Source organism: Lycium barbarum, chromosome 6 (assembly GCF_019175385.1).
Source record: "Lycium barbarum isolate Lr01 chromosome 6, ASM1917538v2, whole genome shotgun sequence".
NCBI lineage: Eukaryota > Viridiplantae > Streptophyta > Magnoliopsida > Solanales > Solanaceae > Lycium > Lycium barbarum.
Genome location: NC_083342.1, coordinates 105,227,734 through 105,298,395, shown reverse-complemented (window position 1 = coordinate 105,298,395; position 70,662 = coordinate 105,227,734). Strand labels below are relative to the sequence as shown.

At 34.0% G+C, this 70,662-nt stretch overlaps 6 protein-coding genes and 1 non-coding gene across 31 annotated transcripts in view; 2 read left to right on the top strand and 5 right to left on the bottom strand.

The window, feature by feature from the left end:
• Positions 1-8,877, bottom strand: part of LOC132645204 (cyclin-L1-1-like) — a 9,389-nt gene extending 512 nt beyond the window's left edge. The window contains exons 1-8 of one of the 3 annotated variants that reach the window (XM_060362051.1): positions 8,733-8,877; positions 8,161-8,338; positions 7,741-7,822; positions 7,505-7,645; positions 6,787-6,956; positions 753-1,026; positions 249-621; positions 67-102 (exon numbers count right to left, since the gene is read on the bottom strand). In XM_060362051.1, the coding sequence (XP_060218034.1) occupies positions 67-102; positions 249-621; positions 753-1,026; positions 6,787-6,956; positions 7,505-7,645; positions 7,741-7,822; positions 8,161-8,312 (1,228 nt within the window). In that variant the 5' untranslated portion in view covers positions 8,313-8,338; positions 8,733-8,877. Of the gene's footprint in view, positions 1-66; positions 103-248; positions 622-752; positions 1,027-6,786; positions 6,957-7,504; positions 7,646-7,740; positions 7,823-8,160; positions 8,339-8,517; positions 8,687-8,732 lie in introns of those variants that run through there. The other 2 variants (XM_060362048.1, XM_060362050.1) reach the window with 2 other exon arrangements.
• Positions 8,878-23,365: 14,488 nt separating this feature from the next.
• Positions 23,366-31,572, top strand: LOC132645201 (uncharacterized). 8 transcript variants are annotated; one of them, XM_060362046.1, is made up of 12 exons: positions 23,366-23,621; positions 24,888-24,955; positions 25,122-25,263; positions 25,881-25,959; positions 26,828-26,887; positions 27,286-27,458; positions 28,787-28,862; positions 29,435-29,528; positions 29,814-29,937; positions 30,010-30,117; positions 30,560-30,701; positions 31,021-31,572. In XM_060362046.1, exons 3-9 carry the CDS (start codon positions 25,252-25,254, stop codon positions 29,833-29,835), a joined length of 516 nt encoding a protein of 171 aa, XP_060218029.1. In that variant the 5' UTR covers positions 23,366-23,621; positions 24,888-24,955; positions 25,122-25,251; the 3' UTR covers positions 29,836-29,937; positions 30,010-30,117; positions 30,560-30,701; positions 31,021-31,572. The 8 variants fall into 8 exon arrangements, with proteins under 8 accessions (XP_060218029.1, XP_060218025.1, XP_060218026.1 ...); XM_060362042.1 differs by lacking the exon at positions 29,435-29,528 and adding an exon at positions 28,525-28,672 and having other exon boundaries at positions 23,367-23,621; positions 28,768-28,862; XM_060362043.1 differs by lacking the exon at positions 29,435-29,528 and adding an exon at positions 28,525-28,672 and having other exon boundaries at positions 23,367-23,621; positions 28,768-28,862; positions 29,789-29,937.
• A 744-nt stretch (positions 31,573-32,316) lies between these two features.
• On the bottom strand, positions 32,317-35,956 carry LOC132645200 (receptor-like protein Cf-9 homolog). The gene is made up of 2 exons (XM_060362039.1): positions 32,874-35,956; positions 32,317-32,515 (listed from the first exon to the last, which is right to left on the bottom strand). The coding sequence occupies exon 1, from the start codon at positions 35,902-35,904 to the stop codon at positions 32,884-32,886; it is 3,021 nt and encodes a 1,006-aa protein (XP_060218022.1). The 5' UTR covers positions 35,905-35,956; the 3' UTR covers positions 32,317-32,515; positions 32,874-32,883.
• Positions 35,957-41,159: 5,203 nt separating this feature from the next.
• Positions 41,160-42,596, bottom strand: LOC132644322 (uncharacterized mitochondrial protein AtMg00810-like). Its single transcript, XM_060360907.1, has 4 exons — positions 42,420-42,596; positions 42,213-42,359; positions 41,448-41,669; positions 41,160-41,366 (listed from the first exon to the last, which is right to left on the bottom strand). The coding sequence occupies exons 1-4, from the start codon at positions 42,594-42,596 to the stop codon at positions 41,160-41,162; spliced, it is 753 nt and encodes a 250-aa protein (XP_060216890.1).
• A 4,796-nt stretch (positions 42,597-47,392) lies between these two features.
• On the bottom strand, positions 47,393-53,220 carry LOC132645199 (4-hydroxy-tetrahydrodipicolinate reductase 1, chloroplastic-like). Of its 7 annotated transcripts, none has more exons than XM_060362037.1 (8): positions 51,623-51,773; positions 51,465-51,533; positions 51,227-51,360; positions 51,061-51,135; positions 49,631-49,732; positions 48,225-48,334; positions 48,050-48,137; positions 47,393-47,855 (listed from the first exon to the last, which is right to left on the bottom strand). In XM_060362037.1, exons 3-8 carry the CDS (start codon positions 51,317-51,319, stop codon positions 47,787-47,789), a joined length of 537 nt encoding a protein of 178 aa, XP_060218020.1. In that variant the 5' UTR covers positions 51,320-51,360; positions 51,465-51,533; positions 51,623-51,773; the 3' UTR covers positions 47,393-47,786. The 7 variants fall into 7 exon arrangements, 4 of the variants coding, with proteins under 4 accessions (XP_060218020.1, XP_060218021.1, XP_060218018.1 ...); XM_060362038.1 differs by having other exon boundaries at positions 51,465-51,528; XM_060362035.1 differs by lacking the exon at positions 51,465-51,533.
• Positions 53,221-53,940: 720 nt separating this feature from the next.
• LOC132600965 (small nucleolar RNA R71) lies at positions 53,941-54,047 on the top strand. The gene has a single exon (XR_009567419.1). It is a non-coding gene; the product is annotated as a small nucleolar RNA R71 (small nucleolar RNA).
• Positions 54,048-61,886: 7,839 nt separating this feature from the next.
• Positions 61,887-69,942, bottom strand: LOC132645197 (4-hydroxy-tetrahydrodipicolinate reductase 1, chloroplastic-like). Of its 10 annotated transcripts, none has more exons than XM_060362031.1 (10): positions 69,662-69,942; positions 69,105-69,342; positions 66,119-67,682; positions 65,961-66,029; positions 65,723-65,856; positions 65,557-65,631; positions 64,125-64,226; positions 62,719-62,828; positions 62,544-62,631; positions 61,887-62,349 (listed from the first exon to the last, which is right to left on the bottom strand). In XM_060362031.1, exons 5-10 carry the CDS (start codon positions 65,813-65,815, stop codon positions 62,281-62,283), a joined length of 537 nt encoding a protein of 178 aa, XP_060218014.1. In that variant the 5' UTR covers positions 65,816-65,856; positions 65,961-66,029; positions 66,119-67,682; positions 69,105-69,342; positions 69,662-69,942; the 3' UTR covers positions 61,887-62,280. The 10 variants fall into 10 exon arrangements, 5 of the variants coding, with proteins under 5 accessions (XP_060218014.1, XP_060218015.1, XP_060218012.1 ...); XM_060362032.1 differs by having other exon boundaries at positions 65,961-66,024; XM_060362029.1 differs by lacking the exon at positions 65,961-66,029.
• Positions 69,943-70,662: the final 720 nt, after the last annotated feature.

Sequence of the window (70,662 nt, the reverse complement as noted above, 5' to 3'; positions counted from 1 at the left end):
AAATTGTCAAATACAGTCCGTCAGGAGTCAGGAATCAAGAGCAGACAAAAGTATATTGTTGTTTACCTCGAGAAGAGTGATGTTTTGGCTTCTCTGCGTGACCTGCAATATTTAGATCAGCTTGAATAAGTCAAACCAGAAAAACTAGCCAATCAGACATAGAAGAGTCCGGACATTAAGCATTCACAAGCCTCTGAGAGTTTGAAAAGTTCGAAATTAGATAATATCATGAATCAACCAGAACTTACCTTTGTCTCTTGAACGATGACTCCTGTCCTTGGATTTTTCCCTGTCCCTTTCAAAGTCGTCTCGCTCCCTTTCCCTGTCAGATTCCTTTCCCCTATCACGTTCACGAGACTTTAGTCTTTCCTTATCCCTCTCTCTCTCCCTGTCTCTGCCCCTGTCCCTGTCCCTCTCCCGCTCCTTGTTCTTTTCTCCACCAGCATCTGTTCTATGTTCAGTCTTTCCAGGCTCTTCTTTTGACTCCCCTTCTGAAGGCATGCTTTTAGAGTCATCGCTCTTCTTCGAGTCCTTCAACTTATCAATGGCAGCTTTTGTTACTGCCTCCTTAGCCACTTCCTGGTTTCCTGGTGTACCAGTATCTTCATTCACTGAACCTTCCTATAAAGAAAAGGAGGGGGGGGGGGGGGGGGGGGGGGGGGGGGGTTTGGGTTGTTAGTATCACATTGGACGTGTTCTATATATATATATAGCAGACGGCTATCAAATTGAAAGACCGGTGAGTGCTTTACCTTAGATACAGGAAGTGATGGCGAGTCCCTTGATCTGTTTGATGTACCAAAGGAGCCTCCTTCCTTGCATACAGGAATGTATTGTGCTTTTGGAAGACTGTAAAGATGAGCGAGAACTCCGCAAACTTCATCTATACCAGCCTTGTCTGCATCAAATGCTTTCCACCAAGGAGGATTCTCTGGGAGGGGCACTTGAAATCTACGGGCTGCAACATATACAACTCCACAGGCCACAACCTCACTCTTGAATCTTACACAGAGTGTTGTGCGTAAGCTGCTCACAAACAAAACACCCCAGAGGGTTTTATGGTTTAAAACATTATCATTTCTGGGCAATGAGTTGAATAGAATATTTAGGCCAATTAATATTGATCACTGCTCAATTAGTTAAGCTTCATCCAGGAGTACCATGACACTTGTTAGAAGAAAAAATATAGAAGCTAAAAGAAACAGATACCTTGATGAAAGAAGTAACTTTCCATTACATCCCACTAAAGGTTTGAAAAAAAAAAAAAAACAATAGTGATACCAAGGGCAATCATTAGCTTGGACAATTTAAGTAATAATGATGGAGGTGTTGCAATGAGCTGTACTGAGTGAATAAAGTTAGGAAACATAAAGAGAGATTGGTGGGATTGGAGCTTGAATTGATTTTATTCTGTTTCCATTAATAGTTAATTATCTTTCCATTTAGGTGTCTGGATTAATTACTATTTATTATCTTTCCATTTAGGTGGCTTTTCTCTTTGTATATAGCAATAGCTTTGTAATCATTCAATACACAGAAATTAATAGAAAAAAAAAAAAAAAACTTTCACTGTGTTTGGTTTTTTATCATGGTATCCGAGCATGGTTCGAAGCTCTGACAAAGGGCGAGTAACATAGAGGGAGATTGAAAGAAAAAAACTGAGACACTATGGGGGAGACTCCTCCACCAACTGGGAGATCTGGTGTTGGATCTGAGAGTTCCCTACTCTCTGAACCAACATCCAAATTATCACAAATGATGGGCAGTACATCAAAGACAGCAAGCCATGAAGCACTTGTTGTTCCGCTCGGTATCAAACTAGATGGTACCAACTATGCGATTTGGTCCCAGTTTGTAGAGATGTATATCTCCGGCAAAGACAAACTGGGATATATTAATGGAGATCTTTAACCACCAGAAGAGACTGATTCCACATTCAGGAAGTGGAGAACAGAAAATGCACAAGTGAAGAGTTGGTTAATCAGCTCGATGGATCCCAAGTTAATTGGAAATTATATTCGATTTCCGACGGCAAAAGCAGTTTGGGATGCTATTGCTATGACATATTTTGATGGAGGTGATGCTTCTCAAGTTTATGATTTGAAGAGAAAAATGATGAAGTTGAAGCAAGGAGGGGGATCCATTGAGACGTATTTCAACCATCGTCAAGGCTTGTGGAGAGAAATTGATTTTCGGAGACCAAATCCAATGAAATGTCAATCCGACATAGAAAAGTATAATTCTATATTACAAGAAGATAGAGTACATACTTTTCTCGATGGATTGGATGATAGACTCGATAAAATCAGAGGTGATGTCTTGCAACTCAAACCATTTCCTACAGTAGAGGAAGCATATGCACTTGTTCGGCGAGAAGACTTGAGGCAATCTGTAATGTTGGCTAAAGAAGAGGACATGAGTAGTGCAGCTATGATTTCAAGGGCACGAGAAGGATCTCAACGGCAAGGCTCTCTCCAGCCAATGATCAATGGAAAGTATAACACGTTAAACCAAAGCAACAAGAAGGAAGAGGTGGTTGCACACACTGTGGAAACTCGAAACATACAATAGCAACATGCTTCCAATTGAATGGAACTCCAGACTGGTGGTATGAATTGAAAAAGAAAAAGAAGCAAGAGGCTGGTAGAGCCTCATTGGCAAACACTGTGGAAACCTCAAAAAGAGCTGAATCGTTGACGCTTATACCACAACATGAGGATACTTCACCAGCAAGTGTCAACAACTCTAGGGCTCAGAACGATTTAGTTAATCTTGGTTGGATTATTGATTCAGGAGCAACTGAACATATGACCTTTGATCCGCGTGATTTAGTAGACTCAACTCAACCTAGACGGACATGTATAGTTAATGCAAATGGAGTGACATCTCCTGTTGAAGGGGCTGGAAGAGTGACACTAGCACCAAATCTCTCCTTACAAAATACTTTACTTATCCCGTCTCTCTCCAATAAATTATTGTCTGTGGGTCAAATAACGGGGGAATTGGATGTTGTGCACTAATATATTCAAAGTTTTGTCTATTTCAGGATATTCCCACGAAGGAGATTATTGGTCGTGGTACTAAGCGAGGAGGTCTATATTACATGGATGATTACAATTGTGGCTTTACAAATGCAGCTCAGGGAATGAGTAAGAAGGAGCAACGGATATGGTTGTGGCATCGCCGTCTGGGACCCATCTTTTCCTTATTTAAGACGTTTATTGCCAAGTTTGTTCTTAAATTTAGACGAAACAAAGTTTAAGTGCAAAGATTGTATTCTTGCTAAGAGTCATCGTGTTTCATATCCAATAAGTTCGAATAAATGTGAAAAACCAACAACAACAACAACATTTATATTAATTCATTCTGATGTTTGGGGTCCAGCTCCCATCTCAGTTTCTTCGGGTATTAGATGGTTTGTGACATTTGTAGATGACTGTACACGTATGACTTGGCTTTATTTGAAGAAAAGTAAAGATGAGGTGTTTGGAATTTTTCATTCATTTCATAACATGATAAAAACTCAATTCTCTGCTGTTGTGAAAGTTCTACGATCAGATAATGGTGGAGAATATGAGAGTAACCGGTTTGCGGATTACTTTCGAGAGAATGGAATACTTCATGAAACCTCTTGCACTCAAACACCCCAACAAAACAGGGTCGCGGAACGGAAAAATAGACATATTTTGGAAACAGCTAGATCTCTTTTGATAGCATCTAAAGCACCTCGACGTTACTGGGTGGATACAGTTTGTACTGGAGTTTACTTGCTGAACAGAATGCCATCACGAGTGTTGAAGTTTCAAACTCCATTACAGACACTTGCTGATCATTCTTCATTGCCGTCTGTACTAATGCTTGAACCCAAAGTATTTGCCTGTGTGGCTTATGTCCATCTCTACAAGAATCAGCGATCTAAACTAGATCCATGTGCTGTTCGTTGTGTTTTTCTTGGATATGCTGATCATAAGAAAGGCTACCGCTGCTATGACCCCACAAGTAGAAAGTTGTATGTCACACTGGATGTTACTTTCTTAGAATCTGAACTTTTTTTTTTTCTGAGAGTTGTATGGACTCTTCTCTTCAGGGGGAGAAACTTAGTGAAGAGCAGAGTGCAAGTGATTGGGAGAATTGGCCATTTTTCGAAGATAATAATTCAGCTTTGAATGACAAACCTTGTTTGATGGAAGAACCTCAAAAGAATGGTGATAATCCAGCTTTGAATGACACACCCGACTTGATGGAAGGATCTGAAAAACATGGTATGAGTATACCAGGGGATGTACAGGAGGGTCCAGAGCATATACATGAGCAACTGACAGATCAAATCGTCACTCAAAGCTTAGTACCACACGAAGACCAATCTCCTGAGTGCAGTCCTGAGGTACAATCTCTGAATTCTACTCCTAATAATGAAACGGATAGTCTATAGACTCCCTTACAGATAATCGAGGGCAGCCACCGAATCGATATCTCCATCTCTTGAAGAAAAGAAAGCAAAATACCCAATAGCTAACTATGTGAGCACAGAAAAGTTGTCAAAATCGCTCAAAGCATTCACGTACAAGCTATCCTCTGCAAACATTCCAAGCACTGTACAGGAGGCCTTAAGTGACTCAAAGTGGACTCAAGCAATAAAGGAAGAAATGAATGCACTGGAGAATATGAATACATGGAGGCTAGTATCGCTACCTAAAGGAAAGAAAGTGGTAGGATGCAAGTGGGCGTTCACTATCAAATACGGTGTCGATAGATCGATTGACCGCTACAAAGCGAGACTTGTGGCAAAAGGATACACTCAATCTTAAGGTATAGATTACACGGAGACCTTTTCTCCTGCAGCGAAATTAAATATAGTGAAGAGTACTACTATCGCTTGCTGCTAATTTGAATTGGCCATTACATCAATATGATGTGAAAAATGCTTTCTTACATGGCGATCTTGAAGAGGAAGTGTATATGGAAATTCCACAAGGCTTTGTTGCTTCACAAGCAGGAACTGTATGCAAGTTAAACAAAGCATTATACAGATTGAAACAATCACCAAGAGCGTGGTTTGGACGCTTTAGTGTAGCCATGACGAGACGAGGTTACAAGCAAAGCAATGCTGATCACACCTTATTCTTGAATCACCGAGGAGGTATGGTGACAGCCTTAATTATCTGCTTTGATGATATGATAATCACAGGGAATGACAGAGAAGAGATTATGAAGTTGCAAAGATATTTAGCTTCAGAGTTTGAAATGAAGAACCTTGGACGGCTTAAGTATTTTCTTGGGATAGAGGTGGCCCGATCTAGCGAAGCTATTTTTCTTTCCCAAAGAAAATATGTTCCTGACTTATTGGCAGAAACAGGAATGCTAAATTGCAGACTAGTTGATACTCCTATAGTCCAAAATCATGGACTAGAAGGGCACCTGAATCAGACGCCCACAAACAAAGGGAGGTATCAACGACTTGTTGGCAAGTTGATTTATCTATCCCATACAAGACCGGATATAGCTTATGCAGTTATTCAGTTCATGCATAATCCTAGTGAAGAACTTATGGGGGCAGTCACTCGTATTCTGCAATATCTAAAGTCGTCTCCTGGAAGTAACATGTTTTCCACATGTGAAATCAGAGGATCAATTAGCAGACATGCTAATAAAAGCTGTTCCAAGTACACCATTTAACAACTCATTGGACAAGTTGGGTATCAAAGATATCTACATACCAACTTGAGGGGGAGTGTTCCAATGAGCTGTACTGTCACGTAAAGTTAGGAAACATAAAGAGAGATTGGTGGGATTGGAGCTTGAATTGATTTTATTCTGTTTCCATTAATAGTTAATCATCTTTCCATTTAGGTGTCTATTAATTACTATTTATTATCTTTCCATTTAGGTGCCTTTTATTAATTACTATTTATTATCTTTCCATTTAGGTGCCTTTTCTCTTTGTCTATAGCAATAGTTTTGTAATCATTCAATACACAGATATTAATAGGAAAAAAGAAAACCTTCACTATGTTTGGTTTTTTATCAGGAGGTACTGTACAGCGGATGCCATCTTATTTACATTCTTCAACTATGTTAATAACACGAGCAAAAGTATACTGTACAGCAGATGCCATCTTATTTACATTCTTCAAACTATATGTTAATAACACAAGGAAAAGTATGTAAGCAGCACCTGGTTTAAAGTAAAACCAGCAATGACATAAATAAAACAAAAGAGATGGCTATATTTCCTTTATTTGGAAAAACGAATAGAGGGTGAATACGATAGGATTCCTCACAACATAGAAAATTGGGAATGGAAAAGGAGAAGACATGACAAAAGAAAAACAACAACCAAAATGCTTTTCCCACTTAGTCTATGGTTTGAGTAGATCCTTTAAGAGCTCGAACATCTTTCTTCCACAACAGTTACATGACCATTTCATTTTAAAGGACAGATATGGATCATGCAAAATGTCATATATTGATCATGCCACGCCTAAGGTATGAACTAAAAGATTTAACTACTTTTCAAGCTAAGATCAGAGTTTATGCTTCCAAAAATTTAGATGGTACCGCTTTTAAGTGTTTCAAGTTGACAACACCACATAATATAGAAAGAAAGACGGCCAAAACACAAATATAGCTTAATCAATTTTAAAGTACTGAGCATTAAATGTTTACATTATACATTAAGGTAATTAGGTGCTATTATAACTTGTAGCAATTCAAGAAATACTTTCTGTTGTCAACACCCACATAAAAAACATATTCAGCTAAACATAACACCTAAACAGCACTCACCTGTCATTTGCAAGATTCCAAGCTTCTTGTCTCAATTCTGCAGGTGTTCCAAGAGCTGCGAGGTAGTTCGATATAAATTTATGAGGATGCTCGACATGGCATATGAAACCCATCTCCTTTAAAAGATGCCTCTCTGTTCTGATTAGATCTGCTTTCAAATCGATATATTTCTGCAAAAAAGAGCAAAAATCTTTCAAATGGAAACACCAAAGAAATGTATCAACTTGATGTCTTTACAATATGTAGAACCGCAACCCCCCCCCCCCCCCCCCCCCCCCCCCCCGGCGGTGTAAACACCAATGAAATGTAAGAAAATGCAAACTTGGTGAGCACAAATGCATCTGAAGGAACCCCATCCCTCAAAAAAGAAAAAGATGGGTAAAAAGGGAAGTTGCAGATGTATGATTTTACTCATGAATTAATACATAAAAAGTTCGCAGTGACACCATCAGTCTCTATTGCAATCTTGCGACTTGCAACACATCAAAACTTTGATCTTATCTAGGGGAAATATCACTAATATTGTAGGAAAAGAATTTGTGTACAGCTTTCAGGAAAATTGCATGTGCAGACCTTTTTAATTGGGTATTTCAGGAACAAAAAAGAATAATACTGATATAGAATACCAAAAAAGTAAATTCCCCAATATATCAATGAGTAAAGCAACTAACATGCAGGTAGAAATAAACTCTTTTCTCAAGTAAATGAGATATCAAACCTTTGAAGATGTATCCAGGTGCTCTATAGGTAAGTTTTCTCTCCTACATTCCATTCTGTGGAAAACAATAAGCACCTGCCTTGCTTTTCTTGGGCTTTCTTCGAGTTTTGATGCAAGCCAAACACAACTAGCAGCAACCCTCTGCAAGTTAACACAAAAGAACCACACCTCAGCATGAATAACAAACAATCTTTTGACGGAAGTGGGAGTCGGGGCAGAGGGGAAAAGAAAGAAACCTTCACATTAAAACGGGCAAATGATTTCTTGCAGTAAAAGCGATGAAACAATACTTGACCAGTGGCCATAACAGCTTGCGGTCTGCAAATTATTGTGTTAAGGAGACACCACTGCCAAATGCGGTGAACTATTCACTTTTTTTTGGAAAAGTTTTTCACTTTATTTGAAAACCAGCGTTTGGCCATGAAATTCCAAATACAACTTCGTGAATTTGGAAAACACCTATAACCCTGTTTTCACTTTCACATTCAAATAATGAAATATTCTTTGCAAAAACAACAACCAAACACAACTCCAACTTCAAAAATTCCAAATAAAGTGAAAAATATTTGGTTTCTATGGCCAAACGCCTACTTATACTAGAAAAGTAATAGCAAAAATCAACTATCTTCATATTAACTCATATAAACAAAGGATACAATCTAAGCAAGATCCCACTTTCTTGGATGAGATCACAACCATAGATTCGAAGTGTCATTTCCGTAAATTCATCAATTCCATCTTTCCTAGAAGGGGAGTTTATAAGCTGCTCCTCTTCCAGATAGAATGTGTCTATTGCCGTGTAAATCATAGCTGTAACTTCAAGAATCCCCTAAACTGCAATAAAGACACAAAATTTGGCAACCCCATATCACCAAACCGTATAAACAAACTTTAGAGAGCATATATCAGTTACACAGAATAAACTTTTGATCCTACTCAAATAAACCTAAATGTATACACAGTTCAGGAAAGAAAAAAAAACTCCTACCCAACAAAAAAAAAAAAAAAATTACCCTTTTTTCCTTCCCTCACATTCCAATGTATTATACCATACAAAATTAAGCTATAATCTCTTGAATTACGAGGCAGGACAAATATATTAACATAGAATTGATTATAGACCCATGAATGAATAACTTATAAGATTTGGGACAAAAAAAGGAACCTATCCTAATTGTGAATATACATAAATAGCAGTGTGTAGTAGAGTTTCAATGATTTTGCTTACATGGAGTAGAATAGAAGAAGCCGTTGTTGAAGAAGAGAAACTGCTATTTGTTTTTCCAACTGATCAAATATAGGTTTCAACTTTCAGGTAATTTGTTTTATAGAAATATTATTATTCTGTTGTTTGTTTATTTTTATTCTTCAACAAAACTAATGTACTTACTCCGGTTACTTTTACTTGTCCATTATTCCTTTTATAAATTTTTATTTTACTTATCAATTTTCACATATCAAGGTAAGATAAGAAAAATTCATGTTTTACCCTTAATATTTATTACTCATTTCAAATCATTTTCCCAACTCTAATATAATTATACACCATTTAATAGGGGTATTGTGGTAAAATACCTATCTTAATCATTATTTCTTAAACAGCGTGAAAAGTCAAAACGTGATAAGTAAAAGTGAACGGAGGGAGTATTTTGTTTGGTTATAAATTTACTATTTCTGTTCAACTTTTTAAATAGAAAATTAGGTTTAAATATAGGGAAAAGGGTCGAAAATATCCTTCTACTTTGGAAAGAGGGATAAAAATATTATAAATTTGGATTAAAAATACCTCTTCCGTCATTAAAGTTTTCAAATATACTCATATCTTAATGGAAATTCCCAACATAAACTGATTTCATTTTTAAACCCGCTCCATTAAAACCTCAACCCAACTTAATTAGAAACTCATATAGGTTACCTGCTCATGTGCCTAGTGGCTCGAGATGTAGGACTCGATAACAAGTTGGTCGCATATGAATTTTTTTATGTAGTTGAGTCGGGTTTAATGGAGCGGGTTTACAAATGAAATCGGGTTATTTTGGGGGATTTGGGAATTCCGTTAAAGATAGGAGTATATTTGAAAATTCTAATGACGGAAGCGGTATTTTTAATCTAAATTTATAACAGATGATATTTTTCTCCCTTTTCCTAAAGCAGAGGGACATTTTTGACCCTTTCCCTTAAATATATTCGGCAAACCTATTGTCCAATCTTCAGATTTAAAGTTTCCGCTTACAATTTTTTATTTCGAGTGAATTTCATGTTCAAGAACAATAATTTTAACTTTAAATTGTATTATATTTCTTCAAATTTCAACCAGATAATGTCCAAATGATCACGATTCAGGACTTTCATTATTAATTATAAGAAAAATAATCCTACATAACATTTAGTATAGTTGTATGTATTCTATGAATATTTGCTCGATTACATAGAGATCGAAATTAATAAATTTGAACATATCAAAAAGACAAGTTAGATATTATTTGCTAATTATGTTATACAGTCAAACCTCTCTATAATTGTCATTCGTTATAATAGCATTTCATTATAATGACCTAATTTTTTCGGGAATTGATTTTTCATGTTATATTTTACTTATCTATAACAACATTCTACCTATAACAGCAATTGCACCCACTATAGCAGTACACTCTTTGTAAAATTACCTCTTTATAACAGTCATACTCAAATATGGTATAATAATATTTTGTAAGAAATATGTTATGTCACAACAAAAGTGTTGATGAAAAGTCTCAACCTACTACTACTTGGAGATAGAAGAGTCAATTATTAAGCTCTCGGACAACCTTTAAGCGAAAGCTATTGACTTCCTTTTGCTGAAATTTGGGATAAAATTATTCGTCAATTCAAGCGTTATATTATCACTAACTAGAATTTACGAAACAACCTACAATTATAGAATTCTTACCAAACTTGAAATATTTAAATTATCAATTAATTTAAAATTCATATGTTCCTTAGATTTTAATTTTTTATCGGTATGGTACAAATAGTTATGGATTTATTAGTTTTTTCAATTTTTAATTAATGAGAAATGAAAATCAATTGAGATTTTTAAAATTAATAAGTATATTGTTTTCGTTTATAACATAAAAAAGTATAGAAAAATAATTGTATGAGTACTTTCGTTTATAACAGCTAAATGAGACCTAAACATTAAATGTCAGTATGCATACATAACAACACCTCACTATACCAACCATGAATTTTTCGGACAAACATTGTCACTATAGATAGGTTTGACTGTACTGTGTTTATTTTAAGAGATACAAAGATATTATCTTATCATATCTCACCTAATATATTTTTGTACGGACAAACCTCTCTATAACATCGTTGGTTTCGAAATTTTTTGGATGTTATAGAGAATGGTTGTTATACGCCTATAACAGCATTTGACATTTAAATAATAGTTAACTGTTATAGACAAAAAAAATGTATAAAATCTAAATTTTTTTAGGAAAAATAACCCTCTATGACTATTTAGGAAAAATAATTACCCGAAATAGCCCATATTTGTAAAATCATCCGAAATGGCCCAATTTGGACTCCTCACTTCAAAAGCTTGTTGTATATTTGTACCCTCACTACAATTGAAAAAATGTTGTATATTGTTGTATACAATTGAATATTCTTGGATATAAACACATGTTATACATTATTATACACTTTTATACAAGGTTGATACATTGTCTACTCCAAATGTCTAAAGTTGTATATTGTTGTATAATGTATGTTGTGCAAAAGTGGCTATGCGGGGTGTAATTTAAAAATATGGCTATGCAAATGTAATTTTATATGCTAGATTGTACATTATAAAAATTCTCCATTTTTTTAATGTTATAAAAACTAAAAATATTATTTAACTTTTAAACCTCAGAGATATGCACACTTCACTAACTAAACATTAAAGATGGTTAATACAATTTAATAAATTCATACGTCAAAGTTTTAAGCTCTAATGCACACATTTTAAATCTAATTGAAAATTAAATTTATTTCAAGATTGATGGAAGAAATTTATAATTGTAGCTTGTTTTCCTTTTTGAAAATTATTTATAAATAAAAATAGAAGACAATGATATTTTTAAATTACAAATATGTGTTCATATGTAATATTCTGTCATAAATATAGTATTTAAAGTATCAAATTGAATATTTGGTCAAAATCTCTACACTTATTATTGGTAATCATACATATTTTATTTTTATAAAAATGATTAATTATTATATTACAAAAAAAAAGATAGTTGTTGTATGGGAGTAAGTTTACAAAGAGTGTATTCTTATAAAGTTGGTTGTTGCTATTATAGGTAAAATGTTGTTGTTGGTTCAAAAAAAAAAAAAATTATAGAGAGGTGTTGTTATATGCAGATGTTGTCGTACAGATATGTCAGTATACGTTTTTTTTTTTTTTTTGGTGTGTACTCCTTTCTACCATTTTAATTATTTTCTCAAGACAGTAAATATTGTTGTTGGCATATATACATTGGTCATGCGACAAAACATGCTGTGAGGATTATCCATGTCATTTATTTATTCTTATTGCAAAATACAAACTTCAAAAGATACTGTACACATTCCAAGGTAAGAGTTGAATTTTGGGATCAACAAATTGCAGTCTTATTTGATCGCAGACAAGAAAGAAAGTGTATAATGTAAATATTTACTGAAGCTAAAGTATATATTTTCATTGCAAGATCCTCAATACAAGGAACACTGCATTCTTTATTGTTGATATCATTTCTTAAGATCAAGCTAAAGTTTCTTTTATTTTATGAAAGGGAGATTAGGAAGAAAAACACGTAACAATGGATACTGGATAGAATATACCGAGAAATAAATTAAAGCAATAATAGGGGGAAAATTTCTTTTCTTTACTATTTCTACTATATAGAAAAGCGAGTTTGGGGTATGATCGTCGTCCGTTTGGGACAACCAAGGGTAAAAGAGTCAATTTGCAAACATATCAGCATAGGACAGTTGTACATTGTGCAGTAACAACATCGGTTTCACTAAAAAACCAGGCAACTTTAATTTAACTTCACCCCTCACTATTCAATAACTCCAGTACAATGTCACTATCAAGTTTCACAGCTTTGCTTCATTCAATGCCACGTTCGTGAAATATGTACATTTCTAAACATGTGGGTCCTACTTTATTCTTTGCCTTAGGAAGATTATCAGAAAAGATGTAAAATTAGCATTTATGCCCAATTCAATTACTTTTTTTCTTTCATAAGTATGACATCAAATTAATACTTCTGTTTTTGCTACATCCAATTAAAGTTAAACAACGAGTATTCATTAAAATTTTAAAGACAGCAGTTTTTTATTTAAACGGAAAATATATTTGAACTTTGTGTCATTTAAACCTTTAAGATTTGATCTAAATATATGAATTAATATAAGTTTGATTTATTTCTAAAAATTACTGAATCAAAGATTGATAAAAAGAATAAATATATTAACCAATATTAAAAAAAAAGTGTGGGCCCCAACTAAACACCAACCAATATTAAAAAAAAGAATTAAAAAAAGTGGAACCATCATCTCCAAACTCACGGAAAAAAAGTGGACCCCATATTAACAAAATCAAGCAATATTAAAAAAAATGAATCCCATATTTTAAAAAAACAATGTAAAAAAAAAGTGCATCCCATATTAAAAAATCAAACAATATTTATGTAATTTCTAAAGTATCTCATTAAATCAATAATGATGGATTAAAAAAATGGACCCCATATTAACAAAATCAAACAATATTAAAAAAATAAATCCCATATTAAAAAAACAAACAATGTCAAAAAAACAAAAGTGCATCTCATATTAAAAAATCAAAACAATATTTATGTAATTTTCAAAGTATCTCATTAAATCAATAATGATGGATTCATTGTCACATGCGTATCAATCCATTAATGAGAGCAAATGAAATTATTATACAGCAACATACTTAAAATACTTATATATTAAAATAAGATAGAATTTAATTACTTTTTCATTTTTTTCCTTACTCTAATAAATGTGAAAAGAGATTAATGTCATAAAAGAAAAAATAATATTAAATGGAGATCAAATAATTAATAAGGTAAATTAGTGAAATTATAATTCTAATTGACGTTTCCTTAAAAAATCGTGCAAAAGAAAACATGACAAGTAAAATGAGTTAAACCAAAAATATTTACCGAAAATTAAAAAATAGTAGTTCTTCATTTAAATAGAAAATCAAATTTCTACTTTGTTTCATTTTAAACATGTAAAATTAATATAATAATTTGAATTAGAATTATCCAAATCAAAATTTGATAAATGAAATTATTGCACAGCAAAAAATATGGACCCCATATTATTGTTTTTCTTCATAAGGTTTAGTAGGCAAATGCATACAATTTTGTTTCTTTTCTTATATTAGCCTGAGATCTAATCTAGATATTTAATTATTATATTTGCTATTCCGCCATGTCATTTATTTGTTATGATTACTAAAATAAATATACTTAAAATATTTATATTTTAAAATAAGATAGAATTTAATTACTTTTTCATTTTTATTCTTACTCTAATAAATGTGAAAAGAGGTTAATATCAAATGGAGATCAAATAATGAATAAGGTAAATTAGTCAAATTATAATTCTAATTCACGTTTCCTTAAAAAGCCATGCAAAAGACAACATGACAAGTAAAATATACTAAACCAAGAATAATTATCAAAAATTAAAAAATAGCATTTCTTCGTTTAAATAGAAAATCAATTTCTACTTTGTTTCGTTTCAAACATGTAAAATTAATTTAATAATTTGAATTAGAATTATCCAAATCAAAATTTGATAAAAAATAATAAGTATTTTACACCTTTAAATTAATCGAATTAAAATTGAAAGTATCAATTGATGCTTAAATATTGTTATTGTTTTATCTCAAAGAGAGGAAAATAGTTTTCTTTTAAACAAGTCTTCTCTTTTAAAAAGTATTAATAAATTTTCGTACCAAACACAAATATAATAAAGTTTTAGATACGGAGCACAAAACCCATGCTTCGTGTGTGTGTATATATATATATATATATATATATATATTATCACTATCCAAATACAACTACATATACATAGATACACTATAATCTAAAGTGTTGGGCCCGTGCGCAGCACGGGCATAGACCATCTAGTTATATTAGAAGCACCAGTTGGGGTCATGGTCGTCCGTCTTCGTCAATTTGTGGGCCCTTAAAAAAAAATTTGGGCCCCATATTAAACAGACCCATAAAAAAAATTGTAAAAAAAACATTGTGGGCTTCATATATGTTAAACAACAACTAATATTAAAAAAAAAATGTGGGCCCCATATTAAACACCAACCAGTATTAAAAAAAAGGGACATATATTAACAAAATCAAGCAATATTAAAAAAAAAGTGAATCCCATATTAAAAAAAAAAAAATTTGAACCCCATATTAACAGAATCAAGCAAAAAATATTGTGGGCCCCATATATATTAAACAACAACTAATATTAAAAAAAATTGTGGGCCCCATATTAAACACCAATCACTATTCAAAAAAAAAAAGTGGAACCCGTCACATCCAAACTCACGGAAAAAAAAGTGGACCCCATATTAACAAAATCAAGCAATATTAAAAAAAAAAAAGTGAATCTCATATTAAAAAAACAAACAATGTTAAAAAAAAATTGTGGGCCCCATATTAAACACCAACCAGTATTAAAAAAAAAGTGGAACCCACCACATCCAAACTCACGGGGAAAAAAAAGCGGACCCCGTATTAACAGAATCAAGCAAGATTAAAAAAAAAAAAGTGAATCCCATATTGATAAAACAAACAATGTTAAAAAATAAATGCTTAGAAAATCAAACAATTAAATCAATAATGATGGACTCATTGTCACATGTGTATCAACTCATTAATGGGAGCAAATGAAATTATTGTACAGCAACATACTTAAAATACTTATATATTACAATAAGATAGAATTTATTACTTTTTCATTTTTTCCTTACTCTAATAAATGTGAAAAGAGATTAATATCATAAAAGAAAAAATAATATTAAATGGAGATCAAATAATTAATAAGGTAAATCAGTGAAATTCTAATTCTAATTGACGTTTTCTTAAAAAACCGTGTAAAAAATAACATGACAAGTAAAATGAGTTAAACAAAAAATATTTACTAAAAATTAAAAAATAGAAGTTCTTCATTTAGACAAAAAATCAAATTTCTACTTTGTTTCATCTTAAACATGTAAAATTAATATAATAAATTGAATTAGAATTATCCAAATCAAAATTTGATAAAAAAAATTATATGTATTACTTCACTATTACTACTATATAGAAGAGCCGGTTTATAGAGGCATGATCGTCGTCCGTCTTCAGTCCTACTTTTTTATTTAAGACTAAAAAAATTCTTTGTGGTCCCACCCACTTATTTATTTAAGGGCAAAAAAATGACGTTTTATACTTTATATTACCAACTCTTCTAAAAAGTAGATAGAAATACTTTATTATATTTCTATTTTTCTACTATATAGAAGCATCGGTTTACCCATGCTTCGTCGAAAGTCACTCTTTAAAAAAAAAAAAAAAAAACAAGACCCCACCTTCCCCAAACTCATGAAAAAAAAGTGGACCCCACTCTCTCCAAACCCATGAAAAAAAAAAGATGGACCCAATATTTAAAAAAAAAACGTGCACCCCATATACTAAAAAATCAAACAATATTCATGTAATTCCCAAAGTATCCCCATCAAGTCAATAATAGTGGATTCATTGCCACATGCATATTAACCCATAAGTGAGAGCAAATGAAATTATTGCACAGCAAAAAATATGGACCTCATATTATTACTTTTCTTCAAAATATTTAATTGTTGTACTTGCTATTCCGTCATGTCATTTATTTGTTATGTTTACTAAAATAAATATACTTAAAATATATATATATATATATAAAAAATAAGATAAAATTTAATTACTTTTTTATTTTTATTCTTACTCTAATAAATGTGAAAAGAGATTAATATCAAATGAAGATGAAATAATGAATAAGGTAAATTAGTCAAATTATAATTCTAATTCACGTTTCCTTAAAAACCATGCAAAAGACAACATAACAAGTAAAATGAGTTAAACCGAGAATACAACAACAACAACAACAACCCAGTGAAATCTCATATCTTTGGGTCTGGGGAGGGTAGAATGTACGCAGACCTTACTCCTACCAAGGTAGGATGGCTGTTTCCGAGAGATCCTCGGCTCAATAGAAGCATAAAAAGGGAGTCAGATAAGGTTAAAAGATTCAAAATGATATTGCAATGAAATAATGCAAGCTTAACAGTAAAACAGGATAATCAGGGAATTCAAAGCGATATGGAAATGCAAATAACAAAAGCGGCACAGATAAAATAGAGTAATCAAAGTACAGAAAGTAGCAAATAATAACATAAATCAGAGCACAAGAAATTATAATGCGCTAATGCGCCTACTAATAAGGAAAGATAACGAGACTTATCTACTAGCCTTCTACCCTAATGTGGGTCCTCCACACCCTCCTATCTAAGGTCATGTCCTCGGAAACCGAGAATATTTACCAAAAATTAAAAAATAGCATTTCTTCGTTTAAATAGAAAATCAATTTCTACTTTGTTTCGTTTCAAACATGTAAAATTAATTTAATAATTTGAATTAGAATTATCCAAATCAAAATTTGATAAAAAATAATAAGTATTTTACACCTTTAAATTAATCGAATTAAAATTGAAAGTATCAATTGATGCTTAAATATTGCTATTATTTTATCTCAAAGAGAGGAAAATAGTTTTCTTTTAAACAAGTCTTCTCTTTTAAAAAATATTAATAAATTTTCGTAGCAAACACGAATAAAATAAAGTTTTAGATACGGAGCACAAACTACAATGTTATATTAATCGTATTTTGAACATATATATATATATATATATATATATATATATATATATATATATATATATATATATATATATATATATATATATATATATATATTATCACTATCTAAACATAACTACATATACGTAGATATACTATAATTCGAAGTGTTGGGCACAAGCCATCTAGTTACTACTATTAAGAAGCACCGGTTGGTGCTCCTTTTTCGACGTCCGTTATGCACCCCCCTCCCATAAAAAAAAATTGTGGGCCCCATATCAAACACAATCCAGTATTAAAAAAAAGTGAAACCCATCACATTCAAACTCAAGGGAAAAAAAAAGTGGACCCCATATTAACAAAATCAAGCAATATTGAAAAAAAAAGTGAATCACGTATTTAAAAAACAAACAATGTTAAAAAAAATGTGGGCCCCATATTAAACACCATGCATATTCGTAGCAAACACTAATATAATAAAGTTTTAAATACGGAGCACAAACTACAATGTTATATTAATCGTGTTTTGAACATAGTATCCCATATTGACAAAATCAAGCAATATATATATATATATATATATAAATGAATCTCATATTAAAAAAATAAACAATATCAAAAAAGAAAAATTGTGGGCCCCATATATATTAAACAACAACTAATATTAAAAAAATTGTGGGCCCCATATCAAACACCATCCAGTATTAAAACAAACAAAAAAAGTGGAACCCACCACATCCAAACTCACGGGAAAACAAAAGTGGACCCCATATTAACAAAATCAAGCAATATTGAAGAAAAAAGTGAATCCCATATTTAAAAAATAAATAATGTTAAAAAAAATGTGGGCCCCATATTAAACAACATGCGTATTCGTAGCAAACACTAATATAATAAAGTTTTAAATACGGCGCACAAACTACAATGTTATATTAATCGTGTTTTGAACATAGTATCCCATATTGACAAAATCAAGCAATATATAAAAAAAATAAAAAAAATCTCATATTAAAAAAATAAACAATGTAAAAAAAAAAGTGCAGACTTTGTATTCTTACCAAACACTAATATAATAAAGTTTTAGATACGGAGCACAAATTACAATGTTATATCAATTGTGTTTTGAACATAGTATATATAAAAAAAAATATTTGAGCCCCATATTTAACAAACCCATAAAAAAACAAAATTGTAAAAAAAAAAATTGTGGGCCCCATATATATTAAACAACAACTAATATTTTTAAAAAATTGTGGGCCCCATATCAAACACCATCCAGTATTAAAAAAAACAAAAAAAGTGGAAGCCACCACATCCAAACTCACGGGAAAAAAAACGTGAACTCCATATTAACAAAATCAAGCAATATTAAGAAAAAAAGTGAATCCCATATTAAAAAAACAAACAATGTTAAAAAAAAAATGTGGGCCCCATATTAAACACCGTGCGTATTCGTAGCAAACACTAATATATTAAAGTTTTAAATACAGAGCACAGACTACAATGTTATATTAATCATGTTTTGAACATAGTATCCCATATTGACAAAATCAAGCAATATATATAAAAAAAAAATGAATCGCATATTAAAAAATAAACAATGTAAAAAAAAAAAGTGCACACTTTGTATTCTTAACAAACACTAATATAATAAAGTTTTAGATACGGAGCACAAATTACAATGTTATATCAATCGTATTTTGAACATAGTATATACATATATAGTGCAAACTAATAATGTCCAAAAGGGTGTGCCCCATACTAAACAACACCAAGCAATATAAAAAATAAAAAAGAAGTAACTATATAAAGCATGGGTTTAGACCCATGCTTCCTCGTCCGTTGTCCTTTAAAAAAAAAGGTGGGCACCATACTAAATAACACCAAGTAATAAAAAAAAAGGAAGAAAAAAAAGTGGAACTCGCCTCATCCAAACTCACGGGAAAAAAAAGTGGACCCCATATTAACAGAATCAAGCAATATTAAAAAAAAAGTGAATCTCATATTAATAAAACAAACAATGTTAATAAACAAATGCTTAGAAAATCAAACAATTAAATCAACAATGATAGACTCATTGCCACATGCGTATCAACTCATTAGTGGGAGCAAATGAAATTATTGTACAGTAACATACTTAAAATACTTATATATTAAAATAAGATAGAATTTAATTACTTTTTCATTTTTTCCTTACTCTAATAAATGTGAAAATAATTTTGGGCCCCATATTAAACACCATGCGTATTCGTAGCAAACACTAATATAATAAAGTTTTAAATACGGAGCACAAATTACAATGTTATAGGAATAGTGTTTTGAACATAGTATCCCATATTGACAAAATCAAGCAATATATATATATATATAAAAAAAAGTGAATCCCATATTCAAAAAATAAACAATGTCAAAAAAAAAGTGCAGATTTTGTATTCTTAGCAAACACTAATATAATAAAGTTTTAGATACGGAGCACAAATTACAATGTTATATCAATCGTGTTTTGAATATAGTATATATATATGCATAAAAATAGTGCAAACTAATAATGTCCAAAAGGGTGGGCCCCATACTAAACGACACCAAGCAATATAAAGAATAAAAATAAAAAAAAGAAGAAACTATATAGACCCATGCTTTATCGTCCGTTGTCCCTTAAAAAAAAAGGTGGGCCCCATACTAAATAACACCAAGCAATAAAAAAAGGAAGAAAAAAAGTGAAACTCACCACATCCAAACTCACGGGAAAAAAGAAGTCGACCCCATATTAACAGAATCAAGCAATATTAAAAAAAATGTGAATCCCATATTAATAAAACAAACAATGTTAAAAACAAATGCTTAAAAAATCAAACAATTAAATCAATAATGATGGACTCATTGCCACATGCGTATCAACCCATTAGTGGGAGCAAATGAAATTATTGTACAACAGCATACTTAAAATACTTATATATTAAAATAAGATAGAATTTAATTACTTTTTCATTTTTTTATTACTCTAATAAATGTGAAAAGAGATTAATGTCATAAAAGAAAAAATAATATTAAATGGAGATCAAATAATTAATAAGCTAAATTAGTGAAATTATAATTCTAATTGACGTTTTCTTAAAAAATCGTGTAAAAAATAACACTACAAGTAAATGAGTTAAATAAAAAATATTTACTAAAAATTAAAAAATAGAAGTTCTTCATGGCCCCATATTAAACACCAACCAGTATTAAAAAAAAAAAGTGAAACCCACCACATCCAAACTCACGGAAAAAAAGCGGATCCCATATTAACAAAATCAAGCAATATTAAAAAAAAAATTAATCCCATATTTAAAAAAACAAACAGTGTTAAAAAAAAGTGCTTAGAAAATCAAACAATTAAATCAATAATGATGGATTCATTGCCACATGCGTATCAATCCATTAATGGGAGCAAATGAAATTATTGTACAACAACATTCTTAAAATAGTTATATATTAAAATAAGATAGAATCTAATTACTTTTTCATTTTTCCCTCGCTCTAATAAATGTGAAAATAGATTAATGTCATAAAAGAAAAAATAATATTAAATGGAGATCAAATAATTAATAAGGTAAATTAGTAAAATTATAATTCTAATTGACGTTTCCTTAAAAAACCATATAAAAATAATATGACAAGTAAAATGAGTTAAAAAAAATATTTACTAAAAATTAAAAAATAGAATGTTCTTCATTTAAATAGAAAATCAAATTTCTACTTCGTTTCATCTTAAACATGTAAAATTAATATAATAATTTGAATTAAAATTATCCAAATCAAAATTTGATTAAAAAATTACATGTATTACTTTACTATTACTACTATATAGAAGAACCGGTTTATAAAGGCAAGATCGTCGTCCGTGTTCGGTCCTACTTTTTTATTTAAGAGTAAAACAATCCTTTGTGGTGTCACCCACTTTTTTATTTAAGGGAAAAAAAAATGACGTTTTATACTTTATATTAACAACTCTTCTAAAAAGTAGATAGAAATACTTTATTACATTTTTATTTTTCTACTATATAGAAGCATCGGTTTATCAATGCTTCGTCGACAGTCACTCTTAAAAAAAAAAAAAAACTGGACCCCACCCTCCCCAAACTCATGAAAAAAAAGTGCACCCCACCCTCTCCAAACTCACAGAAAAAAAGTAAACCCCATATTAATAAAATCAAGCAATATAAAAAAAAAAGTGAATTCCATATTAAAAAAATAAACAATGTCAAAAAAAAGTGCAGATTTTGTATTCATAGCAAACACTAATATAATAAAGTTTTAGATACGGAGCACAAACTACAATGTTATATTAATCGTGTTTTGAACATAGTATCCCATATTGACAAAATCAAGCAATATAAAAAAAAAGTGAATCCCATATTAAAAAAAATAATGTAAAAAAAAAAGTGGAGACTTTGTATTCGTAGCAAACACTAATATAATAAAGTTTTAGATCCGGAGCATAAATTACAATATTATATTAATCGTATTTTGAACATAGTATGTATATATATATATATATATATATATATATTATATGCATAAAAATAGTGCCAACTAATAATGTAAAAAAAAAAGTGCACCCATAAAGGGCGGACCCCATACTAAATAATATCAAGCAATATAAAAAAAAAGTGGAACCCACCATCTCCAAACTCACGGTAAAAAAAAGTGGATCCCATATTAACAAAATCAAGCAATATAAAAAAAAATGTAAGAAAAAAAAGTGCAGACTTTGTATTCATAGTAAACACTAATATAATAAAGTTTTAGGTACAAAGTTATTAATCGTGTTTTAACATAGTATGTATATATATATATATATATATACATAAAAATAGTGCAAATTAATAATGTCAAAAAAAAAGTGCACCCCATATTAAAAAATCAAACAATATCCATGTAATTTCTAAAGTATCTCATTAAGTCAATCGCGTGCGTATCAATCCATTAGTGGGAGCAAATGAAATTACTTTTCTTCAAAATGTTAAGTAGTCAAACCATACAATTTTCTTTCTTTTTTATATTAGCCTGAGATCTAATGTAGATATTAAATTGTTGTATTTGTTATTCCGCCATGTCATTTATTTGTTATGTTTACTAAAATAAATATACTTAAAATATTTATATTTTAAAATAAGATAGAATTTAATTACTCTTTTATTTTTATTCTTACTCTAATAAATGTGAAAAGAGATTAATGTCGTAAAAAAATATCAAATGGAGATCAAATAATGAGTAAGGTAAATTAGTCAAATTATAATTCTAATCGACGTTTTCTTAAAAAACGATCTAAAAGACAACATGACAAGTAAAATGAGGTAAATCGAGAATATTTACCAAAAATTAAGAAATAGTATTTCTTCGTTTAAATAGAAAATCAATTTCTACTTTGTTTCGTTTTAAACATGTAAAATTAATTTAATAATTAGAATTAGAATTATATAAATCAAAATTTGATAAAAAATAACAAGTATTTTACACCTTTAAATTAATTGAATTAAAATTGAAAGTATCAACTGATACTTAAATATTGCTATTATTTTATCTCAAAGAAAGGAAAATAATTTTCTTTTAAACAAGTCTTTTCTTTTAAAAAGTATTAATAAATGTTCGTAGCAAACACAAATAAAATAAAGTTCTAGATACAGAGCACAAACTACAATGTTATATTAATCATAATTTGAACATAATATATATATATATATTATCATTATATAAACACAACTATAATATAAATACACTATAATCTAAAATATTGGGTTCATGCGCAGCACGGGCATAGACCGTCTAGCACGTTCCTTGGACGACGAAGGGTATTATCGTAAATATGTGCTACTTTATGGCTAAACTTTAGTGTATCTGTCAGCCTTGAAAAACAAACACGTGTGCCACCACAGGTCCCACTCTTTAGTTTTCTCATTCACCTTCTACTCTCCGATTTCTATCACTGGGCCATTTTCTGCACACAAACCCTCACTAAACCATAGAGATAATATATCTAAAGAAGAAGAAACTTGGGTAAATCAAAGATGTTGTGGCAAACATATGTTGATGATCACTTGCTTTGTGAGATTGAAGGTAATCATCTCACTTCTGCTGCTATTATCGGTCAAGACGGCAATGTTTGGGCCCAATCTGCTAATTTCCCTCAGGTTTCTTTCTATACCCACCTCTTTTTTTTTTAATGATTAAACCATACCCACCTCCAGTTTTTTGCTAGATTTCATCTGGGTAACTTTTGTTTTTTGCTTTTACTTAGATTCAAGCGGTTCAGAATTTTCTTGATGGTGGTTTGTTGTTTTACTTTATTAGTTCACTATTATGAAGTGGGCGTGATTTGGTTTCTTATGTAGATTTTTTGGGTGTTGTATTGAATTATTGCTTACTTGGTGGACTATCATGAAAACAAAAGATTGAGATGCCTATGGAAGGAGATTTTGCTGCTTTAGCTTAGACAGATGGAGTAATCAAGTATTTTAGATGATTAGTTAGTATTGGAATGGATCTGAACAGAGTCGAATGGATACTGAGGATTCATATAGTTGATCTCAGCTAATTTGGGATGAAGAGTAGTTGATTAATTACCTCAGCGTAATTTGCTCGTGGGATGGTTGTCTTTTTTTAATATCTAAACTGATATTGTTCATTTACGGTTGCTAGATGAAGTTGGAATTAAGGCGAACCGTGCATCTAGAGAAAGTTATTGAGGAAATAAGGGAGTAAAAATACTGTTTAGAATCAAATACTGCAATGTCCAGGAACAGAAGTCCTAAGCAACAAAAATCTTAGAAAGTTTGAGGTCAATCAGAATCTTGGAATGTGCTGAGGCGGAAATACTATATTACTTGGCTCTTCTAGAGACCTTAGGTGCTTAAACCTGTAGAAGAAAATCAGGAAATTCCTATCAACCTAAGCCTTCGTGGGCATAGTTACGCGGTACCTGTGCTGGTGGGAGGAGGTAGTAGGTATCCGGTAGAATAGTTGATGTGCGTGTAAATTGCGCCGAACACCACCATTGTCAAAGAAAATCAGGAAGTTTAAGGGAGTTGGGACCCTCTATGTGGAGATTGAGATGTTTAACATTGTATAATATGGAGAGGAAGTTCCTGCAGCCTGCAATGAGGTAAAGAAAATTTCAAGGATTGATGCACATGATACAAGATAATTATTCCTTGGTTCTCAGTAGCGTATAGTCACCCTCTACTACTGTAAAATGGCTATGTTTCAGTTATAATGTAGTTGATTGTACCCAAAAAAAAAAAAAAAGAGAGAGAGATAAAATGATAATTCAGGTAATGTTGCAGAAAAAGTTAAATCTCTTCATGATGACTTGGTACAGATGATGACACTGTAAGTTTTGCTACTTTGACATTATTCCTTTTGTTAAATATACTAAGTTCTTTTATCTGATATGATAGCTGTGTCAAATATATTTCTCACGAGTTGAAGAGCTCCTGAATCAAGCGGAGCAAGATTATTATATTGGGTATGTTGCTGATTTCTTCTTTTAGGAAGCAGCTTTAGTATTAACTATTAATCTACTTTTACTTTGATATTTGTCCCAACAAATTCAATCTTTATTTATGGCGTCATAAGTTGTTGTTTGGATTGGAAAAGTGAATATGATGTGATATATTGTTCTTCCTTTGTAGCTCAACTGTTCAGGACAAATAATTCTTCATGCAGTCTCATGGTTTGCTGGCGAGCTGCTAAGGTGATGAATCTGAAGATATCAAAGATATTATCGAGGAAGATGATGATGACCAGAATAAAGAGGAGGTGATGGAAAAGAAGGTGAGATTTGTTTTTTTCTGCTTTTATAAAGTGATTCAAGTTTTTCCCGTTTACCTAAGTTGGGATATTCACGTGAAAGAGGGTTCTTAGATTTTTACATATTCTGTTTGCAAGGTAAAAGTTGATGTGTTGTCTCTTCTTAGCTGCTACATGTTAATAGAAGGGTGTTATAACCAAAAAAGTTGCTTTTAAGAGTTAATTTAAGAGTGTGTTGTTCTCACATCAAAGGCTCGAATCATTGAAGAGAGGGGGGGGGGGGGGGGGGGGGGTGTGTAAATCAGCAAAGCCACAAATGAAGTAACTCTTCTATTCATTCTTTTGTCCTACTGCTTCATATATTCAATGGCTTTTATTTAAATCATACTATTTCATGAAATTTTTGTAATCCATGAAATCATCTATGTGCCGTGTAGTCATCGGTTTTACCACCGGAATACCTATGAGATTGTGGTCAGCCGATTTGGTTTATTGTTTTCATCTCCATAACTTAAAAGTCGGTTTACTTTTTGGGATCTCTGCAAATTTTTGAACGATTAAACCCACAAACCCATCTCTCCTTTCCTTTACTCTAACAGTTACCCAGGTTTAACAGAGCTCAGTTCAAAGTAACATTATAGGAAAAGAACGACGGCGATCAGACAAAGTCGAATGGTTGTAAGTCGAAGGACAGAGGAACTGAAAATGATAGGCACGGAGGTAAACATAAGTTCTCTCATTGATTTCTCCCTTTAGTTCCCTGTTTCTCAATGTTTTTCGGCAATCTGTTTATTTTGTGTATTTATGTTATGGTTTATCCTAGGATGCTTTTTGTTTTTGAATTTATTGTTTCCTTGTTCTGCTTGGTATATATTTGTTGATTTGTTTTTGTAAGTCTTTATTGTTTAATACATTCGATTGTTGCTAATGGGACCTTAGTGGGTGATTTGTTAGTTTTCTGTTCTTTTAGATAGTCTCTTGTCGGGTTTCCTACATGCATGTTAGTACATTTCTCCGATTCGCTATGCATGTTCGGAACTAGACACTTGGGTGCATGATTTTGGATATTAAAGATACATGTGTGATCTTTTCTATTGTTAGTGAAACTTAATTCTTTTTTCCCCTGTTCAATAATGAAAATACATCTTATCAAAGGGAAAATAATATTGATAGCCGAAAAGGAAATTTTCACATGTATATGCTCATGTGACTGTGCCAACTTCCTAATAATCACTGGTCCTTAGAACTCAATGAGAACACACAAAGTCTCTCTAAACATATATTCCAAATGAAATGCAGTAATGTACTTATGCTCCCCAATTTTATTCGGTTCCTTTCAAATTACTTATGTTCCGCATTAGAGTTGGAAAGTAAGTTATTTTCCTTTTTTTTAAAGATCAACAAAAGACAGTTTATTATAAGTCCTGACTTTGAAGACTTAATCGGACCACAGGAAACAATAGACTGTACAAGTATTATGCAAATGATGTTTAAACTGCAATGGTTAAAAGTTAGAAAGCAATTGCAAGTTCAATTTGAATTGGCACTTGCCGGATTTTTATCTCTTATTCGTTCAGATTGAACACAGATGGCAGCAGGAAGACTGAGGGACCAATTGACGCTGGTGGAATTTGTAGAGATCATCTAGGTAATTTGATCATGGCATTCCAGCAATCTCTGGGAACTGGTAGCAGCAATCTGACCGAGGCAAAGGCAGCTATGATAGGTCTTAAGTGGTGCAAGGAGTACGGTGTACCTTGGAAAATGGTTTAGTTATTCGTTCAATCTATTTTGCATTGTCTGATCAGTAGTTGGAACTTGGAAGTTAAGTTTGTTTCTAGACTGTATTCTTCTTTCACCATTTATATATTAATGGTTGACAATATTAAATATTCTGATCCAATAGTTAAGGTTTTGATACTGGCCACTGGGTAACCTATGCAGCAGATCTTTACTTTCGACCTTCGTGCTTTTAGTTGGTGCTTTTTCAAAGGTAGAGATAGTGAAGTGCTACTCATGTAACGGATTAGATTTGGATTGTTGCAGGATATTGGACAATTCTTGCAATTCTTCATAGTTGTGGCAAGAGGAGAGCAATGATACACGACGTGACTTCTGTGAATTGTATGATGTACTCGCATCATCTTGGCTGTTCTTTTGCAGAACAACATTGTTTTGGCCTACTAAGCTCACTAAGTCATGACCAGATTCCTTTCAAAGTAAGTATTTTGATTAGTCTATCACTAATTCACTATAGAGTATATATTTTTGACACTTTTGAGCTAACGACTATGGGCTCTGTTTATCTTGTGTAGAGCAGTGTCTTGTGCTTGAATGCAAGTGCTTTTGGAAGAAAAAAAAAAATTAAAGAAACTACGCTCTAAAGAAACATAAAGAATGTGCAAACATAAAGTTAATCAGGTTTTTACTAGATAGTGAAGCTTCTTGGAACGACGAAGGGTACAAATGTAAATACGCACGTCCCTCACACTACGCTCTAAATATCCACGTGTGCCCTTTTCTGCTCCATCTTGCTCCACTTTCTTCTTCTTCTTTGTTATTCTATTCATTCTGTTTTTGTCTCTTCTACATGTGCTGATAATTGCTCATTTCTTTTTATCTTTGTTTTTGGTTCGTTTGATGCTACATTTTTGCTCAATCAGGTATTGCATGTGGTTAATTTATTTTAGTTTGATATTTTTACCAAGGATTTTGAGACTTCGTCATAGCTCATATCGTTTTAACTTATCTAAACAACTCATGCCATTATAATTGTATATGGTCTGGAGCTTGTGAAGGTAGTATTGGTCCCGTAAAAGTATCCTTTTATAATTTTTCAGCTGCCCTTTGCCTATCAATACATGTTCTCGGAGAATACACAGGGAACTATTGAGTTTTGTCCTTCCGATTTCAATTTTTTCTCAAATCTCTCACTCTTTCTGGCGTTCATCTTTTCAAGTAGTCCTCCCCAAATCTTATTTTTTTTGGAAAGCCATTTGAGAAAGCTGACCGAAAGGGGGAAAAAAACTGTAAAGCGTCCATCTTGGAAAACCATGTAGCAAGATATATTAGAAAGCCTAGAAACACAATAGAGCTAGAATAATCTTATTATTTACCTTCATTCTGATTTGCCATGCCAATTTTTCATTCCCTGCTATGAAAAAATATAACTTTTTTGCTTTCATCTCCCATCAATTTCTTGTGTCTTCACTTTTTGAACTGATTTTTGAATATGTTCAACTATGGCTTCTAATACTTGAGTTCTTGAACTAATTTTTATTCCAGGTTGTATTTCACACTGGTTATAGGGGTGACTCAGCTATCTTCAACTATAAGCCAACATCTCATATCAACTTCTTACAAGAGACTAATTTTTTCCTAAATAGTTGTTTGATTCAAGTTATTTGCACTTCGTTAGTTGTTACCCAGAGAGGTAATCATGGGAATTCTTTTGCAGCTTGTTGCTTGCCTAATTATAATTGTTTGTTTGGAAATGTTGCTTTATTATTACTAAGACATCAATCTCAGATATTCAACTATATATTAGAATGAGGTGCTGGTCAACAAAGGCTCCTTCTTTCCCAGGCGGCTTGTTCTACTTAATGATCAGGCTAATTTTTCAGGTATATGTTAATATTTACTACTGTTACTTTCATTATAAAACTTCTGTTTATTGTAGATATATGTAATATGTGATTAGATTTCTTATTGATGATGAACCGTATACCTTAGCAGGTCCTAATTAAGACTCAGAGTTTAAAAAGTGAAGTTTATAGAAGCCTTTACCTGTTTGGTGCATATTCCAAATAATGCCTCCAGCATTTTCTTATAATATGTCTTATAATCACAGAAAAAATTATATGCGCTTAATCGAGCTGTGTAGGCATAAGTACAACATCTCATAAATCCTGTGACTGAGAAAGAAAGTTAGTATTAAATTGGTAAGTGGAAGGGGAAAAGGTAGGCAAAAGAGAATGTAAGCGTCCACTTTGGACAACCATGTTCTCTCACCAGTTGTCGGCATGATACATTAGGGAGCCCAGAAACAGAATCAAGATAGAATTGTTTCAATTATGTATTTACATATCTCAGGTTACTCCAGGTTGATAGATGACTCCCCCCCCCCCCCCCCCCCCCCCCCGGTCAATATTCAGTGGCCTAATTCATTGTCTTGTTTGTGTAAAAATAATTGCAGGTCAAGCAAGCCACTTCTCGAGCTCACTTTTGGCTTCTTTTTTTTCCGGCTTGTATAAACATTTTTTTGTGATCGTTGTGCTCATGGAACAAAGGTAATTATATTAAATGTCATCTATATTTTAAGTGAAGATAAGTGGCTGTCAAGGCATGCATTCTCATAATAAATAACGTGAAAGTTTCCTGTGCTTTGATAAATACTGATCAGCTTTCCATCCAACAAGCAAGACTATGCAAAAGTTATTTGGATTGTGTCTACATTTCTTATTAGAGTTATGAAGGCAACATTTTTGATCATTCTTCACCAAATTTATAGGAAATTGACCAATTATAGTGACATATAATCATTCTTCAGGAGCTATTGCGTGGTTTATTTGCAGAAAGTATGTCTTAGAGCCTTGATAACGACATTGAAGCGCACATAAAGCGAGGCAAAGCGCTCAACATGTTTTGAGCTTCCCTTCAAGGCTTAAGCGCGCCTTTGACAACAGTGCTAATAAGCGGGTACTTTTTGTTCTTTTTGTTGTCGATGTGTCTCCTAAAGAGTTTTCAATAGAAATTAACTTATGATCTCAGGCTGAAGATGTTTTGAGATGGAGGGAGACGGATTGTCATCAAGTTTGTAGCTCTATTGGATTTTTATAAATATTATCATGGGAAGCCACCTTTTACCAAATTTGCTATGTAAGTGCACTCATACTACCTTGTCAAATTTGTTTCCTAATTTTTTGTTCCAGTTGTTCACCTACCAAATTGGCATCTTGCAATTTGCCGGATGATCTTTTGGTCCAGGTGTGCAAGTCATGGTGAATGTATCAATAATTGCCCTTTCATGTTGGATGTTGTGCCGCTTTCCTCATTAACTGTCATTATTTCAGTTTGACATATTATTGTTTTCGTGTTGAATGTTGTAGCGCCTTCCTCACCAGCTGTCATTATTTCATTTTGAAAGATTATTGTTTCTAACCAGCTGTCATTATTTCATTTTGAAAGATTATTGTTTCTATTTGTTGTATCATAACATAAATAATGTTAAATATTATAAGCATGCTTAGTAACTGATATGGGTGGACATGTGTTAGTTGATTTGGACTGTGAAGAAGCAGAACTCTTAATTTTCTTGCAGTTACCTGAAGGAGAATTGAATGCAGATCAGCAGAAGATCTACAAAGTGAATATATTCATGATCAACTTAAAGAGTTTGAGCTGCATGATTGTGCTGGTAAATCATATTGTAGAAGTTAGAATTGTTGGTCCATTCTCAGCAGGTATGTAATTCTTTTAAACTAGCTACATACTTCCATTGTTTATATGATAATTTTCTTCTTTGTTTTAAGCAGTAGCATTTTCCTTCTAATTTTATGTTCAATTATTAAGTTCTTCAAGACTGAAATCGAAGACAAAAAAATAAAAAGCCTTAAACACATTAACATACCATCAAGAAGCAAAATAAGATAACATTCTTTTTATTCACAAATGTGTAAGCAACCGGTCATCCAGAAAGCTATATTCTAACATTCTATTTTTGGGTTTTCAGTTAATGCGACTGTTTTATCTCATATCGTCGTATTACGTCTGTGATTCTAGGTGAATCCTGGTACTATTGATGTGGCCTTCACAAAACACAGTCAATGTCAAGTCCGAAAAAAACATGGGGATTGCATTAGCTTGATGGCCAGATCTTGATAGATCAAGTGCCTATGTGGAAGGATTCATATATGTGCATGCCCGTCAATTGCGCTTCAATACGTAAGGAAGTCGAAGAAAATTATGCAAGTGTGAATCATACAATTCAGGTTGAGATGAAAAAAACTTCATTTAACAACTGTTTTATTCTTCGAGTCAATAAGCAAAAGGAGGACTAGATTGGAGTGTGTTTTCGCACCGGATAGTTTGGTACAAAAATACTTTTACATTGTTTGGTTAACTCAAACCTTTTAGGTTGTCTTTGTAATGTGCAATGTGGACTTCTATAGCCACAAATCATGGTTCTTTAGGCGTTGTTTTAGTTTGCAGTTGTGCCAAAGTAATGTTTCATTCCAACAATCATTACTTGGACGAGTGATGGCAACTTACAGTTGTAAGCAAGACAAGGCTATCCGGGAATCAAATAAAAATTACATCCTGTATTTGTATTTATATTGCACTATTGTTGGTTTGTCACCATTGAAACGTTTATCCCAACTATGTCCACTTAAAATAAGCAAAAGTAAAAGTGAAGATGATGCACAGGGCTCAGGCCATCTAGTATATATTTATGCATGCACACAGAAAGCTTTGCTCAATAGTACTCTTTACTTTTTAAATAATACATATTTATTTCTTTTTAAATTTTTATTTTGTTATGTTGTATCGTGGTCCATGGAGGTGCCTAGAGAAAACAGCAACGAACACTTTGAGGTGTAGATGATGCGGTATCTTTCGGAATCTGTTCCAAGCCTTCCTATCTCTCAGCAAGCAGAATCTGTCCAAGCCTTCCTATCTCTCAGCAAGAAAGCTGACATCAATATTTCTTTCAATAATAGACTTTCTTTATTTTGTAACCTCATCTTTAGATGTCCTTTCTCAAATTCTTTAACTTCCGATGAACAGAATCAATATCAAGTAAAGTATTGAGTTCCATTTTGAAAGATGTTAGATTCTGCACTTCATTCAATTTCGAATTCTACCTTTTAGTTTTGTTTTGTTGGACTTATTGGATTACCATACTATTGGTAGTTTGTATATGTTCTTGAAGGTCTGATTAACAGAAGCTAGACTTGCAATGGAGAGTGAAAGTTATGAATCTATTCACAAAGATCACAAAGTTATTTAATCTTTCTTCATAAAAATTAAAAGTGGTTAAACGACTTATAAAAGAAGCAAACGATTTCTCATCAGAAGTTGGACGAAAAACACGATTGTCAAATTTATTTAGAACTGTATAATAAGAAGTTGCTTATACAATTATATGTCTTGCCAGAGGCGAGATAAATACATAAATAGGTACTATTAATGAACATGATGATAACGATAATCTGCATTAACAAGCAGTCACTAGTGGCTCTCTGATCTCCCTTGTTTCATACTTGCTGATTTCAATCTGAAAAGCAATAATAAATGATGAATTACAATAGGATATGATTTTTTATTGGGAAATAAAACAAAGTTTTACACTTTTGAATATCTAAGGTAAAAAAATTTGAAATAAAATCAAGATACTAAATATGTACTTTTATTACTAAGAAATTCTTCAGTGAACTAAAACATTTTGTTATTTCTTTATAGGGAGGTTCTTCAATAAACTTTTACTAAGTTTCCTATTCCCATTGATGGCTTATGTTATTGTTTTTATAACACCCGAGAGGAAAAGCATAGATAAGTGATGCTAATAAAATGTACACACTTTTAATTCTGAAAAGACTGAATTAAGAACAATAAGGCGACTATTGATTTATTACCTCATAGATTTCACTGTCTTGTTCTGCGAAAGTTCCTGTGCCTTTGACTTCTCCTCTTTGCTCTATATGTCATTTCATGAGTGATAGTTGCAAAGAGGTCTATGAACCATCTCGGCTTTTCAAATTTGTATATGAGATACAGTATGGTAAATCCAAAAACCAAGCCACAGCCATACCCAATTAAGACGGATTGCCAAGTCATTTCACTAAGAAAACTTGCCTCATCGACTTCTTGTTCAACCGACAATACTGGTACTGATGCACTCTTACGCTGCCCACATTCATTTGACAATGGAAATCCACACAAATCCGAGTTTCCAAAATAAGAATCATTTGGAAACGTATTGAACTGGTTACTATGAGGAATAGGTCCGACGAGATGGTTGTATGACAGATTTAGGACCACAAGAAATGTTAGACTTGCCAATTCCATTGGAATTTTGCCAGTAAGCCGGTTAAATGAAAGGTCCAAAGCTTCAAGAGTGCTCATGTTCCTCATTCCAACAGGAATGTGCCCTGTGAGGTTGTTACGAGATAAATTCAGCAGCCGGAGTGAATTCAAGTTCCCAATGAATTTTGGGATTTCTCCCTCAAACTTGTTCCTTGACAAATCGATTATTGTGAAAATTGTCAAGATCTTTTTGAATTCAGTCTCTTGATTTTTCATCACTAATGTTACTGATTCGTAATAGTGAGTTGTAAAGTTTCCATAGTAATAGGCTCCCATATATTCCGGTCCTGATTTGTGTGCATCCATGTTCATCATAGCTTTGAAACCTTTTAGAATCTTTTTAGGTAGAGACCCAGTAAATGAATTTACGGAGAGGTCAAAGATCCTCAAATTTGGAAATGGCAATTTTGTTTGGGAAGCACTGATGGGTCCATGAAATCTATTAGATTTCAATATGAGAACCTCTAACTCCTGCAGCCTCTCCAGCCAAATGGGAAAAATGTCATGGATTTTGTTGTTTCCCAAATCAAGGACTTGTAAGGATGTACAGTTGACTAGCGACCTGGGGATCGGACCTTCCAATTGATTTTTGCTCAAACCAATATAATTTAACTCACCACACCCCAAGAATATGTTTGGAATGGGACCACGAAGGTTGTTTCCTCGTAGATCTAGGACTCTGAGAGTTTTAGAAATAAACAAACAATTGGGAATTTCAGCACTCAAATTGTTATGGGACAAAATCAGAATATCTAGGCTATTCGGTTCGCAAAGGGAAGACGGCAGAGGTCCTCTGAGTGAGTTTGAGTGAAGATCAACAACCCTCATTGTCTGCCAAGGTAGATGGTCTAAGCTTGTAAGGTAGTTGTGAGAGAGGTTAAACTCTTGCAATGAGCTCAAACCACCAAACCATTTCGGTAACTGGCCGTGAATTTCATTCTCCGAGAGATCCAAATACTCTAATTGCTTAGAGTTTAACAAGAAATTCGGAAAATCTTTTAGGCGACAGAAGCCTAAACTTAAATAATAAAGACTAGGAAGGGTGGTGTTGATGTTTTCCTTATTGCTACTCCATGATAAACCACTATGAGAAAGATCAAGATATCCGAGGTTTTTCATTGTTGAAAACATTTGTGCTCCTACCTCACCACTCAAATTATTTGATCCAAGAAGGAGATCAGTTAGGTTCACAAGATCTCTAAGCGAGTGAGGTATGGGACCACTGAGTTGATTATTAGATATATCAAGTATTTCTAGAGAGTTGGTCTTAAACTCGGGAAGTGGTCCACCGAAATGATTGTGCCCCAGGTACAAAACCCTAAGTGAAGGAAGACTAAGCATCCAAGATGGGATTGATCCGTTGAGTGTGTTTTCAAACAAATCTAGTTCACTTAGATTTTGAAGTCCGCTAGCAGTAAAAGGAAGTGGACCACTGAGTGAATTGTCCCACAAGTGCAAGACTTCAAGCTTTGTCAAGTTCACAAGAGAAGATGGGAAAGGGCCAGTGAAGTTGTTCTGGTCAAGTCCTAATTGTGTAAGCTTTTGGAAGTTGGAAAAAGCATCAGGAATTTTGCCCTCCAACTGGTTGCCTGAAAGATACAGATGAGTGATTTGTGAAAGGTTCCAGACGAATTCCGGTATAGGTCCGATGAGGTTGCACCCAGAAAAATGCAAAAGTTTTAAGCCTTTGAGACTTCCAAGTGAACTGGGTAGTCCTCCAGAGATATTATTGTGAGAGAGATCTAGCTCAGTTAGCATATGGCTACTACTCCAGTTAAACTTGGGCAAAGAAATAGCAAGATCATTTTGCCACAATTTGAGGGTTTCCAAATTGGGTAGGAGGAAAATGCTTTTTGGCAAGTCTCCTTGCAAGTAAGTATATCCAAGATCTAGATATCTCAAAGAAGAAGAGAATGATACATTCATGGGTATCTTGGATGAAATGTTTACATAAGAAAGAGAAAGTACCTCTAACTTGGTTAAGTTTTGAAAGAGCATGTTGAACCCTTCCCCACTAAGCTGGACATTAGAGGCAAAGTTAGAGAGATCAAGCGAAACCAAATTGGACATGTACGAGATTTCTAACGGAATCCTTCCTTCGAGATAACAATAAGAAAGGTTGAGATGCGTCAAACGGACCAACTGAACAATACTCTGTGGAATATGAGATTCCAGAAAATTGTTAATTGAAAGATCAAGTTTTTGAAGATGTTGAAGCTGGAAAAGGCTACTATTGGGATGAATAGTTCCTTCAAGTTTGCTAAAACTGAGGTCCAAACCAATCACATGCCCGGTGAGGCTGTCACAAGTAACTCCATTCCACGTACAACAATCCATACTACTCCTATTCCAAGACGTCATCTTAGGAACAGAAGATTGGCAATGGAACAGGACGTCATAGATATAAGGATAATCAGAAGAGCAAAGTGGATAGTCCGCCATGACAAGTGAATGCTTAAACTGTAAAAGTGCAAGGGAGTCATGAGAAGAGCAAAGTGGATGCCCAAAGGCAAAAGAAACCACTTCAACTGCATAGAGAAATATAATTAAAGAAATAGTAACTGACAGCATTCTCTCCATCTCTCTCTCTTTCTCTTTTATGTCTAATAGAAACTGTAACTAATTAAAAGATATACTATCATTTATATAGAGTTGCAAACCAATTATAAAACTAAGGCAAACCATCATAAAGACTAGACTTGTTGTGCACCTGTTGCTTGCCCAAACTACACGTCCATAATCAATTGTCCCAAAAGAGACCGAGTCCGCAACTTAAATGATCCAAAAAATGAAATTTTGATCCAAAAATAACTCACAAAAAAAAAGTTACAAAAATACCTTTTGCGCACAAAATTAGTATACAGTAGGAGTTAACGGTGAGGGCCACCGTTAACTCCTAGTGCGCACTAATTTTGTGCGCAATAGGGTTACCATTTGATTGGCATTTTCTTGACAAGAGTTTAACTTTGTAGAGAGGTGTACTTGATGTTAATACCAAAAAGTTAACTCCACATCCTAAATTAATATTTTAACAAAATTTACAAAAGATTTAGCTACATATAATCACGCTTGAGCTTTCAATTCCACCCAAACTCTTCCTATTTCTCGTTTAATAATATTACTTACTCGGATAATTATGGTATGTAGCATATTTAAGTATCAATATTTATTATTTAAAGGTACAATAATGGAATATAATTAAATAAATAACTCTAGTATATTGTAAAATTGATTAAGATATTTATTATGCAACTATAATATATATGCATATATGTTTAAAAAAATTTAAAAAAAGTTAGCCGAAATACATAATTGAAAAATCGTGGCAGCTATATATTTGCTTTCGTAACAGGATTTTTCTATCCATTAATGAGAATCTCTTTAATAACAATCCAAAATAATTATATTCTTTCTTCTTTTCTCGTCCTAAACTTTAGCTCCCATAAGTACCACACAAATCATATCATTCACCTAATCACGATTGAGCTTTCATTTTGAAATCTGATAATTGTGCCTAAATTAAAGTACCTAACTCTTAAATTAAAGTAGTGACTCTTTAGTGTTACAATCTCGATATATAGAGTGTTAGTATATTAGTAATCTAAAATTTTAATTTCATGATTACTTTGTCGAGAGATAATTAGATGTTACTACCAAAAAGTTAGGGAGGTACGAAGTCGAGATTTTTTTCATAATTAATTGAGGACGTTTGGATCTAATTATGATAATATGTCGAGATTGTTAATTTCATATATGCATATATATTATATTTGCATAATAAATATTCTTAATCAATTTTACAATATACTAGAGTTATTTTAAATAATTATATTCCATTATTGTACCTTTAAATAATAAATATTGATACCTAAATATGCTACATACCATAATTATCCGAGTAAGTCATATTATTAAACGAGAAAATAGGAAGAGTTTGGGTGGAATTGAAAGATCAAGCATGATTATAGGTAGCTAAATCTTTTGTAAATTTTGTTAAAATATGTTAACTTTTTGGTATTAACATCAAGTATACCTCTCAACAAAGTTAAACTCTTGTCAAGAAAATGCCAACCAAATGGTAACCCCTATTGCGCACAAAATTAGTGCGCAATAGGAGTTAACGGTGGCCGTCACAGTTAACTCCTATTGCACACTAATTTTGTACGCAAAAGGTACTTTTGTAACTTTTTTGGATCAAAATTTCACTTTTGGGATCATTTAAGTTGCGGACTCAAAGAGACCCCAATGGTAAGTTGCCTCGTTGAGTACGTAATTGACATTTCAATTCTTGTAAGCTGCCTCCACGGGTCTGACCCACTCCATCGATTCGATTTGAAAATTAAATGGGTTGAATATATAGTTAAACGGATCGAATATATAGTGCAGGGACCCCTATGAATTCCTCTCCATCTCTCTCTTTTTATCTATGTCTAATAGAAAATGTCACTAATTAAAAGATATACTATCATTTATATAAGTGGCAAACCAGTTGTAAAAATAAGGCAAACCATCACAAAGACTAGACTTTCTGTGCACCTATTGCTTGCCCAAACTTCACGTCCATAGTCAATTGTCCCGAAAGAGACCCGAATGGTAAGTTGCTTCGTTAAGTACATAATTGATATTTCAGTTCTTGTAAGTTGCCTCCACCGATCTGACATGCTCCATTGGTCTGATCTGTCAAAATTTCATGGGTCTAATATATAGTGCAGGGGACCCTATGGATTTCTCTGCCTCTCTCCCGCTAAAGTTCATGGTTATTCTGACCGAGAGAGAGAGGGAGAGGAATCTATATATTCTCTCGGTCTCAATTTATGTGATGAAGTTTGAATTTCGAAAGTCAAACAATAAAACCTTTGACCGCGATTTATTAATAAGCCTTTAAATATATGAAATAATTAATTATTGTAACTTATAGTACTTTTTACGTAATTTCTAAATATGTAATTACTTTTCAAAAAAATTAAAAATTGTATGTCCGAATTAACGGTCAAGATAAAGAAGTTTGACTCTCTAAATCTAAACAGTATCACATAAATTGAGACAGACGAAATATGTAAAATAAAGCGCGTCCCTAGCATTATATATTCAACCCATTTACTTTAAGTGGGTCAGACCAGTTGAGGGGTCAATTTAATAGTTAACTAAAACGGATAGCTTTTTATTTTATACTAAAGTTTGGCTTAAAAAAATTCTACATCAGTAATATCTATCGGAAATATCACTAGAGTTGGTTGACTGACTTGTAGATGAAGTGATAATAGTTGGGTGACTTTTTTGTTACAAAACAAAGAAAAGTAACTTTCTGAAATAATTATCAAGTGATCTCATGAGAAATCAACTCGCGAATTCATGCCATGGATGATTAATTTAGTACTCTAATGAATTTTGTGGATGCACCCTGTTGTGAAGATTGGAGCATTCAGCAACTTTTGGATGTTTATCTTCAGCTAATTCATAATTTGCAAGAAGGCCGTTCATGTATAAATTACGGATTTAAATTATTTTCAGTGTAAAGTTACTAATTAATAATAAGTATTATTTATAGAGATTTATGTTTAAATATTTTTTACACCATAAACTAATACTGTATATATCTTTCACCTTTAATATTTTTCATATACAGCCTTTCACCTTGAGTAGTACACTAAAAAACGTGTAGAGAACTCCTTAGCATTAGAAACACGACAGAATTGACTTTGAGTCTTTTTCCTTTTTGACACTAACACAGGGAACCTCATTTTCCACCGTTGGGCCCAACTTTTAATGCAAGTTCAGACATCCAGTCGAGTCAATCCCCTATTAAGTGTTCAAAAAGAAGGGAAAATACTGGTGAATGATTAATAGAGAAAGCTATTCCCTCCGTCCCAATTTATAAGAAGGTGTTTGATTGAATACAAAATTTAAGAAAAAAATGATGATTTTTTAATCTTGTGATAAAAAACAAGGCAAACAAAGTTTTGGCTAAAAATTATTTCATTAAAGGCAAAATTAGAATTTTAGAGTTAACTTCTTGTTAAATATAGAATTATGTCATCTTTTGTGGCCTGATTAAAATAAAAGAGTGTCATATATATTGGATGGAGGGAGTACAATTTTATGACGCCCCCAATCTTAGGTATCTCATCTGATTAGAATTTTCTCGCCGTGTTAATTAGGATAATGTAAATTTTTGAAACACATATTATTCTCCTCCCAAGGTTATAGGTAGTTAATTTCTTCCCAAGTGGTAAATTTGTAACAATTTCGTCTTGTGAAAAGCTATATACAAGCATTTTTCTTCAGCATGACCTCTCTACGTTCACATGATATTAGAGTCATAAACATAATTTCACATAATCATTCACTGATACTGGACGCTTCAAAAATATTCAAAACAAAAGTGAAACACCAAATTGATTATCTCGCTTATTCGTGCTGATCAGTAACATTATTAGATTGGCATGAGAAAATCATTCTCATGTTTATATTTGGGGTCATTTGCATGATTTCCCTTCAAAGGCATTGGTCTTTAATTTTGCCCCTCAAATTGGTTATCTTTAATTTTTATATATAACCTAATATCCCAAGGTCCTGGGTTTAAACTCCGGCTCAATAAAAAAAAAATCGCAAGGCAGAGTTTCGTAGCAAAGTTAGGCCTTAAGGCGAGTTTTACAACATTACAACTGAATTAAAAAAAAAATTGCCTTAATGCAAAACTCTACCTGATCACGTAGAGTTTGAGGCAAAACTCTGCCTTGTGAATCCAAACTCTACCTTGCGATTTTTTTTTAATTTTAACTAAGCGGGGGTTCGAATTCGAAACCAAGGAATTTTTAGCGAAGGACAAAAATTAAAGACCACAATTTGAGGGGAAAAAATTAAAGACCGGTGCCTTTGAAGGGCATTCGGCCCAAAAAAATTATTTTATTTATCCCTAGTGACCTACCATATTCTGGTGGTTTTGTTGGAAATTAGACCATCTCTTGGACAAAGTTATGTATTGTACATCATTCGTAACTGGTCTTGGTTCAAACCTAATAACAAGTTTGGCTTGATTGAAACGGATTGAGAAAATTTTGATACAAAAAATTCCTTCACGAGTTACCCAAATTAGCGCGTATCTTCATTAAAATAGTATCCTGATGTGGAATATCCCTAATAATAATTCATATATTCATAGTATCATATATTTCATATATTCATAATATTAAAATGTGGAATATCCCTAATAATAATTCATATATCCATAGTATCTCTTCATATTCACCATATCGATAATATCTTAACAGTGGCAGAGCCAGAATTCATATTAAGGGGTGTCAAAAAATGTAGAAATGTCGTGATCTAGGTTTGAACCCATGATCTAAAAGACTTTTTGCAACCCCTTAACCGCGACGCTAAGCCTTCAACTTGTGTTAAGGGGTGTCAACAGTAGTATACATACCTATAAAATCAAAATTTCACTTATATATACAATGTAATTTTCCGGCGAAGGGGTGTATCGTGACACCCCTCAAGCCAAGGTGGCTCCGCCCATGTATCTTAATATAAATAATCTACAATCGGTCTATTATGCTAACAGCCCCCCTCAAATTGATGTCGGTGGATCAAAAAACATCAATTTGCCTACTAGTAACCGATGACGTTGTCGTGCCATTGATTTTGTAAACACATCAGTGAAGATCACTGGATACATGTGGAAGAGTCATAACTCTTCTATCTACAACTTCTCTGATAAAATGGCAGTCCACTTCAATATGCTTAGTCCTTTCATGATAACTGGATTGGTTGCAATCTGAATGGCACTTGTGTTTTCAGGGTAGAGTAGTAGGACTAGATTGAGGAAATCCTATTTATGCAAGTAAACCACGAAGCTGAATAATCTCAGACCAAGCAGTAGGCATTGCTCGATATTCAGACTCCGTTAAAGATTTTGAAACACGATCTTGCTTCTTGCTCTTCCAAGATATCAAATAATCTCCGAGAAACATGTACCATCCTGTGATGGAGCGGCGAGTATCAGGACATTCAGCCCAATCAGAATCACTAAACATATTAAGCTGAATATGAGAACCACTAGGAAAAAATAATCCACGAGTAGATGTTCCTGAGAGATATCAAATAATGCGACGAACATCTACCAAATGTAGATGACGAGGAGTCTGCATAAATTGACTGGCTTGTTGAACTACAAAAGAGATATCAGCCTGAATAATAGTAAGATAATTTAGGCTCCCAACTAATTGTCGAAACAAAGTTGGATCAGGAAGTAGATCGCATTCATCACAACGATACTTTACATTCAATTTCAATGGAGTATCAACAGAGGGAGATTCTTGAAGACCAGCCAAAGCAATCAAATTCTTGAGTATATTTGTGATGGTTTAAGAACAAACCTAAAGAATTATAATGAACTGCCAACCCCAAGAAATATGCTAGAGTACCGAGATCTTTCATATGAAAAGAATCCTTAAGTCGTTGCTAGAGGCTAGTGATTAATGAAGAATCAGTTCCTGTGATAATGATGTCATCTACATATACCAAAAGACGAACACAACTTGTAGATGTTTTCCGAAGAAACAAAGATGAGTCATATTTAATTTGTTCAAAAGAGAATTGAAGCGCAGTAGATTGAAATTTGTCAAACCAAGCTCAGAGAGCTTGTTTTAATCCATAAAAAGATCGCTTCAACTTGCAAACATCTGATGTAGGTGATGAAAACAAATCTGGTGGAGGTTTCATATAAATATCTTATTTCAGGTCACCATGGAGAAAAGCATTTTTGACATTCATTTGATGAAGAGGACAATTTTGTGATGCAGCAATGGCAATATTAGTTCGCACCATAGTCATTTTTGCACATTTTTGCTATTGGTGCAAAAATCTCCTCATAATCCACACCATACTCCTGCAACCAAGCCAGCGTTGTACTGATCAAGAGTTCCATCAGCATGAAGTTTAATTGAATAAAACCATTTACAACCAATTGGCCGGACATTTGAAGGACATATATTATTTTCTTTAAGAGCCAAAAGTTCTTCCTCCATTGCTTTCTGCAAACATTCATGCTTGGAAGGTATCTAGTTCTTCAAAATCATAGGTTTATTATTCACTGAGTAAGGGCCAGCACATAAAATTTCTTGCGAATTATCCATGTCTTGAAACTTCACTATGTAATACCCATTATCATGTAAAAACACCTCAGGATCAGCTACTTGAGACCAGGTTTGAGCTATAAATCTGATCATATAATTGTTGCCTGGTAAATCCCCAATAACTATAACACACATTTCCACTTGTTGGTTTCTACATCTACCTCTTATTTCTCAAGTTGGACAACAACTTGGCCCTCAATCACATCAGGGGAAATATAAGATAGAGTTAAACCATTGTCAACAGATCTGTTACCTTTGAAAAGTCCGGCTCAGTTTTGTTTTAGTGGGGGTTTGTCCTTCTGCTCGTCCGGATTCACCACTTCCTGTGTCGTTCGTATTTTTCCATTGGCTTCAGAGGCTTGCACGATTGGGGTTTTGGTTCTGTCACCTGCAAATTGCAGCTAAGTTCTCCCAAGATTGACAGTTTTTGCAGCTTTGTTCGTCACTCTAGCAGCTCCACTGATATTCAAAGCCAATGGTTGGATAGGTGTTGATTTCAATGTGATAATCCTATGAGTAGCTCCTTGTTACAATGTCTCGGCTATTATTCTCGCGCTCACTGAGCTTCCCACCTTCACGATAGGAGTTTCTGGTTTATCTTTGCGTGGTCTTCCCCGTTTAGCCATGGCCGTCGTGGCCGACGTAGGTTATCGTAACCTGCGCTTCAGAGCGTAGAGAGAGAACACCGAAAATTAAAAAGTCAGTTCATATTACTCCAGATGAAAGAACTTATAGGATCATTATTTTTATGTATTAATGATGAATAATATTCTCAAAGTTAGTATTATATATTAACCAGTTTACTTAACTAGTATAGTTTTTAAATATTGTGTCTAAGTTGTTTTTTCAATCTAAATGTATTCATTATTTTTATATATTAATGATGAATAATATTCTAAAATTAGTATTATATGCACTAATTATGATGAATTGGATCCTAAATAAATTTAAATATTGAGTTTTTTTTTCCTAAAAATTTATAGTTGCCACGTCATTGCATCCAGTGGCGGAGACATGATATTCGCTGAGGGGGTTCAAAATATAAAAAAATAAACATACGAAGAAGTCTAAGAGAGTTCAACATCTACTACACATACATAAAAAATAATTTTAACCTTGTAAAAACAGTATTTTTTTCTGCCGAGGGGGTTTGGATGAACACCCTCGGCATAGTGTGGCTCCGCCACTGATTGCATAGGTACCAGAAATTATATTTCCGGCTAAAGTGACCATGGAAGCTAACTAGGCAAATTTGAGTCACTTTTGGAAGACAAAACAAAGTTAAGTTACTATATATGATGGTCAATTACCCAAAGTTGAGTGACCATCCAAGCTTCTAACTCACAGCTGAGTGACTTTTAAAAGACAAAATAAAGTTGAGTGACTATGGTGATCAATTACCCAAAGTTGAGTGATCATCCAAGCTTTTAACTCAAAGTTGAGTGATTTTTGAAAGACAAAACGAAGTTGATTAACTATGGTGACTAATTACCCAAAGTTGAGTGATCATCCAAGCTTTTAACTCCATATTTGGAGATTCAGTGGAAAAGTTTGATGTTTGATCGTGATGAAAATGCAACTGGGAAAATTCAATGGAGGATAAGGTCCAAGCTACAACCATACCCAACTAAGACAGATTGCCCAACTAAGACAGATTGCCAAGTCATTTCGCTAAGAAAAATAGGCTCATCTTTTTCTTGGTCAACTAACATTGGTGGACTCTTATTCTGGCCACATTCATTGAGAATGGGAATTCACACAAATCAAAGTTTTTTCAATTTTGAGTGTACACGTAGAAATAAAATAGGAAAATTTACTGATATTCATCTCAAAAAGCTCCTTCATATTAAACTAAACATATCAATGCTTTCCACATTTTCACTAGTAGAAAGCATGTAGGAACTTCTGAGCATTAGCAGTGAGCAAATTAAATTCAGTTTGTGAGTCAAAAAATTAATTTCCAAACGGGACCCAATAGATAGGAAAAATCACAAACAAACAACTCTTAACTGACTCCAGCTTTGTCCCCAACTTTAATCAAACTATGTTATCAACTTTGCGTATCTAGTGGGGGTTTCACATGAACCTATGCGACCAGTGCTTCTTTTCCTAAATCATCATGCATAGTAATAATATATTTTAGAAACAGTACTTTAATATAGATGTGTGTATCTAAGCTTAAAGTATCATATAATGTGGTGACGATTGGGTGCACTTCTCTGAGTAACGTTAGGAGTTCAATTTTATGTCTATTTTATTTTTCTAAAATTGGGTGCAACTCCGTAAGTTATTATTGGTGTCATTCTTTGTGTTTTAATTAAGTGCTTTTTTTATTTTCTTTCTTTTTATGGTTTAAGCTTTCAAAATATTCAAGTCATGATAAAATTAAATGTGTATATTAATACTAGTTGTAGTAGATGACGTAGTATATAATCAATGAGTTCAACTGATTCCAACATTTTCGACGCAGAGTAGCTATATATATATAAGAAGTTACTCTCTCAGCCTCCGGATCAAAAAGAGTGTCCACTTAGCTATTTGCACACCCCTTAAAAAAATATTAATTCATAGACAAAAATAGGTAATTTAACTAAACAGTCCCAAATTAAATAGGTATTGGAATTTAATCACATAACACTTAATAGGGACAAATCTAGAAAGATAAAGTTTATTCCTTTTTTATTTGATAAGTGGAAACTCTTTGTGAACTAAGAAAAAAAAACTAAGTAAACACTTTTTTTTTATCCTGAGGGAGTAGTATGTTAAGAGATATTATTGAATTTTGAACTTAGCATTTCAAAAGCATAATGAGTTCAATGATAAAAACTTAAAGGTTGAACCGTCAAAGTCATATAATGAATCCATCATTTCATAATAGTAACCATCTTCTGAATATTTTAGATTTGTCTCTGATTTTGTCTGGTAAGTGTTCAAAAAGAGTAGGAATTTAATAGTTTAATTGGTTGGCTACCTGAACTTTCATCTTGTTAGTGAGGATTCGAATACTCACGTTGTAATCTCCTTCTCCATTTCCTCATTCCCCTACCCCTATATAATAAAAATAAAAAAAAGTGTTCATAAAGAAGGGGAAAAAGACTAGTCAATGGCAATTAAAGAAATGCTTTTCCCCAGGAACGCCTTTGATTTTTGCAGAAAAGAAGGGCTTTAGGTACTAGAGTTTTACTCTCTTAAACCTTACTAAATAAATCCTCGAAATACTAAAAGTATACCACCTCTGCTTCATATTATTTATTCACTTTTCTCTTTACACGTTTTTTAAAAATTCATAAATAAAAGTGTATTTTTACTGCATTACTCTTATCTCTTTCCAATTATATTCTTATCAATATTGGTTACTTTAATAACAATTAATTTTTAAGGGCAAAGTAGAAAAAATTTAATTAATTCTATCTTAATTTTGTAAATGAACAAGTAATTTGGGACGGATATTTATAGTAATGTAGACAACTAAAATGAGACTAAGGGAGTATTTATTAATCATTAAAAACTACATTTAATCACATAAAATTTGAAACTTATTAATTAAGATATTTTTATCACAGCCTCATTTATTGTAATTAGGATATTCCAACGTTCATTAGCAAGTGCGCTAACCACAATGTTTCAAACATTTGAATCTTTAGCAGTATGAACTAGTGCAAGGAGTATCATGCCAATGCTCGTGTATGTTTGACACTTGACTAAAAGAACTAATGGTGTATGTCAGAAATATATTCATTTGGGGACGTCACGTCCACAACACTTCATACCCATAACCTCCAACATTTTATTTTGGGAAAAGGATCAAAAATGCCCTTCAACTTAAAGTAGGCTTAGTCCAAGTGTCAAAATGAAAGTACCCGATAAGTTTAGGATGTCATCTATGAATTTCATTAATACCAAAGAATGTCACAAATATAAGTATCTAACAATTGAGAATTTTTATGAAAAATATAAGGGAAAAGGGTCAAAAATGTCTCTCTACTTTGTTTTAAGGGCTAAAAACTACATCCTCTTATTTCTCGCAATTCCCTCAAACGTAATTCTACTTGTCATCAGTTAATTCGCTCAATAAGCGTTTGCCTGTCTTTTCACTACTTACTAACCAGCCTCCCCAAATCCATTTCAAGCTTATCATTCTCCAAACCCACATCCCATACGTAATCAGATAACTTTCTAGAGGGTTGTTTATTACTTCTATCATTAAAAATCTAAGCGCATCAATTCTTTTTCTTGATAACCGAATGTGAAAAGATGGAGCGGAATTAAGTTGGGGGAATGTGGCCAGGGATCGTAGGTTGTTTAATTAAGTTGGATCGGGTTTAAATGATGAAGCGGGTTTAAAAAATGTAATCCGGTTATTTTGTGGGATTTGAGGATTTCCGTCAAGACAGGAGTATATTTGAAAACTTTAATGACGGGAGAGTTATTTTTATCCAAATTTGTAACAAAGGATATTTTTAGCCCTTAAAAATAAAGTAGAGAGGCATTTTTTACCCTTTTCCCTTTTATTTTTAATATTAAAAATTCTCAATTGTTAGATATTCATGTTTGTGACATTCTTTGGTATTGACAAAACTCATAAATGACACCCTGAACTCATCGGGTACTTTCATTTTGACACTTGGACTAGGCCTACTTCTAATTGAACTCTTATGCCATCCAAAAATTTGTACTAATTAAACACTTTTCGCTGGCATGGCACAGCGGCTGTCCTACATGGTTTCTAAGCATGAGTTTTTTTTTGTTCAGATTTTTTTTTTAATATAGATAGAGTGAGAAATAAAGGAAAAACTTTGATTATTACACACACGAGCTTGGTTGGAAATTTGTAATACTCTACAACATATATAACTTTGGTATACTATTCTACGCAAGATTACATCTAATCCAGGCATAATTACAATAACTGAACCGGGTCATCAAACCTATTGGATGTAAATCATGCACTAATAATAATCTTAACAGAAAAATAGCCGAAACTCAATACATAATATTGTACTTCTCAAAAACATTGGGAACCTCCTATTTATAACATTCTCTCTTCTGGTAGTACAAATGAAAAATGAAGAAAAAGCATACAACAAGCTCTTCAAGAGAAGCACATATAATGCTTGCATGGAGGCTGGAGCTAAACCTACTAGTCATAATAGAATCTTTATATTATTTTGATTTCTGCATCTTAAGAGTCATTCAACTAAAGATCCGAAAGCATCAAGAACCACTGGAAGGGCCAAAGCCAACAAAATTGAACCCACCATTCGTTTCTCTCCATTCCGAGGTCTAAATGCTATACACCCTACCCCAGCATATGTAACTCAGCTGTTATCGCAGGTTCCCCTCTCGCAGCACGTCGATCATGTCATATATCCGCTTCTCTTCTTTCAACTTCACCTATACTCAGAAACACCCATTGTTATACTTTGGTGAATGCAGAATAAAAAGCTAGAAAGCATTGTAATAATTGGAGAGACTTGAATTATATATGAAACTTCTATTTCTAACTGAATTTGTTCCTTGAAAGGAATGGTGATACCGCAGAAAAGAAAAGCTTTAATAACAATTTAGACATATTAAGTTTGGATTACCTTCTTAGCAAGGAAAAGTATAGCATCAACTGTGCCCTCTGCATAGATAGATCTACCACAAACATTGTGTTGAAATTCAAAAGAAACCCTGAAAAAGAGAAACCAAGTTAAAGTTTGTCCAATTTATAGACATTGGCAACAAAAATGAGAAAAATCAAAGGACAGGCGGTATTACGTTCCGTCTGGTGAGGTCAGATGGTACATGTGGAAAGCATGGCCGAACAAGTGTTCTTCGGGGACACCAACCATCTCAATTTGTTGTACGGGATCTCGTATTAGTTGTACCTGAGGGAATATTTCATGAGGATAACTGTTAATATATACTCTTCCTTTTAAGACACAATATAGAAGAAATCAATGTCAAGGCTTGACAGCAAATTGAATTTCTCTATATGCTCCAACTACAGTTGAATTTTAATCTTTATATTATTCAATTCATTCTCTTTTCCTCCCAAAAAATCGAAGAAGGTTGAAAATATATTAAACCTTTTATCTTTAGTTTCATTCTCTTTCCCTTTCAAACGTGAAACATAGTTTGAAAATATTCAGTAACTTGGCAGTCTGTACCACCACTTAAAGCGGGAAAAACCATCTCAGGCAAGGCTAATAGAACATTTATGCCGTACATGAAATATACTCTAGACTTTTCACTGGTATTGAAATTGTGCAACGAATTTAAAGAGAATGTGGTGAGTTCTGCTAGATGAATGTCTAGGAAAGAAGCGAAACACAAATCTGCAAGTTATGGAGGAATGTGTCCCAAGAAACGAGTCGCAGCAGGGGTCAACAAACCCCAAAGCAAAATTGCACTATGGGAAGATATAGGAACCAGATGGAAGACGATATGATATAGGAGAAAGTAACATCACAATAAAGTGCCTGGGGCGATGATAGCTTTGGAAGAAAAAATAGTGGTGTACTCTCTATTCTATATCTGACAGATCTCGCCACCATTTCAGAAATTTGATTCAGTATACAGCAAAGTTTTAAAGCGAAAAACACCATTTTGAAGCAACACACAGGAGCGGAGGGAGGTGATACATTAATATTGTACTAGTCTGGTGGTTTTATCATCAAATCCTCTCATGAAGCCCATTGTAGCTACCTAAAACATGGTTAAAGTTAAAACACAAATAATTAATTTGTGGCAGTTATTTCCACTCAACTTGGCTCCAGCCTAGACCTGAAACTCCATCAATGACCATGAATTCAGATGCTTCACTTTAGAGCTGTGAGGCATAAGAACTAACACAGAGCAATATAGTCGAGCTTTTTCTCTACCCTATCAGATTCTTTCCCAGTCAACTCATTTATGCAGGACACTGAAGTTGGGGGTATTAGAAAATAGTCAAATTGTGCAATGATGAACTCATGTTTGTAAAAGCATGGAAGACCATGATCAAATAAGTAGAGTAGGATTATTTCATAAGAGAGTTTACTATTTAGTGAAAAGGATAAAGTCCAGACGATCTAAAATAGTAAAATGGAAATGGAAATGGAAATTTGGGACAGGAGGATATGGAAGAACATGATAGGTCAGTGTTTTGCCGTTATTTTGAATAAATAAAGCAGTTGACGCACCTCATCCAAATCAAAAGAAACACCTACTTTCTGAAAGCAAGAGATAACAGCCTTCGCAGTTCCAGAAGTGTCCAATTTACTTGCTTGGTGAGACTCCATCACCTTATAATTTTAATAAAGAGGGTCAAAATGCAGACTTCAATCACAGGATACTATAAATCAAACTGAATGTTCTGTTAACACATTGAGATGAATAAGATTGCAAGAGGATCAGTAAATACGGAAATAAGAAAGGGTAAGCAAAGAAGAAAACAAGATGCACTATGAATGCACAGATAAATAGACATGGAAATAAGCATGTACTTTCCATATGTGGTTAGATATGCAGATTTGCCTCAATTAGATATAATATCATTGTTAAACAGAACAATAAGAAAGTGTCAGAACTCCAATAATTCATTGCAGGCCAGTTCCTTCATATTTCAGTAATATAAGCATGAGGTTTGTACACTGTATGTCAAACATAAAAGAACCAATCCAAGAAAGTCACAGTCGTTAAATTGCTCTGTCTAATTCAGTAACATGCAAATAGTGACCTAGAAAACAGGCATGATGCTTGGTGGGTACTAAATGATCTAGTAGGCGTTTGGACAATACTTGGATGAAGTAGGAAAAAAAAAAGAATTTGAAGATGAAGTTGAGAAAGACTATTTTGATGTTCAGACATAAATCATTTCAGACCCCTTATTGCTTCTGCCTATTTCTCTCCGTTCATGAATTGTAAATGGCAAACCAAAACCCTGGTTGTGAAAGGAACAAACATTTTAATCGCCCAGCAGTCAAGATGAAAAAACGACATCCAGCGGCCTAGTAACCCAATCACACACAAAGCAACAACTGGTGGTTCCATTTGTCCCTTTAGATATCCAGCCACTGTGGACACGAAAGTCCAAATACAGCAATTCATGTATACCCGACACTACTGCTGCTTGTTCTCATATATATCTTAAGTCTAAATTCATCCATAGAACATGTAATATGAAGATGGATAATAGTGGAAGATGTAAAATTGGATACCAGTTATTTACTGCTTAATCACTAGTCCAATTCTGCTGTCTTCCGTAAAACTGATTTTGTAGAGCACTTCAAATCAACGAGTTCCAGTTCTTAATGGTACAGTGATCTTCAGAAAGTAATTCCCAATAGCTTTAACATTTTTTATAGCAAAATTAAATTCAAAAGCAATTTGGATCTCAATATGCAAATCTCCGGATGAAAAGAATTCATGTTAACCTCATATGCATGTCAAGGAAAAGAGAAACTGACATACCAATGCAAGTAATGCAACTAAGCACCTTTTATGGCAAAAGAATGAAAGCATAGACAAAATATAGCAGCATTTCAAATCATTATGAAACTAAGTTATTATGGTCTCGATAAGAAACATTGGCTGAATATGCAAGAGGTTGGAAATCAATGGTCAGACAAACCTGTAAACTGTACCCAGAGAAAGCTCCGGGGAATTGTTCGGCCATGATTTCCATGGCTGCGAGAAAAGCTACCACCTAAAACAGAGGCAATCATACAGGTATACCTCGTGTTAAACTACAGTCTGGCATACTATTAAAAGGAAATAGAAAAGCAAAATGTCTAAACCTGCTTTCCCATTTGTGGGGAGATCACAGCATCAACTTTTGAGTCTGCCACTGTTTTGTACAGCTTTTCCCTATCTCCACCAGTTGTTCCCATCACAAAAGGCACTCCCACTTTGCTGTATAATTCAGCATTATCTGCAGGTTCACAGTAGCAACAAAGAACATTACAATGCCTATGTCAAAGGAATCTCCAGCAAAGAATGCAATAGATATCATTTTGGTGCTTTTGTATTTTATACCTCGTTCCGCACCCTCTTCTGCCCTCCACTAAAGAAATGTGTAATAGATATCACAGGAACCTACCTATGCTGGTAAATTTTATTTATAAGAACCTCAGCATCAAGAATGATTGTGTAAATTTTATTTATAAGAACCTCAGCATCAAGAATGATTGTACCTATACAAAAGAGCTGGGCTCGTCCCGCTGAGTATGTACTATGTAGACAATCTTTAAGGTTGAGCATTTTATCAAAAATCATTAGAAAACTTCTTCGTAGTCCATCCCAAAGCTCTTAAATGCTTTCTCAATACTGCGATGAGTCTTTGGATTTAGCCCTCATTCAGAAGTGATGACACAATGATTGGGAGGGTGGCATTCGTTTCAAGAAACACATATTTAAGATGAGATGGAAGTTGCTTGAGATCCAACTTCGGTGGCTCAATAATCGATGGTTTTGCTGGAGGAGTTGTTCGTGTCTCTAAATCAAGAGATAGTTTCTTGGGCTCATAAGAGTAAGACCCCAGACCGATGAGTGCATTTTCTGTCTCAGTATATCCCTCCATTTGTTCAGCATCAAAATTTACCAAGATGGCCGATAGTGCTTCACTCAAACATTCTTCCTCCATTTTGAATTCCACAGCTTCATCCACCTCATCAACAGAATTGATGACTGAAATACTTTGATAAGGACTAGGTAATTTCATAACTCTGCTTGCGTGGAAAGTCACCTCCTCATCGTTCACCCGGAACTTTATTTCGTGCTTCTCGGAATCCATAAGAGCCCTCCCTGTGGCAAGGAAAGGTCTTCCCATAATAATAGGAATTTCTTGATCAATAGCACAATCAAGAATCACGAAATCTGCCGGCAGTAGAAATTTCCCGATTTGAACCAGCACATCATCAACTACCTCCACTGACCTTTTTATCGATCTGTCAGCTATCTGCAACCTCATGGTAGTTGGCCTCGGCATCGCTAACCCTGATCTCTTAAAAATTTCCAAGGGCATAAGATTTATGTTAGCCCCGTTATCACATAAAGCCCTGGCAAAATTTTGCTGCCCTATGGTGCATGGAATTGTGAATGCTCCAGGATCTTCCCTCTTTTGCACTGTGGTCTTGGAAAGAATGGCACTAACGCGGTGAGTGATGCCCACAATGTCATGTTTCAATGGTTTTTTCTTCTTTGTTAAAAGATCCTTCAAATACTTAGCAAAGCCAGGAATTTCTTGGACAGCGTCCATGAACGGAAAATTCATCGTCAACTGCTTGAGTTGATCATAAAATCGCAAGCACTTCTCATCTTCTATTTTTCTCACCAGTCTTTGAGGAAAAGGCAGTGAAGATTTGAACAATTGGCTCAAAGGGCGAAGAGCACCGGAAAGTTTTGCCTTCCCCTTTTCATGGTTTTCCACCGGTTCCTTTGGTTTATCAAGATTCAGCTCTTCTTCGGCTACAATAGGGACTTCCTCCCCTGCTTCTACCTCGACAATATCATCCAATACATTAGGCTGCGTTTCTTTTTCAACAATTGGTTCCTGATCAATCACTTTTTTATTAGCACCCTGAAGTATTTTTCCACTTCTGGTGCTAATGGCAAGTACATTCTCCACAGAGTTCACTCCACTACCTTTTGGATTAGGAACTGTATCACTCGGTAATTGTCCCCGTTGAGGAGTGTGCACTTCTCGGGAAAGGTCTCTGAATTGCGCTTCAAGCTTCTGAATGGAAGCTGAATGCGATAGTTGGACCTGGGACATTCCCTTGATTGTGCTCTCTATTCTGTCTTGATTCATCAGCATTTTCTGCATCATACTCTTCAGTTCCGCATAATCATTAGACGTGTTGCTAGTAGAGTTAGTAGCTGAATTATCTCTCCATGGTTGGGAATTGGATGCTTGCCCCCTAGGTGGAATGTAGGGGTTAGAGCTCTTGTTGCCATAATTATAGTTATTGTAATTCCCTTGATTGGGATTACCCTGATCAGTTCTTCCATAATTATTCCCTTGTAAATTTTGTTAAGGCCTTTGCCATGGGTGATTACCGGGACCTTGATAGTTTTGCCGTTGATAACCCCTTGTGAGTTATTAACATAATTCACATCCTCATATTGTGGCTGCCCCTCTAGATAAGTTTTGTCAGAAACTTGATACATACCGGGAGCATGAGGTGGCATCTCATCGACAACATTTACACATTTGGCTTCTTTCTCCATAAGCCTTTTGGATAATAAATCCACGATGGTTTGCAATTGAGCGAATGCATGATCTCGCTCATGATTTTCTTTGGCCACCGCGGCCACAGAGGGACTACCATATGATAGGACTTCGCTATCACTTGAATGCCAGGCTTGATTGTGGGTAGTAAGCATGTCGAGCAACCTGGTGATGTTGACAAAGGATTTGTCCATGAAGCATCCCCCAGCTGCAGTGTTGACAACTATTTGATTCATTGTATCTAGCCCCTTCTAGAACTTCTCTGTGAGGATTGCATCTGGAAATCCATGAGTCGGAGATTGAGCTAGATAATATTTGAACCTCTCCCATGCTGCATATAGTTGTTCCCCTGGAAGTTGTTTAAACCCAAAAATCTTGTCCCGAAGCTCAGCCTTTTTGCTAGGTGGGAACCATTTTTTTAGAAAGATATTGGCCAACTCGTTCCAGGTGTGAATAGTATTGCTCGGGAGCTTTTCATACCATTCCCTCGCTTGGCCAGCCAAGGAATATTTGAAACCCGCAGCCGCAGTGCATCAGCAGGAACAACACCTTGGGATTGTTGAGAGCATACATGCAGGAAGTTCCGCAGGTGTCGGAGTGGACAATCCTCCGAAGAATTTCGGAAATAGCCTTCAAGTTTCAATAGCTGATAGATAGAACTATCAATTTTGAAATTTGCATTTCATGTTCGAGGCGGAACTACAGCTGAAGCATAATCAGCTTCGTCGATGAATTCCGCAAATACATTCTCATCCTCCTCTTCGTCTGGTGCAGGATGGTTCACTTGGATTCCCCCTTGGTTTCCTTGATTGCGATGGGGTCTTCCTGCCATGTTCACCTGGTTCACTAAAACAGCAAACGAGGTGTAATGGAATAGAAAAAGTTTTAAAGAATAGTACACAACAATTAGTAATTTCTGAACCGTATTTCCCGGCAACGGCGCCAAATTTTGATACGCTCAAATTACACCTATTAATGGCGTAAAGTGGACGCTGTCAAATATAGTAACCCAACAAGGTTGGGGTCGAATCCCACAGGGAATATGGAGAGAAAAGAGTACTAATCGTATGCTATACCAGTCTTTAAATGGTTTAATCCTATTCCGGATAGTTTGAATTGATTTTTGAATAATGTAATTGAATATTTTGACTTAAAATGTAATTAATGTGAGAGAGAGACTAAGATTGTGTTCCCCAATTTGATTAGATATTATGCTTCAGGTTTCAAAGTGATATACTTCTAATGGTTGTTCTATGAATATGCACATGGTCTCTTAAAGACTTCTTAATGTTTCCCAACAGTTAAGCAATATTTCCTCTTTATGATTCTTCCGAATATAAAAGAGTTACAATCGAAGAGCGACCAATAATACCAATTTAGACTTATTCTTATTCCTAAGTTAGTCTATTAAACGAGGGTTAACGCCTCGAGTCATTGTTATTCAATCTTACCAATATTGACTCTCTTTCCCAAGAAAAGTCAATACAATGGCTTCGGCTAATGCTTGCAATCATTACCCAACGTTACAACTCAAAGATAGAATAAATAACAACAACCATTATGCATATATCAATAATAGAAACCCATTCACATAATACCCATCATGGGATTCACAACCTTAGAATTGAAATTAGCTACTCATAATGTTTCTTGACAGAAAAAGCTTAAAGATTAACATAATACACTTACAATGCTAATACAAGATGGAATGAGAGTGAAGTTGTTGCCTTAAATGCTCCAACCACTTCAAGATTAAAGACCTAGGGTTTGTGCCTCTAAAATAAAATCTGAATAATGATTTAAAACCCTACATTAAGTATTTATAGAGCCAAAAATCGCGCCAAGTTCTTAGATAAAATTGCCCTTACGCCGCATCGTTACGGACCGTAACCTGTGTTACGGTCCGTTCTTCAATTCGTCATCTGTCAACTTTCACGTTACGACCACCATGCGACGGACCGTACCCTGTGTTACGGTCCGTCCTTCTGAAGCGTATTCGGTGACAATTACTTGGCAACTCTCTGGAAATTTAGCCGATGTTACGGACCGTAACACTCCATCGTAACATTGATGATTTCATTGAAACTCTCTCGAAATTTAGTCGATGTTACGGTGACATGTTACGAACCGTAACATGAGTTACGAACCGTAACACTACATTGTAACACTGATGATTTCAATGAAAACTCTCTGGAAATTTGGGCCCTGTTACGGTTCAATGGCACGAACCGTAACATGAGTTACGAAACACGTTACGGTCCGTAACATGAGTTACGGACCGTCGCTTAGCTCCATTTTGTCCGTTTTTCAACATTTCATCTCATTTCTGATCCTTAGTTAATCAACCCTATAAAATACAAAAATAACATAAGAAACAATGTAAAAACACTTAAAATCAAGCAACATTTCTAGTTACAAAGGCATAAAATGTGCTAAAATTCACGGCATATCACCCTGTCCCGTCATATGATTCGGTTGTGTTTGTTAGAGGCCTGTAGACATATATGTGGGTCATGGGTCGTTATTATTCAGTTATGTCTGTGATTTGCGTCTAAGCGGTCCTTTTTGCTATGACAGCCTTAACGACTTGTATGTATATATACTTATGTATATGCTTTGGACGATATGTTCTACGACAGCCTTGGCGGCTCCTGTAGGATGTGTTTGATATATGCGACCGCTTAAGATAACATCTTCCCTTAATATCTGTAATAATGAATATATGTTAGATATGGATAAGTCGTTGGTATGCTGATTTGGTAAGTAAGTGTGTATGGGTGTCCAGCTCGGGCACTAGTCACAGCCCACGGGGTTAGGTCGTGACATTAATGAAGAATCAATTCCTGTGATAATGATGCCATCTACATATACCAAAATACGAACACAACTTGTAGATATTTTCCGAAGAAACAAAGATGAGTCATATTTAATTTGTTCAAAAGAGAATTGAAGCGCAGTAGATTGAAATTTGTCAAACCAAGCTCAGGGAGCTTGTTTTAATCCATAAAAAATCGCTTCAACTTGCAAACATCTGATGTAGGTGATGAAAACAAATCTGGTGGAGGTTTCATATAAATATCTTCTTTCAGGTCACCATGGAGAAAAGCATTTTTGACATTCATTTGATGAAGAGGCCAGTTTGTGATGCAGCAATGGCAATATTAGTTCGCACCATAGTCATTTTTGCTACTGGTGCAAAAATCTCCTCATAATCCACACCATACTCCTGCAACCAAGCCAGCGTTGTACTAATCAACAGTTCTATCAGAATGAAGCTTAATTGAATAAAACCATTTACAACCAATTGGCCGGACATTTGAAGGACATAAAGCAATGTCCCATGTATTATTTTCTTTAAGAGCCAAAAGTTCTTCCTCCATTGCTTTCTGCCAACATTCATGCTTGGAAGGTATCTAGTTTTTCAAAATCATAGGTCTATTATTCACTGAGTAAGGGCCAGCACATAAAATTTCTTGCGAATCATCCATGTCTTGAAACTTCACTATGTAATACCCATTATCATGTAAAAACACCTCAGGATCAGCTACTTGAGACCAAGTTTGAGCTATAAATCTGATCATATAATTGTTGCCTGGTAAATCCCCAATAACATAGGCTATAACACACATTTCCACTTGTTGGTTTCTACATCTACCTCTTATTTCTCAAGTTGGACAACAACTTGGCCCTCAATCACATCAGGGGAAATATAAGATAGAGTTAAACCATTGTCAACAGATCTGTTACCTTTGAAAAGTCCAACTCAGTTTTGTTTTAGTGGGGGTTTGTCCTTCTGCTCGTCCGGATTCACAACTTCCTGTGTCGTTCGTATTTTTCCATTGGCTTCGGAGGCTTGCACGATTGGGATTTTGGTTCTGTCACCTGCAAATTGCAGCTAAGTTCTCCCAAGATTGACAGTTTTTGCAGCTTTGTTCGTCACTCTAGCAGCTCCACTGATATTAAAGCCAATGGTTGGATAGGTGTTGATTTCAATGTGATAATCCTATGAGTAGCTCCTTGTTACAATGTCTCGGCTATTATTATCGCGCTCACTGAGCTTCCCACCTTCACGATAGGAGTTTTTGGTTTATCTTTGCGTGGTCTTCCCCGTTTAGCCATGGCCGTCGTGGCCGACGTAGGTTATCGTAACCTGCGCTTCAGAGCGTAGAGAGAGAACACCGAAAATTAAAAAGTCGGTTCATATTACTCCAGATGAAAGAACTTATAGGATCATTATTTTTATGTATTAATGATGAATAATATTCTCAAAGTTAGTATTATATGCATTAATTAACCAGTTTACTTAACTAGTATAGTTTTTAAATATTGTGTCTAAGTTGTTTTTTCAATCTAAATATATTCATTATTTTTATATATTAATGATGAATAATATTCTAAAATTAGTATTATATGCACTAATTATGATGAATTGGATCCTAAATAAATTTAAATATTGAGTTTTTTTAAAAAAAAAAATTATAGTTTCCATGTCATTGCATAGGTATCAGAAATTATATTTCCCGCTAAAATGATCATGGAAGTTAACTAGGTAAATTTGAGTCACTTTTGGAAGACAAAACAAAGTTAAGTTACTATATATGATGGTCAATTACCCAAAGTTGAGTGACCATCCAAGCTTCTAACTCAAAGCTGAGTGACTTTTAAAAGACAAAACAAAGTTGAGTGACTATGGTGACCAATTACCCAAAGTTGAATGATCATCTAAGCTTTTAACTCAAAGTTGAATGACTTTTGAAAGACAAAACGAAGTTGATTAAATATGATGATTAATTACCCAAAGTTGAGTGACCATCCAAGCTTTTAACTCCATATTTGGAGATTCAGTGGAAATGTTTGATGTTTGATCGTGATGAAAATGCAACTGGGAAAGTTCAATGGAGGATAAGGTCCAAGCGAAGCCACAACCATACCAAACTAAGACAGATTGCCAAGTCATTTCGCTAAGAAAAATAGGCTCATCTTTTTCTTTGTCAACTAACATTGGCGGACTCTTATTGTGGCCACATTCATTGAGAATGGGAATTCACACAAATCAAAGTTTTTAATTTTGAGTGTGCACAAATAGATAGGAAGATTTACTGATCTTCGTGCAGTCATATTCATCTCAAAAAGCTCCTTCATATTAAACTAAACATATCAATGCTTTCCACATTTTCACCAGTAGAAAGCATGTAGGGCCTTCTGAGCATTAGCAGTGAACAAATTAAATTCAGTTTGTGAGTCAAAAAAATAATTTCCAAACGGGACCCAATAGATAGGAAAAATCACAAACAAACAACTCTTTACTGACTCCAGCTTTGTCCCCAACTTTAATCAAACTATGTTATCAACTTTGCGTATCTAGTGGGGGTTTCACATGAACCTATGCAACCAGTGCTTCTTTTCCTAAATCATCATGCATAGTAATTATATATTTTATAAACAGTACTTTAATATAGATGTGTGTATCTAAGCTTAAAGTATCATATAATGTGGTGCCGATTGGGTGCACTTCTCTGAGTAACGCTAGGAGTTCAATTTTATGTCTATTTTACTTTTTGTATTTTTCTAAAATTGGGTGCAACTCCTTAAGTTATTATTGCCTATTGGTGTCATTCTTTGTGTTTTAATTAAGTACTTTTTATTATTTTCTTTCTTTTTATGGTTTAAGCTTTCAAAATATTCAAGTCATGATAAAATTAAATGTGTATATTAATACTAGTTGTAGTAGATGACGTAGTATTTAATCAATGAGTTCAACGGATTCCAACATTTTCGACGCGGAGTAGCAACAGAAGTTCTCTCTGTCTCTGGATCAAAAATAGTGTTTACTTAGCTATTTGCACACCCCTTAAGAAAATATTAATTCCTAGATAAAAATAAGCAATTTGACTAAACTGTCCCAAATTAAATAAGTATTAAATTTTGATCACATAACACTTAATAGGGGTAAATCTAGAAAGATAAAGTTTATTCCTTTTTTATTTGATAAGTGAAAACTCTTTGTGAACTAAGAAAAAAAGCTAAATATACACTTCTTTTTTTATCCTGAGGGAATAGTATTTTAAGAAATATTATTGAATTTTGAACTTATCATTTCAAAAGTATAATGAGTTCAATGATAGAAACTTAAAAGTTGAACGGTCAAAGTTGAATCCACCATTTCATAATAGTAACCATCTTCTCAATATTTTAGATTTGTCTCTGATTTTGTTCGGTAAGTGTTCAAAAAAAGTAGAAATTTAATAATTTAGTTGGTTGACTACCTGAATTTTCTTTTTATTAGTGAGGATTTGAATCCCACATTGTAATCTCCTTCCCCATTCTCTCATTCCCCTGCCCTTTATATAATAAAAAAAAACCTTTTAAAAAAAAGTGTTCATAAAGAAGGGGAAAAAGACTAGTCAATGGCAATTAAAGAAATGCTTTTCTCGAGGAACGCCTTTGATTTTTGCAGAAAAGAAGGGCTTTAGGTACTAGAGTTTTACTCTCTTAAACCTTACTAATTAAATCCTCGAAATACTAAAAGTATAACTTTTATATTATTTGTTCACTTTTCTCTTTAAATGCTCTTTAAAAATTTATAAATAAAAGTGTATTTTTACTGCATTACTTTTATCTCTCTCCAATTATATTCTTATCAATATTGGTTACTTTAATAACAATTAATTTTTAAGAGCAAAGTAGAAAAAACTTAATTAATTCTATCTTGATTTTATAAATGAACAAGTAATTTGGGACGAATATTTATAGTAATGTGGACAACTAAAATGAGACTAAGGGAGTATTTATTAATCATTAAAAACTACATTTAATCACATAAAATTTGAAACTTATTAATTAAGATATTTTTATCACAGCCTCATTTATTGTAATTAGGATATTCCAACGTTCATTAGCGAGTGCGCTAACCACAATGTTTCAAACATTTGAATTTTTAGCAGTATGAACTAATGCAAGGAGTATCATGCCAATGCTCGTGTATGTTTGACACTTGACTAAAAGAACTAACGGTGTATGTCAGAAATATATTCATTTGGGGACGTCACGTCCACAACACTTCATACCCATAACCTCCAACATTTTATTTTGGGAAAAGGATCAAAAATGCCCTTCAACTTAAAGTAGGCTTAGTCCAAGTGTCAAAATGAAAGTACCCGATAAGTTTAGGATGTCATCTATGAGTTTCATTAATACCAAAGAATGTCACAAATATAAGTATCTAACAATTGAGAATTTTTATGAAAAATATAAGGGAAAAGGGTCAAAAATGTCTCTCTACTTTGTTTTAAGGGCTAAAAACTACATCCTCTTATTTCTCGCAATTCCCTCAAACGTAATTCTACTTGTCATCAGTTAATTCGCTCAATAAGCGTTTGCCTGTCTTTTCACTACTTACTAACCAGCCTCCCCAAATCCATTTCAAGCTTATCATTCTCCAAACCCACATCCCATACGTAATCAGATAACTTTCTAGAGGGTTGTTTATTACTTCTATCATTAAAAATCTAAGCGCATCAATTCTTTTTCTTGATAACCGAATGTGAAAAGATGGAGCGGAATTAAGTTGGGGGAATGTGGCCAGGGATCGTAGGTTGTTTAATTAAGTTGGATCGGGTTTAAATGATGAAGCGGGTTTAAAAAATGAAATCCGGTTATTTTGTGGGATTTGAGGATTTCCGTCAAGACAGGGGTATATTTGAAAACTTTAATGACGGGAGAGTTATTTTTATCCAAATTTGTAACAAAGGATATTTTTAGCCCTTAAAAATAAAGTAGAGAGGCATTTTTTACCCTTTTCCCTTTTATTTTTAATATTAAAAATTCTCAATTGTTAGATATTCATGTTTGTGACATTCTTTGGTATTGACAAAACTCATAAATGACACCCTGAACTCATCGGGTACTTTCATTTTGACACTTGGACTAGGCCTACTTCTAATTGAACTCTTATGCCATCCAAAAATTTGTACTAATTAAACACTTTTCGCTGGCATGGCACAGCGGCTGTCCTACATGGTTTCTAAGCATGAGTTTTTTTTTGTTCAGATTTTTTTTTTAATATAGATAGAGTGAGAAATAAAGGAAAAACTTTGATTATTACACACACGAGCTTGGTTGGAAATTTGTAATACTCTACAACATATATAACTTTGGTATACTATTCTACGCAAGATTACATCTAATCCAGGCATAATTACAATAACTGAACCGGGTCATCAAACCTATTGGATGTAAATCATGCACTAATAATAATCTTAACAGAAAAATAGCCGAAACTCAATACATAATATTGTACTTCTCAAAAACATTGGGAACCTCCTATTTATAACATTCTCTCTTCTGGTAGTACAAATGAAAAATGAAGAAAAAGCATACAACAAGCTCTTCAAGAGAAGCACATATAATGCTTGCATGGAGGCTGGAGCTAAACCTACTAGTCATAATAGAATCTTTATATTATTTTGATTTCTGCATCTTAAGAGTCATTCAACTAAAGATCCGAAAGCATCAAGAACCACTGGAAGGGCCAAAGCCAACAAAATTGAACCCACCATTCGTTTCTCTCCATTCCGAGGTCTAAATGCTATACACCCTACCCCAGCATATGTAACTCAGCTGTTATCGCAGGTTCCCCTCTCGCAGCACGTCGATCATGTCATATATCCGCTTCTCTTCTTTCAACTTCACCTATACTCAGAAACACCCATTGTTATACTTTGGTGAATGCAGAATAAAAAGCTAGAAAGCATTGTAATAATTGGAGAGACTTGAATTATATATGAAACTTCTATTTCTAACTGAATTTGTTCCTTGAAAGGAATGGTGATACCGCAGAAAAGAAAAGCTTTAATAACAATTTAGACATATTAAGTTTGGATTACCTTCTTAGCAAGGAAAAGTATAGCATCAACTGTGCCCTCTGCATAGATAGATCTACCACAAACATTGTGTTGAAATTCAAAAGAAACCCTGAAAAAGAGAAACCAAGTTAAAGTTTGTCCAATTTATAGACATTGGCAACAAAAATGAGAAAAATCAAAGGACAGGCGGTATTACGTTCCGTCTGGTGAGGTCAGATGGTACATGTGGAAAGCATGGCCGAACAAGTGTTCTTCGGGGACACCAACCATCTCAATTTGTTGTACGGGATCTCGTATTAGTTGTACCTGAGGGAATATTTCATGAGGATAACTGTTAATATATACTCTTCCTTTTAAGACACAATATAGAAGAAATCAATGTCAAGGCTTGACAGCAAATTGAATTTCTCTATATGCTCCAACTACAGTTGAATTTTAATCTTTATATTATTCAATTCATTCTCTTTTCCTCCCAAAAAATCGAAGAAGGTTGAAAATATATTAAACCTTTTATCTTTAGTTTCATTCTCTTTCCCTTTCAAACGTGAAACATAGTTTGAAAATATTCAGTAACTTGGCAGTCTGTACCACCACTTAAAGCGGGAAAAACCATCTCAGGCAAGGCTAATAGAACATTTATGCCGTACATGAAATATACTCTAGACTTTTCACTGGTATTGAAATTGTGCAACGAATTTAAAGAGAATGTGGTGAGTTCTGCTAGATGAATGTCTAGGAAAGAAGCGAAACACAAATCTGCAAGTTATGGAGGAATGTGTCCCAAGAAACGAGTCGCAGCAGGGGTCAACAAACCCCAAAGCAAAATTGCACTATGGGAAGATATAGGAACCAGATGGAAGACGATATGATATAGGAGAAAGTAACATCACAATAAAGTGCCTGGGGCGATGATAGCTTTGGAAGAAAAAATAGTGGTGTACTCTCTATTCTATATCTGACAGATCTCGCCACCATTTCAGAAATTTGATTCAGTATACAGCAAAGTTTTAAAGCGAAAAACACCATTTTGAAGCAACACACAGGAGCGGAGGGAGGTGATACATTAATATTGTACTAGTCTGGTGGTTTTATCATCAAATCCTCTCATGAAGCCCATTGTAGCTACCTAAAACATGGTTAAAGTTAAAACACAAATAATTAATTTGTGGCAGTTATTTCCACTCAACTTGGCTCCAGCCTAGACCTGAAACTCCATCAATGACCATGAATTCAGATGCTTCACTTTAGAGCTGTGAGGCATAAGAACTAACACAGAGCAATATAGTCGAGCTTTTTCTCTACCCTATCAGATTCTTTCCCAGTCAACTCATTTATGCAGGACACTGAAGTTGGGGGTATTAGAAAATAGTCAAATTGTGCAATGATGAACTCATGTTTGTAAAAGCATGGAAGACCATGATCAAATAAGTAGAGTAGGATTATTTCATAAGAGAGTTTACTATTTAGTGAAAAGGATAAAGTCCAGACGATCTAAAATAGTAAAATGGAAATGGAAATGGAAATTTGGGACAGGAGGATATGGAAGAACATGATAGGTCAGTGTTTTGCCGTTATTTTGAATAAATAAAGCAGTTGACGCACCTCATCCAAATCAAAAGAAACACCTACTTTCTGAAAGCAAGAGATAACAGCCTTCGCAGTTCCAGAAGTGTCCAATTTACTTGCTTGGTGAGACTCCATCACCTTATAATTTTAATAAAGAGGGTCAAAATGCAGACTTCAATCACAGGATACTATAAATCAAACTGAATGTTCTGTTAACACATTGAGATGAATAAGATTGCAAGAGGATCAGTAAATACGGAAATAAGAAAGGGTAAGCAAAGAAGAAAACAAGATGCACTATGAATGCACAGATAAATAGACATGGAAATAAGCATGTACTTTCCATATGTGGTTAGATATGCAGATTTGCCTCAATTAGATATAATATCATTGTTAAACAGAACAATAAGAAAGTGTCAGAACTCCAATAATTCATTGCAGGCCAGTTCCTTCATATTTCAGTAATATAAGCATGAGGTTTGTACACTGTATGTCAAACATAAAAGAACCAATCCAAGAAAGTCACAGTCGTTAAATTGCTCTGTCTAATTCAGTAACATGCAAATAGTGACCTAGAAAACAGGCATGATGCTTGGTGGGTACTAAATGATCTAGTAGGCGTTTGGACAATACTTGGATGAAGTAGGAAAAAAAAAAGAATTTGAAGATGAAGTTGAGAAAGACTATTTTGATGTTCAGACATAAATCATTTCAGACCCCTTATTGCTTCTGCCTATTTCTCTCCGTTCATGAATTGTAAATGGCAAACCAAAACCCTGGTTGTGAAAGGAACAAACATTTTAATCGCCCAGCAGTCAAGATGAAAAAACGACATCCAGCGGCCTAGTAACCCAATCACACACAAAGCAACAACTGGTGGTTCCATTTGTCCCTTTAGATATCCAGCCACTGTGGACACGAAAGTCCAAATACAGCAATTCATGTATACCCGACACTACTGCTGCTTGTTCTCATATATATATCTTAAGTCTAAATTCATCCATAGAACATGTAATATGAAGATGGATAATAGTGGAAGATGTAAAATTGGATACCAGTTATTTACTGCTTAATCACTAGTCCAATTCTGCTGTCTTCCGTAAAACTGATTTTGTAGAGCACTTCAAATCAACGAGTTCCAGTTCTTAATGGTACAGTGATCTTCAGAAAGTAATTCCCAATAGCTTTAACATTTTTTATAGCAAAATTAAATTCAAAAGCAATTTGGATCTCAATATGCAAATCTCCGGATGAAAAGAATTCATGTTAACCTCATATGCATGTCAAGGAAAAGAGAAACTGACATACCAATGCAAGTAATGCAACTAAGCACCTTTTATGGCAAAAGAATGAAAGCATAGACAAAATATAGCAGCATTTCAAATCATTATGAAACTAAGTTATTATGGTCTCGATAAGAAACATTGGCTGAATATGCAAGAGGTTGGAAATCAATGGTCAGACAAACCTGTAAACTGTACCCAGAGAAAGCTCCGGGGAATTGTTCGGCCATGATTTCCATGGCTGCGAGAAAAGCTACCACCTAAAACAGAGGCAATCATACAGGTATACCTCGTGTTAAACTACAGTCTGGCATACTATTAAAAGGAAATAGAAAAGCAAAATGTCTAAACCTGCTTTCCCATTTGTGGGGAGATCACAGCATCAACTTTTGAGTCTGCCACTGTTTTGTACAGCTTTTCCCTATCTCCACCAGTTGTTCCCATCACAAAAGGCACTCCCACTTTGCTGTATAATTCAGCATTATCTGCAGGTTCACAGTAGCAACAAAGAACATTACAATGCCTATGTCAAAGGAATCTCCAGCAAAGAATGCAATAGATATCATTTTGGTGCTTTTGTATTTTATACCTCGTTCCGCACCCTCTTCTGCCCTCCACTAAAGAAATGTGTAATAGATATCACAGGAACCTACCTATGCTGGTAAATTTTATTTATAAGAACCTCAGCATCAAGAATGATTGTGTAAATTTTATTTATAAGAACCTCAGCATCAAGAATGATTGTACCTATACAAAAGAGCTGGGCTCGTCCCGCTGAGTATGTACTATGTAGACAATCTTTAAGGTTGAGCATTTTATCAAAAATCATTAGAAAACTTCTTCGTAGTCCATCCCAAAGCTCTTAAATGCTTTCTCAATACTGCGATGAGTCTTTGGATTTAGCCCTCATTCAGAAGTGATGACACAATGATTGGGAGGGTGGCATTCGTTTCAAGAAACACATATTTAAGATGAGATGGAAGTTGCTTGAGATCCAACTTCGGTGGCTCAATAATCGATGGTTTTGCTGGAGGAGTTGTTCGTGTCTCTAAATCAAGAGATAGTTTCTTGGGCTCATAAGAGTAAGACCCCAGACCGATGAGTGCATTTTCTGTCTCAGTATATCCCTCCATTTGTTCAGCATCAAAATTTACCAAGATGGCCGATAGTGCTTCACTCAAACATTCTTCCTCCATTTTGAATTCCACAGCTTCATCCACCTCATCAACAGAATTGATGACTGAAATACTTTGATAAGGACTAGGTAATTTCATACCTCTGCTTGCGTGGAAAGTCACCTCCTCATCGTTCACCCGGAACTTTATTTCGTGCTTCTCGGAATCCATAAGAGCCCTCCCTGTGGCAAGGAAAGGTCTTCCCATAATAATAGGAATTTCTTGATCAATAGCACAATCAAGAATCACGAAATCTGCCGGCAGTAGAAATTTCCCGATTTGAACCAGCACATCATCAACTACCTCCACTGACCTTTTTATCGATCTGTCAGCTATCTGCAACCTCATGGTAGTTGGCCTCGGCATCGCTAACCCTGATCTCTTAAAAATTTCCAAGGGCATAAGATTTATGTTAGCCCCGTTATCACATAAAGCCCTGGCAAAATTTTGCTGCCCTATGGTGCATGGAATTGTGAATGCTCCAGGATCTTCCCTCTTTTGCACTGTGGTCTTGGAAAGAATGGCACTAACGCGGTGAGTGATGCCCACAATGTCATGTTTCAATGGTTTTTTCTTCTTTGTTAAAAGATCCTTCAAATACTTAGCAAAGCCAGGAATTTCTTGGACAGCGTCCATGAACGGAAAATTCATCGTCAACTGCTTGAGTTGATCATAAAATCGCAAGCACTTCTCATCTTCTATTTTTCTCACCAGTCTTTGAGGAAAAGGCAGTGAAGATTTGAACAATTGGCTCAAAGGGCGAAGAGCACCGGAAAGTTTTGCCTTCCCCTTTTCATGGTTTTCCACCGGTTCCTTTGGTTTATCAAGATTCAGCTCTTCTTCGGCTACAATAGGGACTTCCTCCCCTGCTTCTACCTCGACAATATCATCCAATACATTAGGCTGCGTTTCTTTTTCAACAATTGGTTCCTGATCAATCACTTTTTTATTAGCACCCTGAAGTATTTTTCCACTTCTGGTGCTAATGGCAAGTACATTCTCCACAGAGTTCACTCCACTACCTTTTGGATTAGGAACTGTATCACTCGGTAATTGTCCCCGTTGAGGAGTGTGCACTTCTCGGGAAAGGCAAAACTTTCCGGTGCTCTTCCCATTTTGCCAGTACAACCATTCACCTTTACATCATCAAACAAAACCAAAAACGAAAGACTTGAGCTTAACCAATCTGAATTAAAAAGAACTCACATATAACATTTCTAAGAATACAAATTCATGTTCATGCTATGGTGTGTTCGTTATAGAGGAAAAAGATTTTCTGGAAAAAAAAAAATTCAATTTTCTCGTGTTCAATTGGTCAAAATTTTTGGAAAACATCTTATCTAGGAAAATAAGTTCTTAACAATGAGTAAAATGACTTTTCTAAAAGAAGTAGGGAAAATAAGTTTCACAAATGACATTCTACAATGATTATCTCTTCCCTACCCCCGATCACACCTCATCTTCACCCCACCCCGACCCCCACCACCCATCCCCCACCTCCTAGGATATTTGTTTAGATTATATATAAATGCTTTTGAGATTTATTTTTTTTAAACATAGCGAACACAAGAAAATAAGTAAGAAACATTTTCCTTCACACTGAACACACGATAACCAAGTGCAATTGGTATAAGAACATTTAGAGCAAAATATTAAAAGAACAAGTAATAATAATGCGAGGCAGACTGAAGGGGAGGTACCATTATAGGAAGTGGTGATTTAACTAAAGTCTGAACATTTTGTCCAGAGGTAGAACACATTTTTACGAAAGATTTTCTATCTCTGACAAAATTATTACAACCATTTTTGTTGCTGGAATTGTAATGAATTGCTCCTCCATGGATATTTACAGGAAGTTTAATGACAGCCCACATTGTTTACAGAGATGAATTTGAAATTGGAATGAATGCCACCGTGGACGGATGATAGAAAGTGCCTGCTTAATATAGCTCAAACCGAGACTAGAAGCACACAGTTCAAAATCGGTGGATAATGGACCCAACCCTCTACCTTTCTCCACTTAAATACCATGCTTATGACTATGGCAAGGTTCAAAACTGTGATGTGTGTGCCTAACCAACACTCATGTGATGAACTCTTGCCACTAGACCAAAGCCCAAGGGGCAATGTTGCTAACCTATTGTCTATGATAACACGTGGATATGCTTCCATCAAGATAGTGATTCCACACCATTAATAACGAAACAACATTTATAAGTAATAAAGCCCCTCAAATTTCAGATAGAACTTAGTACAGCAGTAGAATATGTTCTTTCTTCAATAGGACCGTTAGATTGTTTGATCCTTATTTCCTTTTATTTTCATCATCAATGATAATGATTCAGCAGGTCTAGAGTAGTTCATAGAGAATAATTGACCTTAATTACAGATGAAGTATCATTGGCATCAAACACGGTATATCAAAACAATAAGAGCAATGCATATGTCACGTATCAGAACAGCCAAAAGATAGTGATATTGACAGAAGTTAACAGATTGAAACTGAATTGATGTATGCCATTGGCATAAAAATGTAAACTTTTGACTCTTTATATTACCATTCACAGCAGCAGGCACAGTGTACTCCACTACAATTAGATTCGGGTGTTCCTCAAAAACAGAGGACAGGATGTTTTCTCTATCTGATGGACCATGCACAGTTATCTCTTTTCCGCCCGCCTACACAGTTTTTCCTTCATCTTCTGGACCACTAAAACATACAGACACGGGTTGAAGTACCGCAGAAATTGATGCTTCAAGAACTGCCCTCCCCATTTTTCCAGTACACCCATTCACCTTTATATATCATCAAACAAAATATTGAGCTTTAACCAATCTGAATTAAACAGTACTCACATATAACATTGCTAAAGATACAAATTCATATCCAGATAATAGCTCAACTTTTGAAGAGACTACCCATTGCAATTGGTATAATAACCTTTGCAACAGTTTTAGCCGGTGTAATTAAAAGCTATAATGTCGTTACTACTTCAGCAAAATATTAAAACGAAGAACAACAACATATCCACTGTAATTCCACAAGTGAGGTCTGGAAAATATGAAAAGAACAAGTAATACATAATACTGCAGGGGAGTTTTCAAGGGAAGGTACCATTATAGGAAGTGGTGATTTAACTGAAGTCTGAACATTTTGTCCAGATGTACAACACATTTTTACTAAAGATTTTCTACCTCGGGCAAAACTATTACTACCATTTTTGCTGTTAGAATTGCTCCTCCATGAATGTTTACATGAATTTGAAATTGGAATGAATGCCACCGTGGACGGATGATAGAAAGCGCCTGCCGCCAACTTTATTTGGGTTTTCTTCTTTATTAGGTTTTGGTTATGGAGTACTACTACTTTTTATTATTGTTCAACTTTGGGTTTGAGAAGGGTAGCTCTTTTCTTCTTTTTTACTTCAATAAATTATTGTTTTATAGAATAATAAATAAATTGTACTAATAATTAAGTGATTTTATAGAAAAATTTAAGAAGTTTCCACAAGTCCATGAAAATTAAGTAATAAAAGAAAATCAATATAGTATAATAGAAATAAGTGAATTTTCCTATTTTACTGCAAACCTTACTAGACTATAAAAGATAGAACCAAATCTAGTATGACAATGCTGCATGGATAGGTTGATTTATTTGAATCTCTTCAAGTACATGGTGCAGCAAAAAACAAAAAAGAAAACCAAAAAAAAAAAGTAGCCTTTGACTTGTATTTTCATAGCATATATTTTGTTATTTTAATATGTGAAAACTTGCAAATTAGTATTTCTATGAAAGGGGAAAAAGAACCCTTCACCACTGAGCGAGCGAACCAACATGTATTGAGTGTTTTTCATGGTGTAAGTTTTCGTCATGATATATCAGAATTACTGTATGATTTATGAATGATAAACTAAAGAAACATTTTAGGTAATTTTCCTTCGTGAAATGCTAATGAAAATAGTTTTACTTGTACAATTACAAAAGGCATTGTTTGAATAAGAAATTCAGGTTTTAGTATCAATTTTTTATTTATGTTTCCTCTTATCCTACTTCAATTTGAGTGGAATTTTTGCCATAAATATAATTTGTTTCTTACTTGTTGAAGTTCGGAAAGT

Coding starts and splice junctions, on each gene's coding strand:
- LOC132645201 (XM_060362041.1), top strand. Junction 25,960..26,827: donor TGAAAATGATAGGCACGGAG/GTAAACATAAGT, acceptor GATTGAACACAG/ATGGCAGCAGGAAGACTGAG. Junction 27,459..28,524: donor ATGACCAGATTCCTTTCAAA/GTAAGTATTTTG, acceptor TTTTTATTCCAG/GTTGTATTTCACACTGGTTA.
- LOC132645200 (XM_060362039.1), bottom strand. CDS start 35,904: ATGGAGAGAATGCTGTCAGTTACTATTTCTTTAATTATATTTCTCTAT.
- LOC132644322 (XM_060360907.1), bottom strand. CDS start 42,596: ATGTGTGTTATAGTTATTGGGGATTTACCAGGCAACAATTATATGATC. Junction 42,360..42,419: donor TATGTGCTGGCCCTTACTCA/GTGAATAATAAA, acceptor GAATGTTTGCAG/AAAGCAATGGAGGAAGAACT. Junction 41,670..42,212: donor ACGCTGGCTTGGTTGCAGGA/GTATGGTGTGGA, acceptor AATATACTCAAG/AATTTGATTGCTTTGGCTGG.
- LOC132645199 (XM_060362035.1), bottom strand. CDS start 51,704: ATGATTTTTGATAAAATGCTCAACCTTAAAGATTGTCTACATAGTACA. Junction 48,138..48,224: donor CTGACCTCACCAGACGGAAC/GTAATACCGCCT, acceptor TCTCTTTTTCAG/GGTTTCTTTTGAATTTCAAC. Junction 47,856..48,049: donor TACTTTTCCTTGCTAAGAAG/GTAATCCAAACT, acceptor TTCTGAGTATAG/GTGAAGTTGAAAGAAGAGAA.
- LOC132645197 (XM_060362029.1), bottom strand. CDS start 66,200: ATGATTTTTGATAAAATGCTCAACCTTAAAGATTGTCTACATAGTACA. Junction 64,227..65,556: donor TCTCTGGGTACAGTTTACAG/GTTTGTCTGACC, acceptor TAAAATTATAAG/GTGATGGAGTCTCACCAAGC. Junction 62,829..64,124: donor TTTCTTTTGATTTGGATGAG/GTGCGTCAACTG, acceptor ATATTCCCTCAG/GTACAACTAATACGAGATCC.